Here is a 72089-nt window from a genome sequence, read left to right as displayed (position 1 = left end):
CGCAATGTTAGAGGGGCGCTGCAGCCCCTGGGTGCCATGGTTAGCGGGACGCCAAAAGCTGGCCTCACCCAAAAGTGTGTTGATAATTATCAACTGTTTGGAGGCGTAGGTATTTTTGAATACCAGTAAAGCTTAAACCGTAAAGAATACATTTGCTTATGAAATAAAAGAAGGGTAACCCTACAAAACATGTTGAATAAACATGCTATTATTTGTGTGTGTCCCCCCCCCCCCCCCCCCAACGCACACGCCCGTCGTAGACACACGACAGCACTAAGTGAAATTCCCTATTGTCTGAAATCAAATGTTGTTCGTATTGATTTCTTGATCAATCTTTCCTGGTGTCTAGCCCTAGGTTGCTATGGCAACTTAAAAAAACAACAACATCCTCCTAATGTAATTCCTTTTTTCATTAAAATTAAAATGCAGAACCAACTAAGTTTGTTATTTTTTTTTATTTTGAAATAATAATAGAATCTAAATGTTTGTTGTCTTTACGTCCTGTACTGGGAGTTGTTTCAGCTAGCGACTGGTTTAAACATTGGAGGGCCCATTCATAACATCACACAAATGTAATGTAGCCGGTTTGCACCCCCCCACCCCTTTTCACCATTGTCATGTCTTCAATGCCACCCCCCCCCCTCCACCCATACTTGTACCGAGTTTCTTTCAGGCATAAGTTATATAAACTGGAGATTCTGTTTTGATCAAAGGATTTTCCATTCACTTGATTTCTACTTTTCCGTATAAGCTATAAATCTAGATCTAGATGTAGTATACAGACTAGATAGGCTGCCAACAGATATAAACATTTGCTTTTTAATAAATTTATTTGTCACGGAAGTGTGAATGCCAGCAGAAGACAAATTTCGCCCTGTCACGTAAAAAATCTGGCATTGTATGGGTGTGCATTGTTAATTAATTGTAAGTTTAAAATTTACATATTTACCACATTTTTTTAGTCTTAAGTTGATTTTTATAGCTATATAACATTATAATCTAGACTCAGGTTTGTTTCAATGCCTGATAAAACGAAAGAATAACTTTTTGTAACAAAGTCAAGTAATAAAATCACAAACGTCCCCTTTCTTTGCAGACTAGACGAGGCCAAAAAATGGCGTTCTCAAGACCGCGAAACTATAAACAAGTTAAACCAGCAGGTCTCTGAATTGGAAGGGGAAATTCGCATGCTAAGAAGAACCAACGATTCTTTGGATACCGAAAGACAGAGAGACAAGTCAACTATCGCTAGACTACAAGAGGAGCTAGAAAAACTAAGAATTGTGAGTAGACTAGAATCACAGTTAGAGATCACCTAACAAAACAAGTTCAAACAACAGATGGCCGCTTTTTATATAGCAAATCCTGCTCGCAAACACTGCTGTTTAAAGATAATTTCTTGCCTATATACGATAGTAACTATATTGATATATTTAGCCATTGACTTTAGTTTATTATTCATTTATTTATAACATTTGACACAAATATATCACAATCATACTTCTATAATGGACACGAGCGAGAAAAGTCTCAAAGGTATTTGAGAGGTGTATAAATTCATTTAAAAAAAAAATCTTGCACGGCGTAGTTACAATTAATATGGTTATAAAATCCTGTCTATCTGGTTTTTTTCGGACTTTATTAGAGATTGGATGTATTTGATGTTTATAATATTTTCGGTAACTAAATAAAAATTAAAAAAAAAAGCAAAAACAATTTGGTTTTCACGTGTAATGGCGACATAAACAATGGCATCCTGCTATTGGATAGGCCGTCATTAATTTTATTGTACACATTGTAAGCTAAAAATAGAAAACTAGGTCATGGGGTTTTTAATTTGCATTGTTATTTAAAAACTTGATCTGCAAAGTTTTGTAAACAAATAGTTATCGATCACTAAGTAACTGTACAGCCAATCAATATTTGTCTTACGAAAGTGAAACATCCGGTTATAACTTAGGCTTGATGAAAATAAATAGAAATGTAGCCTTAAACTCAACAAATTATTTTCGAGTTCTCTGGATTTGCAACTGTTATAGCATTTATTCTAAAAATATAAAATTTCTAAATTAATTTTAGGCTTAAGTTTTTATTTTTTATTTTTTTTTACGGTCTAAATCTTAAAAAGCACGTTTTTATTCCATGTCAACAACATTGGGGACGGAATCTCGTCAACTCGCTCGCCTCCATTAAAGCCTTGACAATGAGTTAACTTTTTTGTACATTACTAGCCGCGGGCGATTTTTACGTACCTAAAACGATAGAACATCTAGATTCTAGATCTATATAGCAAATCTTTCTCACAAACACTGCTGTTTAAAGTTAATTTCTTGCCTATATTGATATATTGTTATAATTATTAATTACTATTATTTAGTAATATTTAGCCATTGATTTTGGTTTATTATTCAGTTATCTAGATCTATAATATTTGACACAAATATATCAAATGTGAATATACTTCTATCATGACTATTAAAGCCTTAACAATGATGTAACTTTTTCGCACATTACTAGCCTCGGCTGGTTTTATGTACCTTAAACAATAGATTACCCGGTAATCTATTGTTTGACTAGGTCTAGAGATCTAGATCTAACCTACTTCTAAGATAGACTCTGTTAAACTAGCTAGACTTACTAGAGTGCTTCTCAATCACAATGCAGGAAATATGCAAGGTGCTTAAATTCTAGAAGAATCTTGAATTTAGATAAATCTTCTGTCTTCTTGAATCTAGTATTATCTAGATCCTATTCTAGATTCTACCACCAGATCTACTACTTTTTACTAGAGTTAAATACCTAACCTAAGGCTTAGATATAGATTCTAGATCTAACTTAAATCATGTTAAAAATGATAAATCAATGTTTTGTTATGCTCTGGAATCTATTCTATAAATGTTTGGTTATATAATCTACTCTGTAATAATTATATATTAGGTGTAGGGCCTATTTGGTTACCACTGCCACATTTAACATATAAATAACTAATATGGGGGGGTGGGGGGGGCTGGATGTATGAAGCTTGAAACAAAAAAAAATCTTTAGAACTTACATCTAATTCAAACGGTTATAAAGATAGAAATTTTATCTTTGAAAACTTCCAATGTTAGGTAGGTCAAATATATATATTTTTAAATTACCTTCCTTACAGTTATACATTTTCTTCTTATAATAATAAGATATATAATAATCTTCTCACATACTTGTACATTCCTCTAATTTTATTACCTTTAGTAGCATGTGATGTGAGAGATATTGATTTTAGTCTGTTAGTCTGGTACGTTACTGTTACTGTAGTGTTTAGCATTTAATCATTGTCTCCCCATGGATGTATTACCCTCGGATGAACTCTAACCACTTTCACTTTTCTTCCAGGACTTGAGCAATGAGACAATTGCCAGACTTGATGCAGAGAACAAGTACCAGACACTGTTGGAGGAGATTGAATTCTTAAAGAGTGTTCATGAACAGGTCAGCCAGTGCTAGCTGTCTGTCTTTATTATAAGTATTTGTTTTTTTTAGTGTCTGAACATTTTATTCACAACATTTGAGCAGGGCTCTAACCTAAGCCACTAGCTTATGGAAAAATATAGTTCTTTAAAACAGATTTTTGTAGAATCCACAGTCAACATTATATAATAAACAAAAAAAAAAGAAAATCAAATATTTTTCATTACGGGAATTTTTTTTTCCAGCTGACATTTTTTTTTCCTTAGTATTTTTAGTAACTATAACATAAAAGTATGTCTGTTTTTCTTCCAAAATTATGAATGAGATATATATTAGAATAGGGAAAATAATATTATTATTGGTTGTTCGGAGCATTAGTCAAGTCTTAAAGAGTTTATGTATATGTATTACTTTATTATTAGTTTTTAGATGTAGTTAGTGTACCAAAATCTCAGCCACATGTTGTTTAACATAGATACAAATTGAATGTTTCTCTAGGAGTTGAAGGAACTCTCAGCCCTCGCCTACAGAGACACCACTGCTGAGAACAGAGAGTTCTGGAAGAATGAGCTGTCTCAGGCCATTAGAGACATCCAGCAGGAATATGACCTCAAAGTGGACCAAATCAGGGGAGAGATGGAAACTTTCTACAACCTCAAGGTAACATGTCAAAGCTGGTCAATTATTTAGGTGAACTCACTACTAGAGGAGAGATGGAAACTTTCTACAACCTCAAGGTAACATGTCAAAGCTGGTCAATTATTTAGGTGAACTCACTACTAGAGGAGAGATGGAAACTTTCTACAACCTCAAGGTAACATGTCAAAGCTGGTCAATTATTTAGGTGAACTCACTACTAGAGGAGAGATGGAAACTTTCTACAACCTCAAGGTAACATGTCAAAGCTGGTCAATTATTTAGGTGAACTCACTACTAGAGGAGAGATGGAAACTTTCTACAACCTCAAGGTAACATGTCAAAGCTGGTCAATTATTTAGGTGAACTCACCACTCCAATGTTAATTTCTTAAACACTAATCAGATTTATGTATTAAGTTTTTATTCATAAATTAGTGCACAAAGTAGAGGTTTAGTTATTTATGATTTACGCTGTTCAGTTAAAAGGAAAGTATAGTTACTGGTGTCTATTATATTTATATTTAACAGCATTGGTTATGGTTGTGATATTAATAAATGGTTATGTTCTGAAAATCATTATCAATTTACGGTTATATTATAAGTATCAAATACTACATTTTTTTTTATCAATAAACAATTCTATTCTAAAATCAGATATTAAAATGTTTCATGTATCATAGATGTTTATATTCTAAAAATCATGCGCTACACTGTTTCTAATATGAATCAATTATTGTATTCTTGAATCAGGTACAAGAGTTCCGTACAGGTGCCACCAAGCAAAACATGGAAGCCACGCATGCTCGTGAAGAAACTAAAAAGCTTCACAAACAGCTGAGTGACTCACGTACAAGACTGGCTGACCTTGAGGCCAGGGTAAGTTTATTGTCACAATCTACCTCTGCTTAGTAACAGCGTACAAGTCTTTTACTTCTTGGCCAAAGTCCAGCCTGATTACACTCTATTTCAATGCTTTTACAATTAAACATGTATGTATGTTGTTGTTACTCCAGAATGCCCAGTTGGAGAAGCAGTATCAAGACCTGCTGCGAGAGCTGGAGCAGAAGGAGCATGAGCATGACATCCAGGTGAACTCGTTGAAGGAGGAGATGAACCAGCTCAGAACTGAGATGGAAGGCATGCTTGTTGAGCTCCAGACTCTGATGGATGCCAAGCTGTCCCTGGAGTTGGAGATTGCCGCCTACAGGAAGCTGCTGGAGGGTGAGGAAACCAGGTAAGTCAGTTTTAGCCATTAAAAACATGAACCAAGGCTCATCAAACTTTTCCTAAGTGTAAGGTGCTAGACTAACAGGGAAACTACATAATTTGGGGGAAAATGTACATTAAAAAGCTATTGAAGGTACACTTTCTACGAAAGGAAACATCAGAATACTAAACTCATAAATTACTGAAATTAGTTTTAAAAATCTCCATTTATTAAACTCATCATTCAAATTAAAGATAAATGCATATAAATGTAATTAGTTTTTAAAATCTTAGTAAATTTTCAAGTAAACATAAATGCACATTGATTCATAGCTTTTAATACCTTAATTCTGTTTCTAAACTAAATATTTTATTTGTTACACTCTTGAGTATTTTAATGAACAGCTTCAGGCTTTTAACTGACTATACTTAGTAGAATGGAAATGCTTATCGGCAATACCTGTATGCTTACAATAGGAAGTAGCAATTTTAAACAAAGTTAAACTTCTATTATCTTTTACCAACAAAAATGTTGTCTTAAATTGGAAATTTCAAAGAATAAGTGCTGCAACCTCTAAAATGTTTGGCTGTGAAGACCTAATGAAAACATAAGAAAAACAATTTAAAAAGGCAATAATGTAAACCTTAACCATTCCACTGGGAATTTACCTTTTAATTTTCTTGGTTAGGTAATGGAGCCCTCAGCATAAACATGCTTATAAAGTAGGGTCTACTGCTATTTTTTTTTCTTTGTGTGTTTCATTTGGATAATATTTTTACTGTTCTCTTTCAGTTGTGTGCTATGTGCTAATTAATTTTATTTTTTTATTTTATTTATGATCATTTTTCATTGTCCTCATTCTTTTTTTACTCAATCATTTTTAAGACTTTATTTTTTAATATTTTAAAAAATAATACCTTATACAAATGTCAGGAGTGGTTCTAACACATGACTAATATCATTGTCTTAATTAATCCATTTCCTTTTTCTATGAACAACCACTGAGTCCACCAAAATCACAATTAATATCTTATTCATCACCTAACTCTTCGTTCTATATTGCACCAATTTTTTATAATCTTAAATTACCTCCCACCCTAAAAGCTTTTAACTGTGGTCCCCTTTACCCTAACACAGGATCCCTCTCCGCAACTCTTACCGGCACTCCTATTCTCCTTCCTCCACCAATACTGTCAAATCTGACTCCACTGGCTACAGTGCTCCTTCTAAATACAGCTATGCTAACACCAGATGGAGGGACTCTCCTCGAGATACCACTGACAAAAGTAGTTTAAGTAAAGATTCTGGTACCAAAGTAACACCAAGTAAACCAGCTGAGCCAGATGTGCTGAAATCACCTGGCATCAACCAGGTTCTCACTACCAAGGATAAGGAAACAGTACCAGCAGAAGTGGAGAGTAAGAAGGTTGTGAAAACACAGCAAGAAGAACCTGCGGCAGTTGTTGAGGAGCTGATGGATAAAAAAGTATCAACTTTGAAAGAATCATGTCCAGAAATACATGAGAGTAAAATAGAAATCAAGTTACAAACAGATGTTGAAGATGAAAATGAGGAAATTAAAGATGGGCCAGATGTGGTCACAGAACTAATTGACCAGGCAGATGATGAAACAGATCAAAAAGATCAACCAGATGATGAAATAGATCAGAAAGATCAACCAGATGATCATATTGATCAAAAAGATCAACTAGCTGATGAAATAGATCAAAAAGATCAACTAGATCATGAAATTGATGAAAAAGATAAACCAGATGATGAAGTAGATCAAAAAGATCAACCAGATCATGAAATTGATGAAAAAGATAAACCAGATGATGAAGTAGATAAAAAAGATCAACCAGATCATGAAATTGATGAAAAAGATAAACCAGATGATGAAATAGATCAAAAAGATCAACTAGATCATGAAATTGATGAAAATGATCAACCAGATGATGAAATAGATCAAAAAGATCAACTAGATCATGAAATTGATCAAAAAGATCAAGATGATGGAATAGATCAAAAAGATCAGCTAGATGATGAAGTAGATCAAAAAGATCAACTATATAATGAAATGGATAAAAAAGATCGAGATGAAGAAATAGATCAAAAAGATGATGTAATTGATCAAAAAGATCAAGATGATGGAACAGATCACAAAGATCAACCAGAGGATGAAACGGATCTCAAAGATCAACCTGATGATGGAACGGATGGCAAAGTTCAGCAAGATGATAAAACAGAACAAAAAGATGAAAATGTGGCTGATGAGGAAATTGTTGAAGAAACAATGGATAAAGAAGTTTCTATTTTAAAAGAAACATGCCCAGAAAGCAAACACCAAGAAGAGGTTAATACAAATGAGAGAATAGTTGATGAGGAAACAGTAGAAGAGGATCAACCTCATAAGGAATCTGTTGATCAGGTAGATGAAGAAACAGTGGAAGAGGATCAACTTCATAAGGAATCTTTTGATCAGGTAGATAAAGAAACAGTAGAAGAGGTTCAACTTCATAAGGAATCTGTTGATCAGGTAGATGAAGAAACAGTAGAAGAGGATCAGCCATTAGAGCAAAAGCTGGATCAGTCATTAGAGAAAGAAGTGGATCAGCCGTTAGAGAAAGAGGTGGATCAGCCATTAAAGGAAGGGGTGGATCATCCACTAGAGAAAGAGGTGGATCAGCCATTAAAGGAAGGGGTGGATCAGCCATTAGAGGTGGATCAGCCATTAAAGGAAGAGGTGGATCATCCACTAGAGAAAGAGGTGGATCATCCACTAGAGAAAGATGTGGATCATCCACTAGAGAAAGAGGTGGATCATCCACTAGAGAAAGAGGTGGATCAGCCACTAGAGAAAGAGGTGGATCATCCACTAGAGAAAGAGGTGGATCATCCACTAGAGAAAGAGGTGGATCAGCCACTAGAGAAAGAGGTGAATCAGCCATCAGAGAAAGAGGTGGATCAGCCATTAGAGGTGGATCAGTCATTAGAGAAAGAGGTGGATCTTCCATTAGAGAAAGTGGTGGATCAGCCATTAGAGGTGGATCAGTCATTAGAGAAAGAGGTGGATCTTCCATTAGAGAAAGAGGTGGATCAGCCATTAGAGGTGGATCAGCCATTAGAGAAAGAGGTGGATCATCCACTAGAGAAAGAGGTGGATCATCCAATAGAGAAAGAGGTGGATCATCCAATAGAGAAAGAGGTGGATCATCCACTAGAGAAAGAGGTGGATCATCCATTAGAGAAAGAGGTGGATCAGCCATTAGAGAAAGAGGTGGATCAGCCATTAGAGAAAGAGGTGGATCAGCCATTAGAGGTGGATCAGTCATTAGAGAAAGAGGTGGATCTTCCATTAGAGAAAGAGGTGGATCAGCCATTAGAGAAAGAGGTGGATCAGCCATTAGAGAAAGAGGTGGATCAGCCATTAGAGGTGGATCAGTCATTAGAGAAAGAGGTGGATCAGCCATTAGAGAAAGAGGTGGATCATCCACTAGAGAAAGAGGTGGATCAGCCATTAGAGAAAGAGGTGGATCATCCACTAGAGAAAGAGGTGGATCATCCAATAGAGAAAGAGGTGGATCATCCAATAGAGAAAGAGGTGGATCATCCACTAGAGAAAGAGGTGGATCAGTCATTAGAGAAAGAGGTGGATCAGCCATTAGAGAAAGAGGTGGATCAGCCATTAGAAGTGGATCAGCCATTAGAGAAAGAGGTGGATCAGCCATTAGAGGTGGATCAGTCATTAGAGAAAGAGGTGGATCAGCCATTAGAGAAAGAGGTGGATCATCCATTAGAGTTGGATCAGTCATTAGAGGTGGATCAGTCATTAGAGAAAGAGGTGGATCATCCACTAGAGAAAGAGGTGGATCAGTCATTAGAGAAAGAGGTGGATCAGCCACTAGAAGTGGATCAGCCCACTGAGAGTGTTGTGTCAAGCTCTTATTTAAAACAAGATGATAGTTTTATTTCAGACACAATACAAGCTTTACCTAAGTCTGATCATACAGATGATACAGGTTTTCAAAAAAATACAGAAGTTGATGTGAAAGATCAAGTAGACATTCCAAACCAAACACATTTAGATTTGGAGGCAGGTACTAAAATTGAGATAGAAAAAGAAAGATATGCAAAAGAAGATGTGGGCATTCAGGAGGATGAAGGAATAAAGAAAGAATATTTTGAAGATCAGAAAGGTGCAGAAACAAACTTAGCTGAAATAGTACGACAAGAGGAAATGTCTTCAGACACTGAAGAGAAAAACCTAGATGGAGATGTGAGTGAGCAGAGTAAAGAACAAAGCGAAGTAGACAAGAGAGAAGATACAACAGACAGTAAGCTTGCTCAAGATGTAGGTGTTAGTGAAGATCAGAGCAATATTTATTTGAATTCAGAGGTTGGTGCTCAGAAAACATTTGAACAAGAAGTAACTGTTGATAGTAGTGGTACTAACATAGAGGAAGCCGCAGTTATTCAGGAAGATGATACCATCTTTCCTGGCAATACGAGTACCTCGGTTTCAAGTTCTGATAAAAAAGTCCAAATGGCTGGAGAAGCATTGGAAGTTTCTGATGAAGTGCAGCCTTCTGTTGATGCTGATCAACTGCAGAGTCCTCTTGGTGGAGCAAAAACTGGAGTAGTTCATCTTGTTGGTTCCAGTTCTTTGTCGCCAGATTCTGAGGCTGTGGTTGAGGACATTGTCATTGAGGAAAAAGTTGAAAGACATGCGGTTGTTGCCAGCTTTGCTTTACGTAGTAATGATGAAGATAAACATAGTGAACCAGAAATAAATAATGGGCATTCTGCTAGTCAAGAAATTAAAGAGGAATGTATCTCTACAACACCTGGAGGTGGAGAAGACAGTAAAGAAATTGTGGAAGAGGTTGCCACTCAAGATATTGTGAAAGGTAAAGCTGGTACAGAGGCCATTGCTAAAGAAGTGCTGGAAGATGTTGAGTCTTCTCACAAGAAAGATAGTGAGGTAGAAGATGAGGTCTTTGTAGAGACAGGAAAAAACAAAGAGAAAGAAGAATCACAACATGATGATCAGGTAGAAACTGGGGCTAGTGTAACACAGTCAGAAGTAGATAGTGATACTGTAGTGACTGGTGAGCTTGGACAAGGTAAAACAGAGATTGAAGACAAAAGTGAGACTGGTCATTTAGTTGAGAAGGAGGCATTGTTGAGTTTTGATGCTGTTGACACACAGGATGAAGTATCTGAAATAAGAGCTGAAAAAGTAGCTTCAAAACAGGATGAAAAGTCTGAAGGAGTAGTTTCTACAGAAACTAATTTAGTACTTGTCATGAGTGAAACTAACACAGACAAGGCTAACAAGGATCAGATATATGAACCTGTAGTAGATAATGATGATAAAGAAACTAAGATGGAGGGAGATTCAACTTTTCATGAGAATACAGACTATGGTGAAGATAAAATAACCAGTACAAAACAGGAACCTTCATCTAGTCCAGCAGGTCATGCTGAGGATAAAACCAGTACAAAAGAGGATGTTTCATCTCTTCCAGCAGATCATGCTGAAGATACACCAACCAGTGCTAAAGAGGAAGTTTCATCCAGCCCAGCAGATCATGCTGAAGATAAAATCAGTACAAAAGAGGAAGTTTCATCCAGCCCAGCAGATCATGCTGAAGATAAAACAACCACTGCCAAAGAGGAAGCTTCATCTAGTCCTGGAGATCGTGCTGAAGATAAAACAATCACTGCCAAAGAGGAAGCCTCCTCTAGCCCAGAGGTAAGTGTTGCTGAGCAGACCCAAATAGACTTTTCAGTGGCCATACCTGTGCCAGATCAGGAAAAGACTGCAGGAGGTGAAGACACAGATGAGGATGTTCTCAATGATGAAGAAATGGGAGCAGTCACTGAGGAAGAGAAGCTGGATATCTTAGATACAGAGATCCAGTTTTCTCAGGTTGTTAGCTTAAACTCTAAAATTAATGTTTCTGATAATCAGTTTGAGGACCATGGTTTAGAAAAACCCCTTACACAAGATGCTATAAGCTTAGACTTAAAGACTGACAAAACACTTGAGAATAAAGATAAAGAACCAGAATGTTCCCCATCCAGTGGTCATGTGGCAGGGGATAACTTTAATCAACCAGTAGATTCAGCTGACTCCAGCCATGAGAATGGAAAAAAAAGCGAAAATGTTCAACATTCTAGTTTTAATAGCTCTTTTACTATAGAGCGAAGCCAAGTAGAAGTAAGTACAACATCCTTGAGTGCAGAGGCTGTGGTACATTCAGTGTCCTCAGGCCTGATTCAGACCAGCAGTTCCTCACCCAGCCCAACAGCACAGCCTGCACAACCAGATGACATGGCTGCTGAAGTAGCCAAGGAAACGGTGCAAGAAGTTTTGGAGGCGGCCCAGAAGAAACTACCTCATGGTCAACTTGTTGTCAATGGTAACTTGGGACTAAAAGAAGAATCTCAGCTTCAAGTTACCAAAGAGGAAACAACATATTCGTACAGTGTGGCCACATACAGTGAAGAGAGTTCTGTGAAGACAAGTGGAAGTACAGTTGGAGAGTCCTCTAAAGCCCAGGTACTCAGTAGTCCTGGCATGTCTGGTCAGTCAAGCAATGAAGAAATAAATCCCGTCAAAACTGATCAAAGTAGAGTGTAGAACTTAACACACATCGATTTCTTCAGATTCTAACCAGGCGTTTCATACCAGAATTTTTGTATCAACTTTTACTTAAAATATTTCTTTCACTTGCAACAAAAATTTCGCTGAAAATTTATGAAGTAAAAAAAAAATGTGTGTGTATCAAGATTTTTAATTAATATAACTAACCAATGTTATTTTGTGAACATACAAAATTGTATCACTTTATGAAGATACTTGTCATTGATTAAGCATCACTTAAATTATTAAATTATCAGTTAGATTTTTGACACTGTTATTCCCTTATGAGAGCTAACTGCTAACTTCTCTTCATTTTTAAATGTTTATGTTATATGTGAGTTGTTAATCTACCACATCTTTCATACAAGTTATAACCCTTTCAATTTGTAAGTTCAAAAACAAACTTTGTAGAATCTTTTCATTCATTCAAAACTGTACGGAAGTCATCTTTTACTGCTTTAATCAACTTTTCTCATACTTTATGTAACACATAATATTTATTGTAGAAGAAATCACACTTGTCTGAAAATGTTTTTCAACTATTTTGGATTTTTCACTCAACATTGAAAGTGGTTTGAACTTCTAAAAAAAAAACTGCTACACAATGTTATTTATAAACGGGTCATTTTTCTGCAGTATTCCTTCAGTAATAAACTATAGGATCAGTATTGCACTTTTTCTATATTTCTTTGGCACATTTTCTAAAGCTTTTTGCATGGTCAGAATTCTGAACTTGTTTTTGTATTTAAATTTATTTTATTAATAAACTTTTAAAAATTGTACTTAAATGGCACAAAAATCTTAACAATTTAACCAAACCCTTTAGGTCAAGAACTGCATCCAGGTGTAGTTCTTATTCTTCTATCCGTGATGTATTTGGCAGTGAGGACAACCTTTCTAATAAAGTTACTGACGGACGTATGTTATCGCAATGAACTTCAAAGCTTCGTTTTTTCATTTTCTCTCGGAAAAACCTTTTATTTGGGACCAGAAAAGAATAGACAATCCTTTTGATTTAAAAACTCCCGTATAAAACAAATCTGCTTGCCCTAGCAACTGTTTTTATTGCTTTTTTTTTTACCCTTAACTTTTTTATTTTTACCTTTTTTTTTTATATTCGGCCTAAAACTTATTTTACTTTCAGTGTTTTTGTTTACAATTTAAATGTTTATTACTGTATTTGCCTTTCTTCAACCCTTTTTTTTCTTAAAACTCCCCTCCCTTCCTTCAGCTTAATCAGCTGCCTTGCTGTTGTTTCTTATGTGTCCTTTGTTTATTGTTTATTCTGTTTCCTTAAGCTTTTGTTTGCCTTCTTATTTGCATTTATTTGTAAATGTAACACTCTTGTCAACTGTAAAGCTCATGATATCCAGCATTTTTTTTTTTTTTTTTTTGCTTTTTTTTGTCTTTAGTTTGCACTTTAACCTTTCACCCCTACAGGGTTGGTCTGAGGCAAGTTGTGGAGCAAACTCTAGGGGTCAGACAGAGCGGGAGTGCTCGACTGGCAGACATTATAAACGTCACTGAAGGACAGTCTTATGAATCTGGTGGTGCGTATATAGCAAGTAGTGCCTCTGATAAAAAGTAATTCCTTCGCACTTTGTCTTGTCCAAGAAAACTCTCATATAGCTCATAAATATACAGTTCTGCTTCAGATATACATTTTTTAAACTGACATGTTGTCAGCTTTGCTTTGAGCTTAAAAGTTCTGCACCTAAGCTGTCCGCTCTTCTATACACTGGTCTGTTTCTCACTGGATTCAAAATGGTAGTTAGCTCTGGGTTGCTTTGGTTAAAATTAGATGGAAATCTTGCAAATTTTTAAAAAAATGTTGTTCTAAAGTAGCAAAGTAGATAATTAAGTAACCCATTATTATGTGTAATTAGTATATAAATCTATTGTTTTTAAAAGCGCAACATTTAAGTAAAGCATCACATATTTAAATATTTGCTAAGTATTTTAAAATGTAATATTCATTAAATAAGTTTTATATAATTTATCATTCATATTGTCAGCTGATACAATAAAAAAAATGTCATGGATGTTTCAAAAGCAGATATTTTGTTTTTAAATTCAATGTGATACTATAAGTCTCATGAAGCAATTATAAATCATTTATTTAAATACTAAATTGTTTTCTTGAGTGCTTTATTCACATGTATGAACATCCTCATTATTCAACACTTTGTTGCATCTTTTATATTTTACTTATAACCTTTTTAGCGATCTTTTATAATTTTGCCTTTTCAATTATTATTTTTGTTTGTTGGATTTTATTTGAAAAACTTTTTAAAATCATAAATTCAGCATGTTTAACATCTGTGGTGTTGGCAAGTAATTTTTAACTCATATTGGGATAATGCAAACAATTTCAAACAATTTTGGTGTAGAACCTAGTACTGTCACTACTAACACTCATTATCTTGATTACAAAATGATTGGCAAATGGCAGTATGTTTTTTTTTTATCAAATCTGCCTCTTTCCACGTAGGCCAACTATGTTACGTAACAAAACTTGTGTTATCTAAATGGAGTTAAACCAGTAGACAATCCTCGAAATATTTTAGTTCCTTAACAATTCAGTCATCAAAAACTAAGTTGTGTTACATGCTTGTCCTATAAATGTGGTATTAGCTTTAACTAATTGTAAAAAGATGAGTGATCATTAATATGTTTTTAGAATCTTCATTTTTAAGTTTTCTGTTTCAAACAAATTTAGTTTTGTTTCTTGTATCAACTATTTTGTGAATCTCAAGAGAAATGTTATTGTTTATTAATGGTTTTAGTAGTGTCATATTTGTAATCATCTTTTATTAAATCTATATAAATTGCTTAATCCTTAACACTGGCATACCCCATAGTTTAATGTCAATATGCTTTCAAATGTTCAAAATATTTTTGACCAGTATATTAGTTAAACATGGCTTTTATTTCTTGTTAGAAATGTAGTAGATCTAGACCTATTTCATAATGATTGGATGGTGTTTCATCATTTGATCCATTGTTTATTGTGTGAAGTGTGTCAAGCAGAATTTTGTTATTATTGCATTTAAGTTAGCTGATCTATCTACACATTTCCCAACCAAGTCAAAAGTATCTTTACATCATGGTTGTGATACATGTTCATTCTTTCAACATTGAAATAAATTTTGCTGTTGGAAACATTATGGTAACTTTGACCTATTGTAAATTTTTTGAGCTGGAAAGTGTCACAGGGAAGCCTCCCATTGATTTTTTCATATATAGGCCAGTCAACAGATCTATAAAAGTTTGTCTTTGAGATAAATTTCTTTTTTTTTCTCATTTAATCTTAATAATCAGAAAGTTCTAGCAGATGATGTATGTTATAGTAAGCATTGAGTCCAGTTTCCTCATGTATTAAACAGATTTTGTCATTCAAACATTGTCCACTCAATGTTGTACCCAATTAGTGTTGGGCAGTTTTATATTACAATCAAATCATTTTTTTAGCCAATACTAGTCAGTTCAATGTTGTTCTTTAAAATAAGTTCAAGTGACACAAACTTGTTGACCATTGATTATTGTAGCTTTACATTCTAGATGAAAACTTGCATCACTTGTATTCCTTTCTTCTGGCACAGGTTTATCTAAGCAGAATTTTTTAATTAATTTTTTTATTTTGCTTTTAGTTTAAAACCTAACCAATACAGCACTTTTTAAGAATCAATCATTTATTTATTCAATATCTGGAAAATTCATTGACTACAGTTTCTTGACTGAACTTGGTAGCTTACACGTGTAAAATGTTAACAGCTGTTCTAAAGGAACAAACATTTGTTCCTACATATTGAATGGGGGAAAAGCAAGCTAGTGCCATATTTGCTTGATCAGAATGGACTGTGGTCACTGAATTTACCTTGAGCTACTTCATTGCCATAGACTTGTAATAGATGATCTTGATGCTTTGTGTCATCAGTACACTGATGTACATGAGGAAGTATTTGTAACATAGCTGTAGATTAGAAGACCTTCCATCACTGCTGTCTAAATGGTTTTTATCATCACATCCAGATGATATTGTGTCTTGTCTTTAGAAACCTTTAGTCATTTTTAAAAATTGTTTCCTACTGGACCTAAAAGGGAAATGAAAACCATTTCCCAAAATATTTTTCTTTTATTATTAGATTAAAACTTACTTTCATCTGTTTTCTAAGGGCATATAATTGTAAGCAAACACAATGGGAAGTCTATTTTCTACAGTCAGTGATGGCTGGTCTCTTGATTTCATTTTTAGATTATTATTTCTAAAATTTACATTTGTTTTTCTTGAGGTACAATTCCATGAACAATTTTTTTAAAGATTTTTAACTATCTAGTGAGTTAACTAAAATAAAACTCAATGTGTGTTTGGCTAACATTGGTATAGCTTCAGTGTTGAAGTTATATTGTTATTTTCTACGCCGTTTTAAAAAGAAAAGTGCTTATTACATTATGTACCAAAAATAACAGAGGCTGCTGTCCTCCTACATAGAGGAGGAGGTTAAGATGAATGATGTTTTGTATTTCATTTAGACAATCCTCACAGGTCTTATTATAGTAGTAATATAAAGATATATTGTTAACAATGGCTGTTAACAACTTAGTGTCCCACCGTGGCGTAGACACAGATCTTGTAACTAGCTAGTGAAGATTGTTCATGGAATTGATATCTTGTTTGCCGGGGTGTAAGGAACATGCTTTTACCCAGCCTGAGATCAATTTGTGACGCCAACTGCTTTCAGTACGCAACACTGTGAATGTATGCAAATTAAAGTCTTTCTGTCCAAAATTCAATTGGTGTGGCCGTCCATTTATTTGTTTTTATTTATACTCCAGCTTCATTGAGAATTTATCTCCAACTGAAGGTTTATTTCAAATTGTTTTCCTATTTAAAATATTGAGTGTATAAAAATGTTTTGTGCTTCTCAGTTTTGTTTTATCCTCCCCTATTCAGCAATTCTTAAACATCTATTTAGCTGTGTAATGGTCACCTTTTATCCACTGGCTTGTACAATTTCAAATGGTGAAGATCAGTCATTTCAAATGGAACCACTGGTTTGTAAATGTATATTTTGGTCAATCTAAGTTCTATCAAGTTTTCTTGCTTGTTGTGGTGCTGGAAACAACAGGACTCCAGCACATGAGCAGGTTGTAGCTAACACTAGGGACCTGGCAACGTTAAGGTCTGCTTGTGAACAGGCTGTAGCTAAGTCAAGAAAAATCTGTTTAGTATTAAACGCTTGCACTAGGCAGGAAATTCACTAAATTGAACAGTGTGGAATGCTGTGGTTACTACCATCAAGTGCAGTCATTGCAGTGAATGTCAACAGGGATTTCAGTAAGGATAACTATCCCTATTCAACAGTAAGGTGGCATGGCTGTTTTGTTGTTTTGTTTTATTATTAAGAGAAATTTCTTCAGATCACCATTGAAAATGTTATTGTTGCAACACTGTTTAAATGTCTCGGCTGTAGCTATAGCTATAACTGTGCTTTAAATATTTTATGAAAATGTTATTTTTCTTTTTGTTAAGGAAAATGTGTAACTTTAAAATAAAAATATTTGCAAATCTAACAAAACAAAGATATGAACCATATTAAATGAAAGATAAATTTAATACATTTACTGGCATGAAAAAAATAGTCTCCATTTTGTTGGTGTAGAATATTATTTTTTATTTGCACATTATGATTCCTTGTACTGTCATTGTTTTATCATCAGTAGCAAAACACTGCTGCATTTTCAATTATTCTTTCTGATGTTAAAAATAAGCATATATGTCCACTTAAACATTTTTCACATATTGTGTATTCCTTGCTTTACATTAGTTAGTTAAATAGTGATGCATGTTGTGGTATCTTTTGTAACTGTTATGTTGTTTAGCAACTCTGAGGCTTCAATGGAAACCTGATGTGTTGCAGCAATAATCAGAATAGATAAACTATACCTGGTGCATGTATTTTTCTTGATGTGTCATTTAAATTAGCACTTACATGTCTAAATGATTTGGTCTACTGATAAAAATATTTTAAAACATTTTTTCAATCTTTATAGCCTAGAGTTAAAGTAATTTTAAGCTTCATTCCAGAATTTTATTAAGTTTTTTGACATATTAAATGCAAATGTTCTTTATTCAAAATTTAATTGAGGGCTAGATAGTATATTTTAGATAAATGTTAGTTGGAGCTAAACATAAATTGTTTGATCTTAAAGATGTTTAATTAATCTGTTTAATTAGCTTATTTAATGCTTCTCCATTGTTTCTCATTTATGTATATATTTTCTTGTTCAGAATTGATTTTTCTTTAAAATTCCTTAGGATTAAAGAAATTTTCTTCCCAATTTTTACTAGATCTACTAATTTTCTAACATGTGCCTAGAAATAAAATATATTACATGTTGTTAAGTGCAAGTTATAACATTAAAGAAATAGCTGTTTAGTAGATAAATAAGAAAAGCTAAATAATTTTAGCTCAGTAATTTATAGAAAATAAACTTTAAAAAATTCAGAGCTAATGTAAATTATCTTTCATTTTCTACCACTGCATGTTGTACCCAATCCCTGCATGCATTGACTTTGCTCTGTCTTTTCTGACCTTTGTACAAACAAGCTAATATTTGTTGGGGTAGATTTCTTGCCTTGATCTGCAGAGCTGCTTGTTGAATACATTTTCTTATTTAGTTCTAATTATCTTTAGTAACTTAAAAGTGTTACATTATACAAATGTGTAAGAAAATTCCACTAGAACTAATACAGTAAGCTATGAAGTTGTAAACCAGTGAATGCAATGTTTCAGGTGACTCCCAGCTGAGCATGAAGATGATGAGAGGAGAGGTGTCTGCCAAGACAACCTACCAGAGGACAGCCAATGGTCCAGTCAGCATTGCTGAGGCCAACCCAGAGGGCAAGTTTATTCTTCTGGAGAATAATCCATCTGGTGGTGTTCGTAAGGTCAGTACATCTTTGTTTGTCATTGTACACAATTTTATTCTTATATAATAGTTTATACTCATTATTTTTTTAGCTCTGAAATTTTCAATATTTAAGAAATTCAGGCTTGCCAATCACTATTTTCTTAAACCATGCTTCAGATATCTCAGGACATATCTTAGCTGGGTGCTTTGTCATAGTTGTCATTTTATTTATAGACTATATTCATCTTTCATCCCTAAAATAAAAAGTATTGCGATAAAAAAAAATTTAATACCTTATAAACTATAAAACCCACTTTTTATAGTCAATGGATACTTATATTTCACTATTACCTCAATGTTACCAGTGATAATTTTTTTTTAATTGGTTATGTTTTCATTTAGTCTTTGTGGTTTTAATCTAATGACTTGATGAATTTTGTTGTATAGGAAGTCAATCTTGATGGATGGAAGCTGCGCCGTATTGTGGACAAAAACCTGAGCAAACCTTATGAGTACACTTTTAGGAACTTTGTCTTGAAGCCAGCTAAAAATGTTAAGGTAAGATTGAGTTAAAACAATCTGATTGTTTTTGTATGACTAAAAATGTTAAGGTAAGATTGAGTTTAAAACAATCTGATTGTTTTTGTATGACAACGACGATAAAGTGAATTTAAGTTTAAAAGAATTTATATCTTGCAATAGTTAAAGTCTTAAAGGTTTTAAAGAATTAAATATTGCTATTGTGGTAGTCATTATTACCTCCAGTGAAGAAACTATTTAGCTCAACCCAAACCTCCACCCTTCCCAACAGAATTGTGATAAGCAAACATAAAAATTATTCCACAATTTTAAATAAGTTCCTTAGTGTTAATGGTAAGTTGTGATGGTGATCAAATATTTGTATCTGTTCTTAATCTTTCCCCTGCTACAACTAGATGTGTCAATAATATTTACAGTGTTAGCTGAAATCTCACATCTGTATGTACCTATATCTGAATATGAATCTTATGTCATCTTTGAAATATTCTCTCAACAGATCTTTGCCAGATCTTTGGCCACTCAAGCGGGACCTAATGACCTAGTTTTCCGGGATGCTGATACATGGGGTGCTGGAGCAGAAGTTGTTACAACATTAATTAATGAGAAAGGGGAGGTAAGTGACATTACACCATTGATTAATGAGAGAAGGGGGTAAGTGGTATTACACCATTGAGTAATGAGAAGGGTGGGGGTAAGTGGCATTACACAATTGATTAATGAGAAAGGGGAGGTAAGTGGCATTACACCATTGATTAATGAGAGAAGGGGGTAAGTGGTATTACACCATTGAGTAATGAGAAGGGTGGGGGTAAGTGGCATTACACAATTGATTAATGAGAAAGGGGAGGTATGTGGCATTACACCATTGAGTAATGAGAAGGGTGGGGGTAAGTGGCATTACACCATTGATTAATGAGAAAGGGGAGGTAAGTGGCATTACACCATTGATTAATGAGAAGGATGAAGGTTGCAATAATGACAAACTAGCTTCACTTTAAGGAATAACAATCCCGTTAGACTTTTTTATTCAACGAGGGGACAAGGAAGAAAATTTAATTTGTCTAAAGTCAGTGGAATAGATTGTATTTTTGTGCATGCTTTAAATAAAGCATATCTAATCTTACTGTGATAGCCTTGTAATCATAGAGTTGTTTGTTTAAATTATTGCATTAGTTTATTGTAGTTTTTGTTTTTTTTTATATTATCATTTTTCAAGTAGCTTTCATCCTACAACTGTGCCATATTTTCTTCCAGGAGAAAGCAAGCCACATTCAGAAGACCAACTACACCCAGTAAATACACAGGCAGCCACTCAAGGATCCTGCTACTTCTGGTTCATGACAAGGGCAGCCACTCCAATATTTGTTGCTTTCACATTTTGTTTATCCTAGATCTGATAACTTTTCTTGGTTGCTGTTATTTTTTTTTTTTGGTTTCAAGTGGGAAGAAACTATTTTCAAAAGTAAAATAATTGTCTCAAAACTTTTTAGTACTGTATGGTATCCTGATCAAATAAGATGCTGACCATCTATTATTTGGCTGTGATGATGATTAGGCTCACAAATAATATCTATGTGAGAATTTTTTTTAAATGAAGTTTATTTATAATCACCTCTAAAAAATTTCATTCTTTGTACATACTTAATCACCAGTATAATATGCTGTGAATGGTTGATCAAATTATGGCTGATTTCACTCTCTCCTGAATCTTTCTATATTTTTTTTTATGATTGATACACACTTTGCTTGTATCAGAGATAGATTTTTTCTAGAAGAAATGTTTATTTCCATTAGCTGTTTTTTACACAACTTTTTACTGTAAAAGCTCATGTTTAATTTATGACATGAACAAACATGTGAACAACAAAATATTTTTCTCACATTCCAAAATGTGTTGTTTTTAAAGCATACTTATATATACTGGGCTAGTTTGTTTTTTTTTTAGAAACTCAACTGCGTTAATCTTTTTATACCATTTATTTACATATATATGCACTGCTGTGAACTGCGCCTTTATTTATTTGTTTTATTTCAAACAATCAGTTTAATTCCTTTGAGAAATGTTTGGTTCAGTCCTAGTATCATCTTTAAATCTACACTCCAAAAAGTTTTTAAACCAAATTCTCGTTTGTTTTGTCTTTTAAGTTGACATGTAATCCAGCACACTATATATACACAAACGCTTGCTGTTGTATACTACTTGCTTCTCAGGGTTTGGATTCTGATTCTTTTCTGACAACACTTCTTTCGCTTCACCTTTCGTCAAGGAAGAGAAACCACAGGGTTAGTCCTAGAACCTATGAGAATGCCCTGAAGCCCAGCCAGGCATTAGTTTGCTGAGACAACTTTTCCAAGGACATGTACATGAACTTTCCATGCATATCTTAGCCAACATTATAGCTACTGTATTTTATTTACTGTAGAGTTTTCAAACACACCACCATCCAAAGTTTACAAATATGTTGAAAAGAACTCTGAATTTGGCTTGTATTCATTTTTTATCTGATTTTAAAAAATTTAAATGATTTTGCTGTTTATAAAAAACATTGTGAAACGAAGTCAAGCTGAAATAGGAAAACCATAGTTACAAGTCCATGCCCATTTGAAAATAACTTGACCATGATTCAGGGTCTTGTAATAATTTTTTTTTTATCTAGACTGGTTGTTTGATTACTCTCTGAAACTGACTGAGTATGGTGCTAATGTCATTTAGTGATAGAACCTTTTCTTGTAACCAATATATGTTTCAGACTTCATTGAATAATAAATGAGATTATCTACAATCAAAGCCGTTTTTTCTTACAAAATATTTTATATTTTTGGTGCTTTTCGTGCTGAAAGATTAACATTGTTAAACAAACTAGCACATAAGTATTAATAAAATCTAGTGTGTGCACTGATCAAAAGCTTTACCGATCAAATGATGTAGCCAACAGTTCACTCACTGGATGAGCCAACAATTCACTCACCAGAAGATGTAGCCAACAGTTCACTCACCAAAAGATGTAGCCAAGTTACTCACTGGATGAGCCAACAATTCACTCACCAGAAGATGTAGCCAACAATTCACTCACCAAAAGATGTAGCCAACAATTCACTCACCAAAAGATGTAGCCAACAATTCACTCACCAAAAGATGTAGCCAACAATTCATTCACCAGATGTAGCCAACAGTTCACTCACCAAAAGATGTAGCCAACAATTCACTCACCACATGAAAAAAGTCTGGAAGAAACACTGGTTCGGATCCCAGGGGCATAATGCAGACCACAATTTCCTCTTGTACGGCGAGGTTATTAAACAGATGAACTCTACTTCATCTGATTCGAGTGTTTAGTGTTCGAAAGAAAAAGACAATGATGAAATTTAATAATAAAAGGATCAGGACTAAGAAGTTGACACAGTAGGGTTAGGGCCAGAGTTTCTTCCAGGCATCAAGGAAGTCTACCACCCACCCACCCACCACCCCCGTCCCGAACGAGATGGATTTTATATAGTAAACATAAACTTTTACTAGTGTCCGCCCACCCCTTCCCCCCCCCCCCCCCTCCCCCGAAAATATCAAGTGCCCCCTCGGAAAAAAGGCTGGAAGAAACACTGGTTAGGGCTACTATGGATGATGTAGTGTGGGCAAGGCAGTTTGGTTTCTTGCAATAGAACGGGCAGATAGTTGTCATTTAGATCAAATTACAATAAAATAGAAAATAAAACCAATGTAATTTTTTAATAAAATTCTGACCCTCGCTTCTCTTTTTAGTTAATTAAGTAGTGGTGTATTATTAAATATTCAAAGTAAATAATTTATTTAATTTTTTTTTTAATAAGGCATTCCTTGTTTTGAAAGTTGAGTTGTTCATATCGATGTTACTCATCATTTTAGCCAGCTTTAAAAAAGTGCTTCATTTGCAATTACCCGATGCGCTTATTCGGTGCGCGCCAGTGCAGCTTGTAGTTAGGCGTGTCGACGTCATCGCTCCCTGCATAACTACGGAGATGCCACACAGTTTTTTTTAAACTCAAATTTTAGGTTTTGAACCTCAGTGTTTTTCCAAAGGGTAATTCTATCTTTGGAATCGAAACGGTGAGATGAGTCCGATGTTGTGGTGTTGTTGTCTGGCGGCTCTGATGGTTGCCGTTGTGGCCCAGGAGGAGCCACCGTCAAACAGTTCTTCAGGGGAGGCACCAGCCGAAGGCGGTGGCGGTGGCGGTGGCGGTGGCGGTAATCCAGACAACCCACCGCCTGCTGCTGGTGGTGATGGAGCTGGAGCAGGTGGTGCTCCTGGAGGGGGCGGGCATGACCCAACGCCGGATCCACCCCCCGTTGAAGGTAAGTCCAATTAAAATTGAATCATTAATTAAACTGTGTATTTTTAGATGTAGATCTAGATCTAGATCCGAAACACCTTATAAAGTTACCCTATCCAACCTATTGGGAAGGTCAAGTAGTTCACCTGTTTAAGTGACATCGGGTGAATAGCACCATACCCAGCCGCCTTTACTTTCCCTGAGTCAGGTACCCATCAGGGCTGAGTGGACTCAGTGGCGTCCTACAATAGAACACGGGATCTGAACTTGAGACTTTCAGACTAGAAGTCGTACCCTCTATCTTCCGACCACGTCTTCCCATTAAACATGTATCCACCAGTTACACACTTCAAAAATATGTTTATTTTTTTAAAATTAATTATGGTCCTATCCTAGCGCTGACTCTAGCTCTGCTCCTTATACTAGCTCTAGTCTAACAATCTAGTGCTAGACTTTTTAATAACTTGTTATGGCTACTAGTGCTGATGTAGTACGGTTATGGCTACTAGCGCTGATGTAGTAATGGCTACTAGCGCTGATGTAGCACGGTTATGGCTACTAGCGCTGATGTAATACAGTTATGGCTACTAGCGCTGATGTAGTAATGGCTACTAGCGCTGATGTAGTACGGTTATGGCTACTAGCGCTGATGTAGTACGGTTATGGCTACTAGCGCTGATGTAGTACGGTTATGGCTACTAGTGCTGACGTAGTACGGTTATGGCTACTAGTGCTGATGTAGTACGGTTATGGCTACTAGCGCTGATGTAGTAATGGCTACTAGCGCTGATGTAGTACGGTTATGGCTACTAGCGCTGATGTAGTAATGGCTACTAGCGCTGATGTAGTAATGGCTACTAGCGCTGATGTAATACGGTTATGGCTACTAGCGCTGATGTAGTACGGTTATGGCTACTAGCGCTGATGTAATACGGTTATGGCTACTAGCGCTGATGTAGTACGGTTATGGCTACTAGCGCTGATGTAGCACGGTTATGGCTACTAGCGCTGATGTAGCACGGTTATGGCTACTAGCGCTGATGTAGCACGGTTATGGCTACTGGCGCTGATGTAGCACGGTTATGGCTACTAGCGCTGATGTAGCACGGTTATGGCTACTAGCGCTGATGTAGCACGGTTATGGCTACTAGCGCTGATGTAGTACGGTTATGGCTACTAGCGCTGATGTAGTAATGGCTACTAGCGCTGATGTAGTAATGGCTACTAGCGCTGATGTAGCACGGTTATGGCTACTAGCGCTGATGTAGCACGGTTATGGCTACTAGCGCTGATGTAGTAATGGCTACTAGCGCTGATGTAGCACGGTTATGGCTACTAGCGCTGATGTAGTACGGTTATGGCTACTAGCGCTGATGTAGCACGGTTATGGCTACTAGCGCTGATGTAGCACGGTTATGGCTACTAGCGCTGATGTAGTAATGGCTACTAGCGCTGATGTAGCACGGTTATGGCTACTAGCGCTGATGTAGCACGGTTATGGCTACTAGCGCTAATGTAGTACGGTTATGGCTACTAGTGCTGATGTAGTAATGGCTACTAGCGCTGATTTAGTAATGGCTACTAGCGCTGATGTAGAAATGGCTACTAGCGCTGATGTAATACGGTTATGGCTACTAGCGCTGATGTAGTACGGTTATGGCTACTAGCGCTGATGTAGTACGGTTATGGCTACTAGCGCTGATGTAGTAATGGCTACTAGCGCTGATGTAATACGGTTATGGCTACTAGCGCTGATGTAGTACGGTTATGGCTACTAGCGCTGATGTAATACGGTTATGGCTACTAGCGCTGATGTAGTAATGGCTACTAGCGCTGATGTAGTACGGTTATGGCTACTAGCGCTGATGTAGTACGGTTATGGCTACTAGCGCTGATGTAGCACGGTTATGGCTACTAGCGCTGATGTAGTAATGGCTACTAGCGCTGATGTAATACGGTTATGGCTACCTTCGCTGATGTAGTACGGTTATGGCTACTAGCGCTGATGCAATACGGTTATGGCTACTAGCGCTGATGTAGTACGGTTATGGCTACTAGCGCTGATGTAGCACGGTTATGGCTACTAGCGCTGATGTAGCACGGATGTGGCTACTGGCGCTGATGTAGCACGGTTATGGCTACTAGCGCTGATGTATTACGGTTATGGCTACTAGCGCTGATGTAGTAATGGCTACTAGCGCTGATGTAGAAAGGTTATGGCTACTAGCGCCGATGTAGTAATGGCTACTAGCGCTGATGTAATACGGTTATGGCTACTAGCGCTGATGTAGTACGGTTATGGCTACTAGCGCTGATGTAATACGGTTATGGCTACTAGCGCTGATGTAGTAATGGCTACTAGCGCTGATGTAGTACGGTTATGGCTACTAGCGCTGATGTAGTACGGCTATGGCTACTAGCGCTGATGTAGCACGGTTATGGCTACTAGCGCTGATGTAGTAATGGCTACTAGCGCTGATGTAATACGGTTATGGCTACCTTCGCTGATGTAGTACGGTTATGGCTACTAGCGCTGATGCAATACGGTTATGGCTACTAGCGCTGATGTAGTACGGTTATGGCTACTAGCGCTGATGTAGCACGGTTATGGCTACTAGCGCTGATGTAGCACGGATGTGGCTACTGGCGCTGATGTAGCACGGTTATGGCTACTAGCGCTGATGTATTACGGTTATGGCTACTAGCGCTGATGTAGTAATGGCTACTAGCGCTGATGTAGAAAGGTTATGGCTACTAGCGCTGATGTAGTACGGTTATGGCTACTAGCGCTGATGTAGTACGGTTATGGCTACTAGCGCTGATGTAGTACGGTTATGGCTACTAGCGCTGATGTAGTACGGTTATGGCTACTAGCGCTGATGTAGTAATGGCTACTAGTGCTGATGTAGTGCGGTTATGGCTAGATCTACTAGAGCTGATGTAGTACGGTTATGGCTACTAGCGCTGATGTAGTACGGTTATGGCTACTAGCGCTGGTGTAGTACGGTTATGGCTACTAGCGCTGATGTAGCACGTTTATGGCTACTAGCGCTGATGTAGTACGGTTATGGCTACTAGTGCTGATGTAGTGCGGTTATGGCTAGATCTACTAGCGCTGATGTAGTACGGTTATGGCTACTAGCGCTGATGTAGTAAGGTTATGGCTACTAGCGCTGATGTAGTACGGTTATGGCTACTAGTGCTGATGTAGCACGGTTATGGCTACTAGCGCTGATGTAGTACGGTTATGGCTACTAGCGCTAATGTAGCACGGTTATGGCTACTAGCGCTGATGTACTAATGGCTACTAGCGCTGATGTACTAATGGCTACTAGCGCTGATGTAGTATTGGCTACTAGCGCTGATGTAGTAATGGCTACTAGCGCTGATGTAGTTATGGCTATTAGCGCTGATGTAGTAATGGCTACTAGCGCTGATGTAGTAATGGCTACTAGCGCTGATGTAGTAATGGCTACTAGCGCTGATGTAGCACGGTTATGGCTACTAGCGCTGATGTAATACGGTTATGGCTACTAGCGCTGATGTAATACGGTTATGGCTACTAGCGCTGATGTAGTACGGTTATGGCTACTAGCGCTGATGTAGTACGGTTATGGCTACTAGCGCTGACGTAGTACGGTTATGGCTACTAGTGCTGACGTAGTAATGGCTACTAGCGCTGATGTAGTACGGTTATGGCTACTAGTGCTGACGTAGTAATGGCTACTAGTGCTGATGTAGTACGGTTATGGCTACTAGCGCTGATGTAGTATTGGCTACTAGCGCTGATGTAGTAATGGCTACTAGCGCTGATGTAGAAATGGCTACTAGCGCTGATGTAATACGGTTATGGCTACTAGCGCTGATGTAGTAATGGCTACTAGCGCTGATGTAGCACGGTTATGGCTACTAGCGCTGATGTAATACGGTTATGGCTACTAGCGCTGATGTAGTAATGGCTACTAGCGCTGATGTAGTACGGTTATGGCTACTAGCGCTGATGTAGTACGGTTATGGCTACTAGCGCTGATGTAGTACGGTTATGGCTACTAGTGCTGACGTAGTACGGTTATGGCTACTAGTGCTGATGTAGTACGGTTATGGCTACTAGCGCTGATGTAGTAATGGCTACTAGCGCTGATGTAGTACGGTTATGGCTACTAGCGCTGATGTAGTAATGGCTACTAGCGCTGATGTAGTAATGGCTACTAGCGCTGATGTAATACGGTTATGGCTACTAGCGCTGATGTAGTACGGTTATGGCTACTAGCGCTGATGTAATACGGTTATGGCTACTAGCGCTGATGTAGTACGGTTATGGCTACTAGCGCTGATGTAGCACGGTTATGGCTACTAGCGCTGATGTAGCACGGTTATGGCTACTAGCGCTGATGTAGCACGGTTATGGCTACTGGCGCTGATGTAGCACGGTTATGGCTACTAGCGCTGATGTAGCACGGTTATGGCTACTAGCGCTGATGTAGCACGGTTATGGCTACTAGCGCTGATGTAGTACGGTTATGGCTACTAGCGCTGATGTAGTAATGGCTACTAGCGCTGATGTAGTAATGGCTACTAGCGCTGATGTAGCACGGTTATGGCTACTAGCGCTGATGTAGCACGGTTATGGCTACTAGCGCTGATGTAGTAATGGCTACTAGCGCTGATGTAGCACGGTTATGGCTACTAGCGCTGATGTAGTACGGTTATGGCTATTAGCGCTGATGTAGCACGGTTATGGCTACTAGCGCTGATGTAGCACGGTTATGGCTACTAGCGCTGATGTAGTAATGGCTACTAGCGCTGATGTAGCACGGTTATGGCTACTAGCGCTGATGTAGCACGGTTATGGCTACTAGCGCTGATGTAGTACGGTTATGGCTACTAGTGCTGATGTAGTAATGGCTACTAGCGCTGATTTAGTAATGGCTACTAGCGCTGATGTAGAAATGGCTACTAGCGCTGATGTAATACGGTTATGGCTACTAGCGCTGATGTAGTACGGTTATGGCTACTAGCGCTGATGTAGTACGGTTATGGCTACTAGCGCTGATGTAGTAATGGCTACTAGCGCTGATGTAATACGGTTATGGCTACTAGCGCTGATGTAGTACGGTTATGGCTACTAGCGCTGATGTAATACGGTTATGGCTACTAGCGCTGATGTAGTAATGGCTACTAGCGCTGATGTAGTACGGTTATGGCTACTAGCGCTGATGTAGTACGGTTATGGCTACTAGCGCTGATGTAGCACGGTTATGGCTACTAGCGCTGATGTAGTAATGGCTACTAGCGCTGATGTAATACGGTTATGGCTACCTTCGCTGATGTAGTACGGTTATGGCTACTAGCGCTGATGCAATACGGTTATGGCTACTAGCGCTGATGTAGTACGGTTATGGCTACTAGCGCTGATGTAGCACGGTTATGGCTACTAGCGCTGATGTAGCACGGATGTGGCTACTGGCGCTGATGTAGCACGGTTATGGCTACTAGCGCTGATGTATTACGGTTATGGCTACTAGCGCTGATGTAGTAATGGCTACTAGCGCTGATGTAGAAAGGTTATGGCTACTAGCGCTGATGTAGTAATGGCTACTAGCGCTGATGTAATACGGTTATGGCTACTAGCGCTGATGTAGTACGGTTATGGCTACTAGCGCTGATGTAATACGGTTATGGCTACTAGCGCTGATGTAGTAATGGCTACTAGCGCTGATGTAGTACGGTTATGGCTACTAGCGCTGATGTAGTACGGTTATGGCTACTAGCGCTGATGTAGCACGGTTATGGCTACTAGCGCTGATGTAGTAATGGCTACTAGCGCTGATGTAATACGGTTATGGCTACCTTCGCTGATGTAGTACGGTTATGGCTACTAGCGCTGATGCAATACGGTTATGGCTACTAGCGCTGATGTAGTACGGTTATGGCTACTAGCGCTGATGTAGCACGGTTATGGCTACTAGCGCTGATGTAGCACGGATGTGGCTACTGGCGCTGATGTAGCACGGTTATGGCTACTAGCGCTGATGTATTACGGTTATGGCTACTAGCGCTGATGTAGTAATGGCTACTAGCGCTGATGTAGAAAGGTTATGGCTACTAGCGCTGATGTAGTACGGTTATGGCTACTAGCGCTGATGTAGTACGGTTATGGCTACTAGCGCTGATGTAGTACGGTTATGGCTACTAGCGCTGATGTAGTACGGTTATGGCTACTAGCGCTGATGTAGTAATGGCTACTAGTGCTGATGTAGTGTGGTTATGGCTAGATCTACTAGAGCTGATGTAGTACGGTTATGGCTACTAGCGCTGATGTAGTACGGTTATGGCTACTAGCGCTGGTGTAGTACGGTTATGGCTACTAGCGCTGATGTAGCACGTTTATGGCTACTAGCGCTGATGTAGTACGGTTATGGCTACTAGTGCTGATGTAGTGCGGTTATGGCTAGATCTACTAGCGCTGATGTAGTACGGTTATGGCTACTAGCGCTGATGTAGTAAGGTTATGGCTACTAGCGCTGATGTAGTACGGTTATGGCTACTAGTGCTGATGTAGCACGGTTATGGCTACTAGCGCTGATGTAGTACGGTTATGGCTACTAGCGCTGATGTAGCACGGTTATGGCTACTAGCGCTGATGTACTAATGGCTACTAGCGCTGATGTACTAATGGCTACTAGCGCTGATGTAGTATTGGCTACTAGCGCTGATGTAGTAATGGCTACTAGCGCTGATGTAGTTATGGCTACTAGCGCTGATGTAGTAATGGCTACTAGCGCTGATGTAGTAATGGCTACTAGCGCTGATGTAGTAATGGCTACTAGCGCTGATGTAGCACGGTTATGGCTACTAGCGCTGATGTAATACGGTTATGGCTACTAGCGCTGATGTAATACGGTTATGGCTACTAGCGCTGATGTAGTACGGTTATGGCTACTAGCGCTGATGTAGTACGGTTATGGCTACTAGCGCTGACGTAGTACGGTTATGGCTACTAGTGCTGACGTAGTAATGGCTACTAGCGCTGATGTAGTACGGTTATGGCTACTAGTGCTGACGTAGTAATGGCTACTAGTGCTGATGTAGTACGGTTATGGCTACTAGCGCTGATGTAGTATTGGCTACTAGCGCTGATGTAGTAATGGCTACTAGCGCTGATGTAGTACGGTTATGGCTACTAGTGCTGATGTAGTACGGTTAAGGCTACTAGCGCTGATGTAGCACGGTTATGGCTACTAGCGCTGATGTAGCACGGTTATGGCTACTAGCGCTGATGTAGCACGGTTATGGCTACTAGCGCTGATGTAGTAATGGCTACTAGCGCTGACGTAGTACGGTTATGGCTACTAGGTTTATGGCTACAAGGGTCACTATAGTACGTTTAGGGCTACGAAGGTCACTATAGTAGGGTTAGGGTTACTAGGGTCACTATATTAGAGTTAGCGCTACTAAGGTCACTATATTAGGGTTAGGTTACTGGGGTTGAAGTAATAGGGATAGGGCTGCAAGGGTAGTTTTGGTGTGGTTTGGGTTATTATGGTTTATGTAGCAGGGTTAGGGCTACATATGGTTAGTTTGTATCACTATTGCTACTAGGGTGTTAGAGCTACATATGGTTAGTTTGTATCGCTATTGCTACTAGGGTGTTAGGGCTACATATGGTTAGTTTGTATCGCTATTGCTACTAGGGTTAATGCTACAATTAATTGTTGGTTTGGGGCTTTTATAATAAAAAATATAAACTCGTTATTTGTTACCAGCCTGATAACTGACTTGTGTTGATGTCATTTCAGGCGTAATAACTGTCACAACTTAATAACTGTCACAACTAAATAACTGGCACAACTTAATAATTGTCACAACTTAATAACTGTCACAACTTAATAACTGTCACAACTAAATAACTATCACAACTAAATAACTGTCACAACGTAATAACTGTCACAACTTAATAACTGTCACATCTTAATAACTGTCAAAACTTAATAACTGTCACAACTTAAATAAGGTCACAACTAAATAACTGTCACAACTTAATAACTGTCACAACTTAATAACTGTCACAACTTAATAACTGTCACATCTTAATAACTGTCATAACTAAATAACTGTCACAATTAAATAACTGTCACAACTTAATAGCTGTCACAACTTAATAACTGTCACAACTTAATAACTGTCACAACTTAATAACTGTCACAACTGTCACAACTTAATAATTGTCACAACTAAATAACTGTCACAACTAAATAACTGTCACAACTAAATAAATGTCACAACTTAATAACTGTCACAACTCTATAACTGTCACAACTAAATCAATAAATCAATCGTCCCATTACCTTTTTTTTGGGGGGGGAGTCTTTAAGGCACCACAGTCTATCCCTCCATCTAGTTACGTGTTTGTCTCCCTCGCCTTGTTATAATGTTATAGTAAGCTAATAACTGACTTGTTATAATGTTATAGTAAGCTAATAACTGACTTGTTATAATGTTATAGTACGCTAATAACTGACTTGTTATAATGTTATAGTACGCTAATAACTGACTTGTTATAATGTTATAGTACGCTAATAACTGACTTGTTATAATGTTATAGTACGCTAATAACTGACTTGTTATAATGTTTTAGTACGCTAATAACTGACTTATTATAATGTTTTAGTACGCTAATAACTGACTTGTTATAATGTTTTAGTACGCTAATAACTGACTTGTTATAATGTTTTAGTACGCTAATAACTGACTTGTTATAATGTTTTAGTACGCTAATAACTGACTTGTTATAATGTTATAGTACGCTAATAACTGACTTGTTATAATGTTTTAGTACGCTAATAACTGACTTGTTATAATGTTTTAGTACGCTAATAACTGACTTGTTATAATGTTATAGTACGCTAATAATTTACTTGTTAAAATGTTATAGTACGCTAATAACTGACTTGTTATAATGTTATAGTACGCTAATAATTTACTTGTTAAAATGTTATAGTACGCTAATAACTGACTTGTTATAATGTTATAGTACGCTAATAACTGACTTGTTATAATGTTATAGTTAGCCTAATTAAGAACAAGTTTTATAACAGGCTAATAACAGACATGTTTTAATGTTATATGTATTATAATTAACATGTTATACTGTCCTAGTCGGTCAAATTACCAACATGTTTAATGTTATAGTAGGCTGACATATTATAATGTTATATTTCTTAAAGCTGCACCAACAAAAGGTAAGATAACTTTATAATACCAGTCAAATTTGGGTTGTTATTTATTTATTTATTTTATTTTATTTTATTTTATTTTATTTTATTTTATTTTATTTTATTTTATTTTATTTTATTTTATTTTATTTTATTTTATTTTATTTTATTTTATTTTATTTTATTTTATTTTATTTTATTTTATTTTATTTTATTTTATTTTATTTTATTTTATTTTATTTTATTTTATTTTATTTATTTATTTATTTATTGTGTTTTGTTTTTTAAATTTTTTTTTATCTTGTTTTCGATATGTATTTTTAGTTCGGTAAGCTGCTAATTTAAACAAATGACTTTCACATATTTATTTTTTAGATTTTCAATACAAGACTAGACTGTCAATGTGTCCTTAATGAAAATATCACATGAAATTAAATGGGGTAGGGTATGTCGGATATGTCCCACTTTGATAAAAATCCGCCCTGAAAAATCAAATCAAGGGCGTTCACTCTAACCTAGACAGACGACATGGGTACAGTTTTAACCTACATAATTCAATTGCAATAGAGTCAGCTGACGTTTATGTTCGTTTAAATATTGACATTACACAAATTGATTTGTTTTCCCTTTCAGTTTTTAGTTACTTCTAATGATTCATTTGTTATTAACATATTTGTGGTCTGGTAAAACTAACATCTATTTGTTTTCAAAATTTTCCAAACAAATCTCAAATTTTAACAATTTGATTTTTCCCTCCAAAGTGTCTTATCTAAAATAAGTAACTGGACTCTATTTTAGTCTAATCAAATAACTCAAAATTATTTGTATGCTAATTAAATAACTCTATATGACGGTATACTAATTAAACAATTCTAAATTACTTTAGGCAAATTATGTAGCTCTAAATTATTTCATGCAAACAAAAAAAAAACGTAAAATGATTTTAGGCTATTTAATTTAATGTAAAATTTAGACTAACTTACTATTAATGATTAAATGCCTAAATGATTCTAGGCTGGCCTCCATAAAGTAGACTACCTTATAAAGTTAATGATTTGTTCCAACCCACCTTTTTTTTTCCTTTCAGCCCCGCTGGCAGGTATGATTTGTTCAAAGTTTGAGTTGAGTTGTAAACATTGGGTTTAAAAATAGCACTGGCCATGAATGACGCCTGTGGCATACTGTTTTGTTTTGAGTTGTAAACATTGGGTTTAAAAATAGCACTGGCCATGAATGACGCCTGTGGCATACTGTTTAGTTTTGAGTTGTAAACATTGGGTTTAAAAATAGCACTGGCCATGAATGACGCCTGTGGCATACTGTTTAGTTTTGAGTTGTAAACATTGGGTTTAAAAATAGCACTGGCCACGCATGACTCCTGTGGCATACTGTTTAGTTTTGAGTTGTAAACATTGGGTTTAAAAATAGCACTGGCCACGCATGACTCCTGTGGCATACTGTTTAGTTTTGAGTTGTAAACATTGGGTTTAAAAATAGCACTGGCCATGAATGACGCCTGTGGCATACTGTTTAGTTTTGAGTTGTAAACATTGGGCTTAAAAATAGCACTGGCCACGAATGACGCCTGTGGCATACTGTTTAGTTTTGAGTTGTAAACATTGGGTTTAAAAATAGCACTGGCCATGAATGACGCCTGTGGCATACTGTTTAGTTTTGAGTTGTAAACATTGGGTTTAAAAATAGCACTGGCCATGAATGACGCCTGTGGCATACTGTTTAGTTTTGAGTTGTAAACCTTGGGTTTAAAAATAGCATTGGACGCAGCTTAAATCGGTACCCAAACTTAGTTTCTGCATCAAATTATGGTTCTTACACTTCCTCTATGGTTCTTACACTTCCTCTATGGTTCTTACACTTCCTCTATGGTTCTTACACTTCCTCTATGGTTCTTACACTTCCTCTATGGTTCTTACACTTCCTCTATGGTTCGATCTAAAGCAGTTGGAACTCAGAAAGTTACTACTGCAGTATTTTATTAGATTTTATTCAATGACGAAGTGTATACCTAATATTTTAATTAAATGGTAAAATGGGTACCTAATATTTTAATTACATGGTAAAGTGGGTACCTAACATTTTAATTACATGGTAAAGTGGGTACCTAATATTTTAATTAAATGGTAAAATGGGTACCTAATATTTTAATTACATGGTAACGTGGGTACCTAACATTTTAATTACATGGTAAAGTGGGTACCTAACATTTTAATTACATGGTAAAGTGGGTACCTAACATTTTAATTACATGGTAAAGTGGGTACTTAACATTTTAACTACATGGTTGTACCTAACATTTTAATTAAATGGTAAAGTGGGTACCTAACATTTTAATTACATGGTAAAATGGGAACCTAACATTTTAATTGCATGGTGAACTTAATATATCTACTATAATGGCGACCAAAAGAATTGTTGTTGACTTGTTAGAATGCCGGCAGTGTGAATCAAGCTGGACCAATATTCTATGTTTGTACTGTCATGCCCCGGTCCTTACAGAAGTTCTTCATGTACTGTCATGCCCCGGTCCTTACAGAAGTTCTTCATGTACTGTCATGCCCCGGTCCTTACAGAAGTTCTTCATGTACTGTCATGCCCCGGTCCTTACAGAAGTTCTTCATGTACTGTCATGCCCCGGTCCTTACAGAAGTTCTTCATGTACTGTCATGCCCCGGTCCTTACAGAAGTTCTAACCTTCATGTACTGTCATGCCCCGGTCCTTACAGAAGTTCTAACCTTCATGTACTGTCATGCCCCGGTCCTTACAGAAGTTCTTCATGTACTGTCATGCCCCGGTCCTTACAGAAGTTCTTTATGTACTGTCATGCCCCGGTCCTTACAGAAGTTCTAACGTTCATGTACTGTCATGCCCCGGTCCTTACAGAAGTTCTTCATGTACTGTCATGCCCCGCTCCTTATAGAAGTTCTAACGTTCATGTACGGTCATGCCCCGGTCCTTACAGAAGTTCTTCATGTACTGTCATGCCCCTGTCCTTACAGAAGTTCTAGCCTTCATGTACTGTCATGCCCCGGTCCTTACAGAAGTTCTTCATGTACTGTCATGCCCCGGTCCTTACAGAAGTTCTTCATGTACTGTCATGCCCCGGTCCTTACAGAAGTTCTTCATGTACTGTCATGCCCCGGTCCTTACAGAAGTTCTTCATGTACTGTCATGCCCCGGTCCTTACAGAAGTTCTTCATGTACTGTCATGCCCCGGTCCTTACAGAAGTTCTTTATGTACTGTCATGCCCCGGTCCTTACAGAAGTTCTAACGTTCATGTACTGTCATGCCCCGGTCCTTACAGAAGTTCTTCATGTACTGTCATGCCCCGCTCCTTATAGAAGTTCTAACGTTCATGTACGGTCATGCCCCGGTCCTTACAGAAGTTCTTCATGTACTGTCATGCCCCTGTCCTTACAGAAGTTCTAGCCTTCATGTACTGTCATGCCCCGGTCCTTACAGAAGTTCTTCATGTACTGTCATGCCCCGGTCCTTACAGAAGTTCTTCATGTACTGTCATGCCCCGGTCCTTACAGAAGTTCTTCATGTACTGTCATGCCCCGCTCCTTACAGAAGTTCTTCATGTACTGTCATGCCCCGGTCCTTACAGAAGTTCTTCATGTACTGTCATGCCCCGCTCCTTACAGAAGTTCTTCATGTACTGTCATGCCCCGGTCCTTACAGAAGTTCTAACCTTCATGTACTGTCATGCCCCGGTCCTTACAGAAGTTCTAACCTTCATGTACTGTCATGCCCCGGTCCTTACAGAAGTTCTTCATGTACTGTCATGCCCCGGTCCTTACAGAAGTTCTTCATGTACTGTCATGCCCAGGTCCTTACAGAAGTTCTTCATGTACTGTCATGCCCCGGTCCTTACAGAAGTTCTTCATGTACTGTCATGCCCCGGTCCTTACAGAAGTTCTTCATGTACTGTCATGCCCCGGTCCTTACAGAAGTTCTTTATGTACTGTCATGCCCCGGTCCTTACAGAAGTTCTTCATGTACTGTCATGCCCCGGTCCTTACAGAAGTTCTAACCTTCATGTACTGTCATGCCCCGGTCCTTACAGAAGTTCTTCATGTACTGTCATGCCCCGATCCTTACAGAAGTTCTTCATGTACTGTCATGCCCCGGTCCTTACAGAAGTTCTTCATGTACTGTCATGCCCCGGTCCTTACAGAAGTTCTTCATGTACTGTCATGCCCCGGTCCTTACAGAAGTTCTTCATGTACTGTCATGCCCCGGTCCTTACAGAAGTTCTTCATGTACTGTCATGCCCCGGTCCTTACAGAAGTTCTAACCTTCATGTACTGTCATGCCCCGGTCCTTACAGAAGTTCTTCGTGTACTGTCATGCCCCGCTCCTTACAGAAGTTCTTCATGTACTGTCATGCCCCGGTCCTTACAGAAGTTCTAACCTTCATGTACTGTCATGCCCCGGTCCTTACAGAAGTTCTTCATGTACTGTCATGCCCCGGTCCTTACAGAAGTTCTAACCTTCATGTACTGTCATGCCCCGGTCCTTACAGAAGTTCTAACCTTCATGTACTGTCATGCCCCGGTCCTTACGGAAGTTCTTCATGTACTGTCATGCCCCGGTCCTTACAGAAGTTCTAACCTTCATGTACTGTCATGCCCCGGTCCTTACAGAAGTTCTAACCTTCATGTACTGTCATGCCCCGGTCCTTACAGAAGTTCTAACCTTCATGTACTGTCATGCCCCGGTCCTTACAGAAGTTCTTCATGTACTGTCATGCCCCGCTCCTTATAGAAGTTCTAACGTTCATGTACTGTCATGCCCCGGTCCTTACAGAAGTTCTTCATGTACTGTCATGCCCCGGTCCTTACAGAAGTTCTTCATGTACTGTCATGCCCCGCTCCTTATAGAAGTTCTAACGTTCATGTACTGTCATGCCCCGGTCCTTACAGAAGTTCTAACCTTCATGTACTGTCATGCCCCAGTCCTTACAGAAGTTCTAACCTTCATGTACTGTCATGCCCCGGTCCTTACAGAAGTTCTAACCTTCATGTACTGTCATGCCCCGGTCCTTACAGAAGTTCTTCATGTACTGTCATGCCCCGGTCCTTACAGAAGTTCTTCATGTACTGTCATGCCCCGCTCCTTACAGAAGTTCTTCATGTACTGTCATGCCCCGGTCCTTACAGAAGTTCTAACCTTCATGTACTGTCATGCCCCGGTCCTTACAGAAGTTCTAACCTTCATGTACTGTCATGCCCCGGTCCTTACAGAAGTTCTTCATGTACTGTCATGCCCCGGTCCTTACAGAAGTTCTTCATGTACTGTCATGCCCCGCTCCTTACAGAAGTTCTTCATGTACTGTCATGCCCCGATCTTTACAGAAGTTCTAACCTTCATGTACTGTCATGCCCCGGTCCTTACAGAAGTTCTTCATGTACTGTCATGCCCCGCTCCTTACAGAAGTTCTTCATGTACTGTCATGCCCCGATCTTTACAGAAGTTCTAACCTTCATGTACTGTCATGCCCCGGTCCTTACAGAAGTTCTTCATGTACTGTCATGCCCCGGTCCTTACAGAAGTTCTAACCTTCATGTACTGTCATGCTCCGGTCCTTACAGAAGTTCTAACCTTCATGTACTGTCATGCCCCGGTCCTTACAGAAGTTCTTCATGTACTCTCATGCCCCGGTCCTTACAGAAGTTCTTCATGTACTGTCATGCCCCGGTCCTTACAGAAGTTCTTCATGTACTGTCATGCCCCGGTCCTTACAGAAGTTCTTCGTGTACTGTCATGCCCCGGTCCTTACAGAAGTTCTTCATGTACTGTCATGCCCCGGTCCTTACAGAAGTTCTAACCTTCATGTACTGTCATGCCCCGGTCCTTACAGAAGTTCTTCATGTACTGTCATGCCCCGGTCCTTACAGAAGTTCTTCATGTACTGTCATGCCCCGGTCCTTACAGAAGTTCTAACCTTCATGTACTGTCATGCCCCGGTCCTTACAGAAGTTCTTCATGTACTGTCATGCCCCGGTCCTTACAGAAGTTCTTCATGTACTGTCATGCCCCGGTCCTTACAGAAGTTCTTCATGTACTGTCATGCCCCGATCTTTACAGAAGTTCTAACCTTCATGTACTGTCATGCCCCGGTCCTTACAGAAGTTCTTCATGTACTGTCATGCCCCGGTCCTTACAGAAGTTCTAACCTTCATGTACTGTCATGCCCCGGTCCTTACAGAAGTTCTTCATGTACTGTCATGCCCCGGTCCTTACAGAAGTTCTAACCTTCATGTACTGTCATGCCCCGGTCCTTACAGAAGTTCTAACCTTCATGTACTGTCATGCCCCGGTCCTTACAGAAGTTCTTCATGTACTGTCATGCCCCGATCTTTACAGAAGTTCTAACCTTCATGTACTGTCATGCCCCGGTCCTTACAGAAGTTCTTCATGTACTGTCATGCCCCGGTCCTTACAGAAGTTCTTCATGTACTGTCATGCCCCGGTCCTTACAGAAGTTCTTCATGTACTGTCATGCCCCGCTCCTTACAGAAGTTCTTCATGTACTGTCATGCCCCGGTCCTTACAGAAGTTCTTCATGTACTGTCATGCCCCGCTCCTTACAGAAGTTCTTCATGTACTGTCATGCCCCGGTCCTTACAGAAGTTCTTCATGTACTGTCATGCCCCGGTCCTTACAGAAGTTCTTCATGTACTGTCATGCCCCGGTCCTTACAGAAGTTCTTCATGTACTGTCATGCCCCGGTCCTTACAGAAGTTCTTCATGTACTGTCATGCCCCGGTCCTTACAGAAGTTCTTCATGTACTGTCATGCCCCGGTCCTTACAGAAGTTCTAACCTTCATGTACTGTCATGCCCCGGTCCTTACAGGAGTTCTAAACTTCATGTACTGTCATGCCCCGGTCCTTACAGAAGTTCTTCATGTACTGTCATGCCCCGGTCCTTACAGAAGTTCTAACCTTCATGTACTGTCATGCCCCGGTCCTTACAGAAGTTCTAACCTTCATGTACTGTCATGCCCCGGTCCTTACAGAAGTTCTAACCTTCATGTACTGTCATGCCCCGGTCCTTACAGAAGTTCTTCATGTACTGTCATGCCCCGGTCCTTACAGAAGTTCTTCATGTACTGTCATGCCCCGGTCCTTACAGAAGTTCTTCATGTACTGTCATGTCCCGGTCCTTACAGAAGTTCTTCATGTACTGTCATGCCCCGGTCCTTACAGAAGTTCTTCATGTACTGTCATGCCCGGGTCCTTACATAAGTTCTTCATGTACTGTCATGTCCCGGTCCTTACAGAAGTTCTTCATGTACTGTCATGCCCCGGTCCTTACAGAAGTTCTAACCCTCATCCTAATAATACAGTGCGATAAAATACTTGTAAGATGCTGGATTCATTAACTTGCCGGCATTCTTAGAGGCAACTATTGTTTGTTTTTAATTTACTTGTTTATGTTAATGTGTCCGTGATTTATCTAAATCAACCTACACGCTACAACTACACGCACTCTCTACAACAACCCACAACCACAGGCAACCTGGACCTTTGACATTATGACCTTTCAACAGTATGACCTTTCACATTCGATCTTTTATAGTATGACCTATACTTAGTGACTCTTCACACCATGACCTTTCATGATGTGGTCTCTTACGGAAAGACCTTTCACTGTGTGACCTTTCACCTGTCGTAATCTATTGCCTTGCCCATAAGTTGTTTTTTTTTTCTAATTGCTAAAAACAAATTTGGTTTACAATTTAACAAAGTAACATGGCTTTACGATTTAACAAAGTAACATGGCTTTATAATTTAACAAAGTAACATGGCTTTACGATTTAACAAAGTAACATGGCTTCACAATTTAACAAAGTAACATGGCTTTTATACTTTAACAAAATAAACCAGTTTTTACATTTCTGACAAAGATAAAAATGGCTTTACACTTTAACAAAGCATGCTTTTTTTTCAAATGTATTTTCAGCTGCAACAACTGGTAAGTGACCTTCAATTATTTTTTTCACTTCAGTTGATTCGTATAGTACAAGCATTGATAACTATCATTATACATAGTAACATAATGGGTATCACGTGTAACATAACGGGTACCATATTGTACATAACGGGTACCATTTTGTACATAACGGGTACCATATTGTACATAACGGGTACCATATTGTACAAAACGGGTACCATATTGTATATAACGGGTACATTATTGTACATTAACGGGTACATTATTGTTACATAACGGGTACCATATTGTACATAACGGGTACCATATTGTACATAACGGGTACCATATTGTACATAACGGGTACCATATTGTACATAACGGGTACCATTTTGTACATAACGGGTACCATATTGTTACATAACGGGTACCATTTTGTACATAACGGGTACCATATTGTTACATAACGGGTACCATATTGTACATAACGGGTACCATATTGTACATAACGGGTACCATATTGTCACATAACGGGTACCATATCGTACATAACGGGTACCATATTGTACATAACGGGTACCATATTGTACATAACGGGTACCATATTGTACATAACGGGTACATTATTGTACATTAACGGGTACATTATTGTTACATAACGGGTACCATATTGTACATAACGGGTACCATATTGTACATTAATGGGTACCATATCGTACATAACGGGTACCATATTGTACATAACGGGTACCATATTGTACATTAATGGGTACCATATCGTACATAACGGGTACCATATCGTACATAACGGGTACCATATTGTACATAACGGGTACCATATTGTATAGAACGGGTACCATATTGTACATAAACGGGTACCATATTGTACTAAACGGGTACCATATTGTACACAATGGGTACCAAGTGTAACAGTAACTGTTTATGTTATGTTTGAATTTTTCCTTATGTTGAAGTATGTTCGATGTATGTGATGCTTTATTTTGGTTGGTCCAAATACATGAGTATACCTTTGTGCATGAGAATGTCAAAATGGTGGGGCGGGGTGGTTTCATCTGAATGTAAGAAAGAAAAAAAAACCTTAGGCTTATACAAATTAATTAAACGTCACTTGGTGGCGGCCATTATTCTTTTTTTAATCAGCTTTAAGAAACAACGCGGGTTGGGGGGGGGGGGGGGGGTTGATCTATCCAGGCATTTGTTAGGGATCAGTTCTACTAGTCATGGCGTTGGTCATCTCAAGAAGCGCGAGTGTGTGTGGGGGGGGGGGGGGGGGGTGTCTTTTAAATATAGCGTCTGATGTGCACTCAAATTAGTTTAAAATTGGATTCGAATTATCTTTCTTAGCGTACCACTAATTTTTTAATTTGTAATTTGATTTTTTTTTCTTTGACAGCCAAGAGCGGTAAGAACGTAGCTTGTTGTTTTACCGAATTATCTCATTAATTTACTAATTAATTTAATGAAAAACTTTTAAATTAAAATTCTAGTTGTTTTTACCATATTGTCTTATTACCTCCACTAATTAATCACATGACCAATTATTTATATTGGATGCTTGTTGTATTTATCTAAATGTAACAAACCACGCTAATTAATGAAATGACAACTGTTGATTGAAGTTGCTAGTTTTTACTACAAAATATCTTAATTACCACCATTAATTAAATAAAGTGGATTAATTAAAATAAGTTGCTAGTTGTTTTTACCTAATTAATTCATTACTGTAGCTAGACTAATGGACACCAACAAGATGGGAATCTTCCCACCATTAATATTGACATGGATCAAAATCTTTTTTTTAATTAAAAACTTAAGCTTGAAATATTAAAATTCTAATATTTTAAGAATCAATTATATAAAAGTTGCAGATTTAAAGAACTTGAAAAAAGGCTACATTTGTATTTTTTTTCTCCATGCCTTAACTAGAAACTGAAGTTTCTCTTGCGTTAGACAAGCAGTGATTGGCAGTACAGAAATTCTGTAAACCCAACTTTCTTTGAACTCTTACTAAAACTTTTCCGATGAAATATTTTAATCAATTTATAATTTTTTTTAAACCACATGGCCTAGTTACGCCATGTTTATGTACAGTTTCATTGACAAAATAAAACCAACCGAATTGGGGTTTTTTTTAGGGGGGGGGGGGGGGGTCGGACATTTAAAAAATTGTGTTCAATTACTGAAATAAACACCATCCGATCTTTAGTTAAGTCCGTGAAAAACCTAACAATCAAGTTTTTATAACCATACGTAATTTTTAAGAACATGAAATTTTAAAAGATTGAACGGGCCTATTCAACTAATTTCGAGACTATTCTAGTTGGTGTCCATTAGTTGTCTAACTTAAACTTTTTATAAAATTTGTTAGCTGTGTCTTTTACCATAGTATCTTGTTACCTTCACTAATTAATTAAATGACAAAAGTTATACTTAATTAGCAAAGTAATAAAAATATCGCTTTACGGTTAAACGCTGTTCCGTTTTAAAGTTCCATTCGATGAATTCATTACCACGTTTGTCGTTTTGTATTCAAAAGACAAAGAACTGGTTGAAATGTACAGGTGTGTGTGGCTAATGTGTGTCAATATCTCGCCACAGGTGTGTCGGCTGTGAAGGCCAGCCATCTTGTTGTGGGGAGTGTGGCCGTCCTTCTGCTCGGAGCCCTGGCTCAGCTGGTCTCGTAGTTTCCCGCGAGACACGTCACTTCTCGGTCACGTGGGTGAGCTCAGTGTTGGTAGCCAGCTATCAAGGATGATCGGATGTGTGAAACTTGTTTCATGACATCGGTGTATCAAATGAATTAAACATATAGCGCTATAACCCAAGTCCGTTTTGATTGATTGATTGCTTAAATCGTTTACACGTTTAAATCTTAAAACTCTGTAGTCGTGTTTTATCAATACTGGGGTTTACGTTTGAGATATGCGACAGGCATAATTCAATTCTGATCAATATTTTAATCTAGTGAAATCAGTTGACAGAAGACTAATTAGTCTGTTCGGTGACGAATCATTGTTGGTAGTGGCACAGTCACTGTTGGTAGTGGTACAATCACTGTGGTAGTGGTACAGTCACTGTTTAGTACAGTCACTGTTGGTAGTGGTACAGTCACTGTTGGTAGTGGTACAGTCACTGTTTAGTACAGTCACTGTTGGTAGTGGTACATTCACTGTTGGTAGTGGTACAGTCACTGTTGGTAGTGGTACAGTAATGTTGGTAGTGGTACAGTCACTGTTGGTAGTGGTACAGTAATGTTGGTAGTGGTACAATCACTGTGGTAGTGGTACAGTCACTGTTTAGTACAGTCACTGTTGGTAGTGGTACAGTCACTGTTGGTAGTGGTACAGTCACTGTTGGTAGTGGTACAGTCACTGTTTAGTACAGTCACTGTTGGTAGTGGTACATTCACTGTTGGTAGTGGTACAGTCACTGTTAATAGTGGTACAGTAATGTTGGTAGTGGTACAGTCACTGTTGGTAGTGGTACAGTAATGTTGGTAGTGGTACAGTCACTGTTGGTAGTGGTACAGTCACTACTGGTAGTGGTACAGTCACTGTTGGTAGTGGTACAGTCACTGTTGGTAGTGGTACAGTCACTACTGGTAGTGGTACAGTCACTACTGGTAGTGGTACAGTCACTACTGGTAGTGGTACAGTCACTGTTGGTAGTGGTACAGTAATGTTGGTAGTGGTACAGTAGTGTTGGTAGTGGTACAGTCACTGTTGGTAGTGGTACAGTCACTGTTGGTAGTGGTACAGTCACTGTTGGTAGTGGTACAGTCACTGTTGGTAGTGGTACAGTCACTACTGGTAGTGGTACAGTCACTGTTGGTAGTGGTACAGCCACTGTTGGTAGTGGTAGTCACTGTTGGTAGTGGTACAGTCACTGTTGGTAGTGGTACAGTCACTGTTGGTAGTGGTACAGTCACTGTTGGTAGTGGTACAGTCACTGTTGGTAGTGGTACAGTCACTGTTGCTAGTGGTACAGTCAGTCATGTTGGTAGTGGTACAATCACTGTTGGTAGTGGTACAGTAGTGTTGGTAGTGGTACAGTCACTACTGGTAGTGGTACAGTCACTACTGGTAGTGGTACAGTCACTGTTGGTAGTGGTACAATAATGTTGATAGTGGTACAGTAGTGTTGGTAGTGGTAGTCACTGTTGGTAGTGGTACAGTCACTGTTGGTAGTGGTACAGTAATGTTGATAGTGGTACAGTAGTGTTGGTAGTGGTACAGTCACTGTTGGTAGTGGTACAGTCACTGTGGTAGTGGTACAGTCACTGTTGGTAGTGGCACAGTCACTGTTGGTAGTGGTACAGTCATGTTGGTAGTGGTACAGTCACTGTTGGTAGTGGTACAGTCACTGTTGGTAGTGGTACAGTAATGTTGGTAGTGGTACAGTCACTGTTGGTAGTGGTACAGTCACTGTTGGTAGTGGTACAGTCACTGTTGGTAGTGGTACAGTCACTGTTGGTAGAGGTACAGTCACTGTTGGTAGTGGTACAGTCACTGTTGGTAGTGGTACAGTCACTGTTGGTAGTGGTACTGATGACAAACATGATGAATGGTCGTAATTTTATTCCAATTCGAAATGCGCATGATTTTTTAAAAATGTTATGGTACTGTATGGTAGAGGTGAAATAAATATTCAAAAAGATTATTAAACAGCCAAAACTTTAATGACAATTAACAAGTTGATCGACGTAAATAAAAACGAATCAAATTGACATACTCCTCTATAGAACAAAATCACATTAAATTCATCGATTTTTATAAATCACACCTCTCGTATTGATGCAAATCACATGGGTAAAATGAGACTTGAATTGAGCTATTGCATGTACAGTTTAAACAGTATAAAAATTACGCTGGTCTCTTGTAGAATTCAAATCTTGGTTTCACCGGGGTGAAATAAAATATGAACGACGCCTGATACCAAGATATGAAATGGGAGTAGCTGATACAGCTAAATTAGACATCAAATGGTATTCATGTGCTTCAAAACATCCAATACTGCGGGGTCAAATGAGTACTCTGAATAAAAATAAATAGGAACACAGTTGTGTTAAATTTGGCGGGGAAATGTTCAATGTGGCAAGTCAGGATTTCTTCAAGCGCCGCAACTGTACGTATGTCAAGAGATGAAGGAGTAGCCCATAGACGAACAGGGCCGCATAGTTGGACCACATGTCACCCGGCTGCTCGTATGCTATGTTCTGTTCTTGTAGATATTCATTGCCAGATTTACTGAAAAAGTTCAGGTTAAAAATAGTTTTTATCAGGATAGGTGTAAATGATTTGGTTTGACTATATCGGATAGAAATTATCACTTTAGGTTTTGACAGCACCATTCAAACAAAAAATATCACCACCACCAACATCAACTCATTACCACGACAACAACCTTCATCAGAATCGCCGACACAAACTTCACGTAATGGTAGCCATCAAAGCCATCTCATACCCAACAATAACGTAACTCTAACCAATACCATCACCACATCATGACTAAAACTAGCAACAACAACATACCATACACCAGCAAATCAGCACTATATCGCCTTACAACATTTACTATTTAAAAATCACCACTACAACATCCTCAATACAACCTTCCTACTAGAACAATACCACCGCAACATCACCATTACAACATCACGACTACAACATCACCATTACATCGTCACCCTTACAACATCACCACTATAACATCGACACTATAACATCAACACTACATCATCACACTACCACGTCACCACAACAACATCACACTACCACATCACCACAACAACATCACACTACCACATCACCACAACAACATCACACTACCACATCACCACAACAACAACCTACCAGAGAGTCAAATTAGTACAGAACATCCTGTCCTGGAACTCGTTGATGTACAAAGCCTGGAGACGGGCACAAGACGAAGATGTTAGATGGTGTTATGGTGGTGTTATAGGTGGTGTTATGTGTGGGTTGTGGTGGTTTTGTGGGTGATGTTAGGGTGGTTTTATGGGTGGTGTTATGGTTGCTGTTATTGGTGGTGTTATGGTTACTGTTATGGGTAGTGTTATGAATGGTGTTGTGGTGGTTTTATGGGTGGTGTTAAGGGTGGTGTTATGAATGGTGTTATGGGTGGTGTCATTTTGGCGTTATGGGTGGAGGCCAAAACTTAACCACATTTCAAACCGTTATACATTTGAACCCTTTCAGTCACATCCAACCATAGCTTCTATGGTCAAGAATTGTTACACGGTACACGAGTGGTACAATACCTGCAGCAGCCTTATATCAAGTAACAAACTATATATATATATAACAGCTGCTGCACTCGTTCTAACGAATATATTCATAAATCACAAGAGAACACTCACGTTTTGAGCATACTTGAAGAGGCTGAAATACTGTACCCAGCTGAGCCAGGGGTCAATTGAGTCGGGGTTAATTAGAAACCCACCCAGTAGCTGAAATATTGAAAGAAGGGAATGATACAATATCTGCAGCATCAGGCTCGACGGCTTAGTGATCCAATCGTCCCCCAGACTATGGCACCATTTATGTATGTGGTAGCAAATAGTGCTAACATGCAGTTACTAGATCTACAAGCTTACATTAACAGAACCAAACCTAGAGTGAGTACTTACTATCATGAAAACAGCCTTACGTTAACAGAACCAAACCTAGAGTGAGTACTTACTATCATGAAAACAGCCTTACGTTAACAGAACCAAACCTAGAGTGAGTACAAGCTTACATTAACAGAACCAAACTTAGAGTGAGTACTTACTATCATGAGTACAAGCTTACATTAACAGAACCAAACCTAGAGTGAGTACTTACTATCATGAGTACAAGCTTACATTAACAGAACCAAACCTAGAGTGAGTACTTACTATCATGAATACAAGCTTATATCAACATAACCAAACCTAGAGTGAGTACTTACTATCATGAATACAACCTTACATTAAAAAAAACCAGACCTAGAGTGAGTACTTAATATCATGAATACAACCTTACATTAACAGAATCAAACCTAGAGTAAGTACTTACTATCATGAGTACAACCTTACATTAAAAAAAACCAGACCTAGAGTGAGTACTTAATATCATGAATACAACCTTACATTAAAAAAAAACAGACCTAGAGTGAGTACTTACTATCATGAATACAACCTTACATTAAAAAAAACCAAACCTAGAGTCAGTACTTACTATCATGAGTACAAGCTTACATTAACAGAACCAAACCTACAGTGAGTACAACCTTACATTTAAAAAAAACCAAACCTAGAGTGAGTACTTACTATCATGAGGACGTAGCAGAAGGCCAGCGTGAGTTGAGCCACGGCAAACACGCGCACCGTGGCGCTGATGAGGAAACACAGACCCGCCGCAGCCAGGAGCGTCTCCAGCAGACACAGGAAGAACTTGAGGAAATGCTCGGGGCCCGGGTTCAAACCTCAGGTGGAAGAGTCCAAAGTTGGAGGTGGTGATGCAGTGGTACAGGGTAAGTTGGAGGTGGTGGTACAGGGTAAGGCGAGTGGGACTTAACATGGAACAACATAACGCTAACGCCCACCAACACCCCACATACACGCCTCCACAAGATATCGACATTAAAGGTCGTGGTCACATGGTAGAGCTAACCCGGAAGTCTAAATACCTGACTCGGTCTAGTTAAAGAAAAGGTGAATGTGCACAGTGCTATCTATTCCGGGGTCACAAAAACAGGTGAACCCTACTTTATCTGCTCCATGGACCGTTGGGTTCGACACTGTGACTTTACTTTCTTCTTCTCAGCAATCAACACTATCTCCTCAGTGTTAACTATTAACCAACACCATCCCAATAGCTACCAAACCACCACCGCCAAACAACATAGTCATTTACCGAAACTTATAATACCTACTAATTCCCTCCATCATATACCACTACCCCAATACCAACCAACTATCAGAACCCAAAACACACCACCTCTATCATCCACCCTTCACCATCAAATACCCTTCGACTCCCACTACTACCATCTCGCATCATACACCACTACCATCAGCCCCTCTCTAACACAACCACCCCACCCCACCCACCCCCAGCACCTACCTACACTGAAGTACACGATACAACAGACGAGTATCTCTGGGACCAGCCTCCCCCACCCCACCCTCCCCCACCCCCTGCACCTACCTACACTGAAGTACACGATACAACAGACGAGTATCTCTGGGACCAGCCTCAGTGGCAGGATGTCGAAGAAGATTTTGACCAGGAAGTATACAGACACCCTGTAGTAGCCGCTGACCGTCTCCTGCCTGGGCAAACACGCAGAAATAAAATGTTTTCTTCATTTCGGTTAGCCGTACCCTTGGCATCCAATCACCAATTGCGCTGGCAACTTACATAGCTATCTATAAAAGTCTAGGCGGAAATAGCTTATTTTCTATAAATAGCAACACTTACAGAAATAACTTCCTCTCGTTGATGAAGAGTTCCACCGACGACATATTAAAAAACAGATGGTTCATTATGAGGAAGAAAATGACGCCCGACCTATGACAGAAGAAGAAAAATCACGTAACTATAAACATCACAAAGACAAACTGTTATATATAAAATCAAATTATTGTTTCATAATATAGATCATGTACATGCTGGTTCTCAAAGTAAGAGAAAATATAAACGATTGCGCACGCAGGAAAATAGCGCACACAGAAAATGCACACAGAAAATGCGCAAATAGTAACCTTTTCATATTCAGCCTAATCAAGGCACCGTACAGCTGATGAAGCTAAAAGATACACATCCAATACTTAAAAGCGTACAGGAAAATGTGTATAGTGTTATACCTGGGTACTCAAATATCTAAACAATATCTGCAGCATGATATTCCCCTTTATACAAGGTCTGCATACTTTGAACAAAAAAAAACAAGGTATTAATTGTGTTTCTTCCTATATATGAAGTAAGAATTATTTTCTTCTTTTAAATTGTAATGTTGGACGGAATATCAATCATCCAACACAATTAAGTATCGCATGTCAACCTTTTATGAGCAATATAGGTTGACTCAGATTTCAGCCGGCTTTTCACTTTGGATTTACTTCCATAGCCTTTGTCCATCCAAGAACAAACTACAAGGTAGCAGTTTTTTAATTTTGGAGTTGTCTCTCCTAGAAGAGTTACCCAGCTATCGAGCCACGTGTGCCCGAGGGCTTGACCTCAGCCCCGTGACCACGCCGACCCCTATTAAGAATCGGAGATTTGCGCTATGTGAACAACGAAGGTGGTCAGCAAACAAGGACTTACCTGTCTTTAAATGCCGCCAGTCCTGTTGTCTGGGGTAGATTCTTGTACAAGACGGCCAGCATTGCAGCAAAAAGTATCGATAAAGTTACCTGGAGATGTAATCGAAAAAAGAAGTCATTATGAGGCACAAGCGTAAATAACAAATCAGCATTACTGTGAAGTCTGTACATTTAGCTGACACTAACTAACCTATGGCTTACCGTAGAGTCTGTACATATAGCTGACACGAACTAAAGGCTGGCTTACCGTAATGAGGGTCGTCTGTGGATTCCTCCAGAGATTTTTCAAAGATCGTCTCGCCACCACGCTGACCTAAAGGGTAGAAACACGTGTCACGCTCATTTAGGGCTGACCTTGACATTCAGGGACATGGTGGGTCCGTGACTAGATAACGGTTCCCATGGGTCCCTGAATGGGGTCGTGGGGGTGTTTTACAGCTCTGGTTAAGCTAAATGGTGATCAGATTATAGCTTTAATCAGAGCAACAGTTAAACTCTACTTTATCTGGTTAAACAACACATCTGACCTGATGTGTGAAAGATGTTGGATAGTTCACGTCACAGTGGCGAATCCCGTTCTGTGATTGGTACTCAGATAGAATATCTTTAACGTCCCTCTGTAGCCTGAAAGTGACATTGTCATATCATTTTATTGTGTCTCTTTATGTCACATATTTATACTGTGTATTGTGTCTTTTAATGTCACATTGTGTACTGTCTCTTTATGTCTATGTTAAAATTGTGTCATTATGTTACCTGTTGCTGCCAGGTACCCAGTTTAGCTGAGTTAATTACTCTCCATACAACCGTGCAGCTTACACCATCATAAAAGTACACGCCAGGTACTGATTAAAACTGAACAGAAACTGAGACTCTCGTCAGAGACTGACTAGCTAATCTATCCATGAACACAATTTACATGTCATGATACATGCCCTATCGCTTGACCACACCGCTCCTTTGTGCTGCACTTTTACAACAAAATCAGGTCCACTCTGCTACACCTAGGCGTGATGAGATTCTACCCAGCTGACTTTAGCGTGGTACAGTAATACGTGGGACCAGCAGTGCTAAGGTTCAAACGTGACTTACGTTGTGTAGCGATGTGATCCCATGTAGGCGTCTACCAGCTCACGATGTCGCCTGTGTCGTTGGTCTGTTGGAAATAAGGGGTGGAATACGGGGGTGTTGTTGGAATACTGGGGTGTTGTTGGAATACTGGGGTGTTGTTGGAATACGGGGGTGTTGTTGGAATACTGGGGTGTTGTTGGAATACTGGGGTACTGGGGTGTTGTTGGAATACTGAGCTACTGGGGTGTTGTTGGAATACTGGGGTGTTGTTGGAATACTGAGGTACTGGGGTGTTGTTGGAATACTGAGGTACTGGGGTGTTGTTGGAATACTGGGGTGTTGTTGGAATACTGGGATGTTGTTGGAATACCGGGGTGTTGTTGGAATACTGGGGTGTTGTTGGAATACTGGGGTACTGGGGTGTTGTTGGAATACTGGGGTCTTGGGGTGTTGTTGAAATACTGGGGTGTTGTTGGAATACTGGGGTACTGGGGTGTTGTTGGAATACTGGGGTGTTGTTGGAATACTGGGGTACTGGGGTGTTGTTGGAATACTGGGGTCTTGGGGTGTTGTTGAAATACTGGGGTGTTGTTGGAATACTGGGGTACTGGGGTGTTGTTGGAATACTGAGCTACTGGGGTGTTGTTGAAATACTGGGGTGTTGTTGGAATACTGGGGTGTTGTTGGAATACTGGGGTGTTGTTGGAATACGTGGGTGTTGTTGGAATACTGGGGTGTTGTTGGAATAATGGGGTGTTGTTTGAATACTGGGGTGTTGTTGGAATACTGGGGTCTTGGGGTGTTGTTGAAATACTGGGGTGTTGTTGGAATACTGGGGTACTGGGGTGTTGTTGGGTGAAGGGGTATAATACTGGGGTACTGGGGTGTGTATCAGGTTACTAAGCTACTGGTGTACTGTGATACTGAGGTAGTGTGGAAATGAGGTACTAACTTATGCACTATAAAATAACGTTTATGAAAAACATTTATAAAATAGCCACTTATTAAAATATCATCCACAAATAACGGTGTACTCCTTGTTCAGGGGATCACAATTGTGTGATATTGTATCACAATCTTTGGCTGGTCAAAAAGTGATACAAACATTTGTACACTAAAAAGTCACTGACTACAAGAGGAAGAAAACCACAAATTTCTACAAATTGGTGCGTGTGTTAGGGGGGGGGGGGGAAGAGAGAGAGAGCTGAAGTTACATCACATCAAATGTCAAAAACTGCGTGAGGTCATTTATAGACAACCCCAAAAGCAGGTCACTGACCTTTTTTTTTAGTTAAACGAATTACCTTCCTGGTCCTCTATATACACCAGTGGCATAGCATCTCCAGTCTGATCCATGTTTGTATTGTTGTGGTTTGTACTTGGATCACTTGACGCTCCCAGTAGAAAACTCTGGCTGAATGTGTGGTTTTGAGACTCGTGGTTTGGGGAATCCCCGTTTGATACGTGGGGCGGGCTGGTTTTGATCGTGTTGACGTCACAGTTGATGACGTCAAGGAAGTAGTCAGCTGGGTTTTGGTGCTCGGGACAAACGTAGCCTGAAGTCAGAAATATGACTTTAAGACAGCGGGTAGCTTGAAGTCAGAAATATGACTTTAAGACAAACGTAGCCTGAAGTCAGAAATATGACTTTAAGACAAACGTAGCCTGAAGTCAGAAATATGACTTTAAGACAAACGTAGCCTGAAGTCAGAAATATGACTTTAAGTCAGCGGGTAGCCTAAAGTCAGACATGACTTTTCAGTGGCTCGGAGAAGGGTTGGCTTATTTCTATTAAACACAAAATATGTTGCTCCTTTTTTTATTAACATTCTCTCTTTCTTTTTTTTTTTTTTTATCAAATCGCTAATGACGTTGAAAATGTTAAGGAAATTAGAATAAAGATTGATTAAGTTTATGACTAAAAGGCGTTTTTAAAAACTTACTAGCGTTTTCTGTAATTTTGTTTGAGATACTACAGTGTTTTTTTTTTAAATTCTGAATAAACTGAGGCTTGTTTCTAAATTCTGTTTCTTTAAAAAAAATTTTTTGTGAAAGAACTTGTTGTTTCGGTTTTTGATCGTCCTTGTGTAATTTAGCAGTTTTATTTTTTAAACAGCGTTTCTTGAAAAGTTTCTTCCAGGTATATTCGCCCCATCCCCCCTCCACACCACCCCCACCACCTCCAGGTATATTCGCCCCATCCCCCCTCCACACCACCCCCACCACCTCCAGGTATATTCGCCCCCCCCCCCCTCCACACCACCCCCACCACCTATGAATCGTGACAAGCCGATCCCTGCCCTGAGACGGAATAGAAAATTATACACTACATAATTTATACTTTAACAGGCAGAGCCGGCGTTAGGGGGTGGCGAACGGGGCGGTCGCCATAGGCCCCGCGCTTGAAGGGGCCCCGCGCTTCAGCACTGTCATTGTTATCTGAATTAGTTCGTAAACTTAAAAAAATCGTTGCTGAATTCACTTGGGAAAAACTAAATGGTCGAATGCCGACGTTGTTGATTGTTATAACTGAGGCCACGGTTGATGTTGGTGAGTCCCACCTGAACTGGGACAGGCCGTAATTCGATACAAAAATAGTGTCACACCTACCCTTTGTGTAGGGTACGGTCGCCTGGCATTTGACCTGAGCTGACTGGAGATGGCGGTCGAGAATTAGCCCACGACGTAAAGAGATACCCTATTGTATGAGAACAATGTCGGGATGTCTGTAGTAGACAGTTAGTGACCTGATTAACTCTAGTCCTGATTTTCTTGTTGTAGTTGTCGTATATGTACAGTGTTTCTTCCAGACTTTTTTCTCCGGGGGGGGGGGGGGGGGCACTTGAAATTTTCGGGGGGGGGGGGGGGCGGTAGATTTTCTTAGGGGAAGGGGAGGGCGGACAGTGTTAAAAGTATATATTTTCTATATAAATTTCGTTTTCGGGAGGGGGGGGGGGGGGCTTCCCCCCCCCCCCCCCCCCCCCCCGAAAAGATGCCTGGAAGAAACTCTATATGTAGGCCTACTTGTCTTGGTATAACAAAATTAACCTTCAGTTGCGTGCAGAGGGGTGGGAGGAGGGCAACGAGGGGGGGGGGGGGGAAGGGCCCCTAGGATCTATATCAGGCGGCATTTAACAGAGTGATTTATTATTATTTTTTGGAAGAAAGTTAAAACTGTTGTTATGTTGTGTCACCTAAAGGATTCACCCGTTCAATAATTAAGACAATAATGTTTTTGGTTTTAAAATATTGTATGAATTCTAAACACATTTTGAAGTCTATACTGTTTTGATACATCAGGCCGAGTTCGCTGTATTGTAAACTTTATTTTCCTAATTATTCGGCACGTGATTAAATTTTCTTAAGTGATTTGGTATGAATTACATAACTGTCAAAAGTGATTTAATATCTTAGCAAAGGAAAAAAAAAACTACGAACATTGGGTTAATACATAGATAAAAATCTGTTATTATAGTGGAAAGTTTGACATTAGCTTATAAACTCCAAAACATTTGTGTTATTATGTGTACATCACCTGATATAAGCCTTTATATATATATATATATATATATATATATATATATATATATATATATATATATATATATATATATATATATATATATATATATATATATATATAATATATATATATATATATATATATATATATATATATATATATATATTTATATAATGGAAAGGCCCCGCGCGGATGGTTGGCCCTAGGCCCCGCGTATTCCTAACGCCGGCTCTGTTAACAAGGTTTTTCCAGGAAGATTCTAGCGCCGCTCTTTCCCCGAAAACTTTAAAGCATTGTTGAACGAGTTTGATAAACTCTAATAGATTCAAAATGTTGTCCTTTAAATGGATATAATGAGAATATTTCCGATACAGTTAATTTGACTATAGTAGTTACAACCAGTTTCATATTGGTCGCACTGATCCCCCTCACCCCCCCCCCCCCCCATAAAGTAGAAATAGTGTATAAATTATCACGTAAAATATATAGAGCCTACTTTAACGAGTATCGGTCTCCCCCCCCCCCCCCCCCAACGTAGTTTCAAGTCCCCCAACCTTCCCACCCCACTAGGAGAAAAATGTCTGAAAGAACCACTGGGTACGTCTCACCAAATAGTCACCGAGATAAAAGTGTTCACCTAGAGAGGAGAAGTAGTCCAGCGTGTCGCCGGTTGGTCCGTCGTAGACCACGTGACCGTGGGACAAGAGCAGCAGGTGGTCAAACAGGCCGTACGCCGTGTAGCGGGGCTGGTGGATGGACAAGATGATGGTCCGGCCTTTGCTCGCGAGCCTGTCAATCACAATAGTAGGACTGGTAGTGGGCGTGGCTAGCACAAACTGTTATAGTTTTGTAAATGGTGTTGAGCTATTGCGGGTGTTGTGACAAAAATCCCTCAACAAAAAGATAAAAATAGACCAAAAAGATGAAAATAGACCAAAAAGATAAAAATAGACCAAAAAGATAAAAAAATAGACCAAAAAGATAAAAATAGACCAAAAATAAAAATAGACCAAAAAGATAAAATAGACCCGAAAATAAGACCAAAAAGATAAAATAGACCAAAAAGATAAAAATAGACCAAAAAGATAAATAAAATAGACCAAAAAGATAAAAAAATAGACCAAAAAGATAAAAATAGACCAAAAATAAAAATAGACCAAAAAGATAAAATAGACCCGAAAATAAGACCAAAAAGATAAAATAGAACAAAAAGACAAAAATAGACTAAAAAGATAAAAATAGACCAAAAAGATAAAAATAGACCAAAAAGATAAAAATAGACCAAAAATAAAAATAGACCAAAAAGATAAAATAGACCCGAAAATAAGACCAAAAAGATAAAATAGACCAAAAAGATAAAAATAGACCAAAAAGATAAATAAAATAGACCAAAAAGATAAAAAAATAGACCAAAAAGATAAAAATAGACCAAAAATAAAAATAGACCAAAAAGATAAAATAGACCCGAAAATAAGACCAAAAAGATAAAATAGAACAAAAAGACAAAAATAGACTAAAAAGATAAAAATAGACCAAAAAGATAAAAATAGACCAAAAAGATAAAAAATAGACCAAAAAGATAAATAGACCAACCTCTTGAGTAAAATGAGGACATTGCTAGCCGTGTTTGAGTCCAGACCGGATGTGGGCTCGTCTAAAAATAGCACAGGAGGGGAGATGATGAGCTCCATACCAATGTTGCATCGTTTCTTCTCTCCCCCTGACACGCCCCTTATCAGCTCGTTGCCTATCTGCAATGCCCAGAAGAAAAATTTGGATAAAGTGAAGAATTCTAACCCAAACCCTAGCAATCTAATCAGTATCACGTTTGTGTATATTTAAAAAGAAATGCCTTAAACGAGCTTAATTGTAATTTGTATAGTTTAACACCCCCCCCCCCCTCATTCCTCAGCGCTAGCCTGTGGGATACTAGTTCCGCCATGTTTAAAGACGTTTATGAAGTCAAGTTGGCACGGTATGGCGGCAGGTTCAAATACATCTTCTACACTCACCAAGATAGGGGGGGGGGGGAATCGTTATAAAAAGTGTGACATCGTTTATTGACGACCCTGACCCCCACTAGTTTTTTTTAAATGGAGGTCACTTCACTGTCCTACAAACTATCATTTAGGCTTGCGACATCTGGATGCCGTGCTTAGTTTAATTACGTAACATCCAATTAAACTTAATTAATGATGAGGTCCATGGACCAGCAGAGCGACCCTCCCCAACTGACCTTGTGGTCAGCGCACTTCTCCAGGTGAAGTTCCCGGATGACTGACGTCACCTTGTCCGCCCTGGCCTGGGCGCTGAGGGAGGGGGGCAGCCGCAGGGAGGCGGAGAAGTTGAGGTTCTCTCGGACAGTCAGGGTGTCCATGATGACGTCATCCTGTGGGTAAACGGGGGGGGGAGGGGGAGACAGACAAGGTCGATGTGGATGGTCAGTTTGTCTATATAATGACGTCTTCTTGATGGAAAAAATTTGACCAACGAAAGATGGTCAGTTTTTCTAGGTTTTGGTAAAAAAAAAATGTGATACAGCGAATTGTACGTAGATTATGGATTACAAAGAGTGCACAAAGATTATGGTCTATACTCCCGTGCAAGACTTTCACAAGGTGATAATATCAGCACGGGTTAGAGTAGGTTTCAAACCAACATACCCAACTTGCATCTATTTCAAATGTTATAAAGTAGCTGTGGAAATTCTCAACATCAGGAGTGAAAAAATTACAACATTATAAACAGCTAAACAGTTTTTAAGCTTGCCAACAAAACGTAGCTAGCCTATCTTCAAACTGTATTAACAAAATATAAAAAAAAATGTTATTACCTGGACAACATAACCAACAAGAAACCGGAAGTTACTGGGCACATCATGACCGTCCAGCAGAAGTGTCGCCCCACGGTCAGGGGTTGTCCGGCCAGCCAGGATGTCCAGCAACCTGGGTTGAGAGACAGTGGAACAAATACCAGTGATGCTAGGCTTCTAGCAATAGGTCTATACCACGCTACTGTTTTTATATACAGGGTTTCTTTCTGATATTTTTTTGCTGGCACTTAAAAATTGGGGAGGGGGCCGCTGGTTGAATAAAATATTTTGTATATAAATTACATTGTATTTTTAAAAATTCGCCAGGAGACAATCGGGAGCAGAATTTTTAATCAAGGTGTTTCAGGCTTCTCCTCGTCAGAACAGTTACCGCCCCCGAACAAAACTTCAGTGTCCGCCCCCCCCCCCCCCCGAAAATTTCAAGTGCCCCCCCCCCCCCCCGGAGAAAAAAAGTCTGGAAGAAACACTGCCCCCCCCCCCCCAAAAAAAAATCCTGAAAGAAACACTGATCAGTAGAAGTGCGGGGGAGGGAGACATAATACTTTACGGTAGATATTTATCAATAAGAAGAAGAGAAGAGGGTCAGAACAGACTAGGTAGAAGATAATAAGTGGAATAAAAAATTCCACGGCAATTAGGGTGATTACAGGTAACTTACGTGGTCTTCCCTGAGCCTGTAGGTCCCATGATGGCACTGACGCCGGGCCTGAAGATACTACTGTAGACACACACAGAACAATTCTTAGGGGCTTACAATAGAAGCTTATAATAGGGGCTTACGATATGTGCTTAGGGTTTACAATATGGGCTTACAATATGGGCTTATAATAGGGGCTTACGATATGGGTTAATAATAGGGTTTACAATATGGGCTTACAATATGGGCTTATAAGGGGCTTACAACATGAGCTTACAATATGAGCCTACAATATGGGCTTATAATAGGGCTTACAACATGAGCTTACAATATGAGCCTACAATATGGGCTTATAATAGGGTTTACAATATGGGCTTATAATAAGGTTTACAATATGGGCTTACAATAGGGTTTACAATATGGGCTTACAATATGGCTTACAATTTAGGCTTATAATAGGGTTTACAATATGGGCTTATAATAGGGTTTACAATATGGGCTTCCAATATGGCTTACAATATGGGCTTATAATAGGGGTTACAATATGGGCTTACAATATGGAATTATAACATGGGCTTACAACATGAGCTTACAATATGAGCTTACAATATGAGCTTACAACATGAGCTTACAATATGAGCTTACAATATGGGCTTACAATATGGGCTGACACAAAAACTACAACACTTCTCTTATGGAAGGTTAACTAGCCTAATGAGAATAGATTCATTAATAAACATTGTCAGAGGTAAACCTAACTTTTCCTGTCACAGGTAAACCTAACATTACCTGTCACAGGTAAACCTAACATTACCTGTCACAGGTAAACCTAACATTACCTGTCACAGGTAAACCTAACAATCCCTGTCTACACACCTGACGTCAAAGAGTATTTGCTTCTGTGTTTTTAGCAGCGGACAAAGCTTGTCCTTCACCTTGAGCGTGTGGTTGATGTGGTGAGCAGACAGGACCCGCTGGCGCTGATCGATGTCCGATTGACCATTGCTGATCGATGAGCTGACCTTGATCAGCTGCGCGGCCTCCTGTGACGTGACGTCAAGGACGTCTGTCACAGCGGACATGTCCGTCATGTCCAACACGTCTGTCATCTGTCAGCTGGACTGGCTTCAGAGTTTGATGGGGCCATCCGTCACAGACACTGAGAAAATAAAACGAGAAATTGTATGTCACACAATACGTCACAGCATATTGATGTACGATAGAAATTATATGTCACATATGACGTCACAGCATATTGATGTACGATAGAAATTGTATGTCACACAATACGTCACAGCATATTGATGTACGATAGAAATTGTATGTCACATATGCGTCACAGCATATTGATGGACAATAGAAATTGTATGTCACACAATAAGTCACAGCATATTGATGGACAATAGAAATTGTATGTCACACAATACGTCACAGCATATTGATGTACGATAGAAATTGTATGTCACACAATACGTCACAGCATATTGATGGACAATAGAAATTGCATGTCACACAATACGTCACAGCATATTGATGTACGATAGAAATTGTATGTCACACAATACGTCACAGCATATTGATGTACGATAGAAATTGTATGGTGGTATGCTATACGTCACATCACAACAAATCAATGAAATGACACATTACTTCGCAACATAACACACTGATGTGTTGTGAGAAATCGTAATAAATGACACATTACTTTACGTACAACATAACACACGTATGTTATGTTAGAAATCGTATGACACATTACGTCACAACACATGACAGATGAACCATTTAGGCGACTGACCTATGAGATAATCTAATCTGTCATTTGTGTGAAAGCAGGAAAATAAAATGTCTGTTTTCGGAGAGGTAATATCATCGAGATGTTATAGTAATATCTATGAAATCACTATTATATAACTGTAATAATATTTCTATGATATCACTATTATCACTGTAATATATCATTATTATATCACGGTAGTAATAGCATTATAATATCACGGTAATAGCATTTTTATATCACACTAATATCATTATTATATCTCTGTAATTATTAAATCACTGTAGTATCGCTATCGTCTTACTGGAAACTGTGGCTTACATTCATCACATTCATATGGTATCATAGAGCACCGTTTATCTCTCTCAATAAACGTTACATCAGCAGGTTAATTGGTACATTTTATATATTGTTAGAACCTGTTTTAATGTGTACAACTAACAAGCCATTGATGAGTCAATATATGACTTCCGATTTACTGCATGAATTCAAATCTTTGTTTGGCTTAAACTCGGTGTTTGACTTACGAGTCAACTTGTGACTTTAAAATCAGCATTTAACACACACAAAAAACAGAGTTTATCTTGCAAATAAACGAGAAAAACTGCTTGACAAATTTCATAAGCCCACTTGGGCACCACTGGCTAGTATAAAAAAGCACAAGCAGTCTTTCTTTCAGACTTTTTACTCTCGGGGGGGGGGGGGGCGCACTTGACATTTTCGGGGGGGGGGGGAGGCGGACTAAATTTTCGGGGGGACACTGGTAAAAGTATATATTTTCTATACACATTCAATTTTGTTTTGGGGGGTGGGGGTGGACTATTTTAGGGGGGATGGGGGAGGGGCTCGCCGAAGAGATGCTTGGAAGAAACTTTGAGCACAAGTGCTAGTCTAACCCAGCATTTGTTTCATGTCTAGAAAATTGTTTGAATCGGACGTATGTATGATTTATATCTGGATGTTTGTTAGACAGACACCGGCAATCAAACATCTGAATGTACTGGACCATGATATAGTGGTAGTGTTGGTGCCGACAGAACCCACTGGACAATGATCTAGTGGTAGTGTTGGTGCTAACAGACCCACTGGACAATGATCTAGTGGTAGTGTTGGTGCTAACAGACCCACTGGACCATGATCTAGTGGTAGTGTTGGTGCTAACAGAAGCCCTGAATGTACTGGACCATGATCTAGTGGTAGTGTTGGTGCTAACAGAATCCACTGGACCATGATCTAGTGGTAGTGTTGGTGCCGACAGAAGCCCTGAATGTACTGGACCATGATCTAGTGGTAGTGTTGGTGCTAACAGAATCCACTGGACCATGATCTAGTGGTAGTGTTGGTGCCGACAGAAGCCCTGAATGTACTGGACCATGATCTAGTGGTAGTGTTGGTGCTGATGGTAGTGTTGGTGCCGACAGAAGCCCTGAATGTACTGGACCATGATCTAGTGGTAGTGTTGGTGCTAACAGAATCCACTGGACCATGATCTAGTGGTAGTGTTGGTGCTAACAGAAGCCCTGAATGTACTGGACCATGGTCTAGTGGTAGCGTTGGTGCTGACAAAAGCCCTGAATGTACTGGACCATGGTCTAGTGGTAGCGTTGGTGCTGACAGAAGCCCTGAATGTACTGAACCATGATCTAATGATAGTGTTGGTGCTAACAGAAGCCCTGAATGTACTGGACCATGGTCTAGTGGTAGCGTTGGTGCTGACAAAAGCCCTGAATGTACTGGACCATGGTCTAGTGGTAGCGTTGGTGCTAACAGAAGCCCTGAATGTACTGAACCATGATGGTGCAGACTGAACCCGAAGAACTGGTTTATTTTAGAATCTCTGCGGCACCGTCACGCTCCGGTGATCGTACGGTGAAGCCGGAGACTCGTCGTTGTGTTCTGTGAAAGCACAGTGACACAGTTCTGTCATGGCTGTCATCTGTTGCTGTCAGGGTGTGTTCCTACGAAGACCACACGTCGAAACATTCTTTGAGCTGTCGTAGATATACGGTTTAAAGAAGAATTTCCGACGGAGATTTAGGTCGAAATGTTTTGATACCGCACTGAATCCACGATGTAGGTCATATGACGTATTACATGGAACAATACCTATCAATGTTATCTAATTAGTCAATGTTATCTAATTAGTCAATGTTATCTAACTAGGTAATTGTGTTGGTCCAGAGGCGTCGCGATGCGGAGGCGGGCGTTGCGGATCGCACCGGGTGACACCATTTAGGGGGAGACACCGAGAAAAAAAAATCGTAATTTTGTGTGAAAAACGGATTGGGTATAGATCTAGAAATAATTTCCACTAATGTCGTAGCATCATTTCGTTGTAGGCCATACAATCTAGCAATTTTGTTGTACAATTTGGCAATGTAATAGTTTTGTTGTGGCAATGTGGCAACTGTGTTGTACAATGTGGCAACTGTGTTGTGGCAACGTTGTCTCTCAACCACGTGGACAAGCATAAGATGCAGGCCTGACGCCTGTCATGTTTATTACATACAGATAACCGTGTACACGTCATCAAGAGCACCGCGTACACAAAATTTGCACACACGGCATAAAGGGAAGGTTGCGTGTAGGTCTGTTTCCTACCGCTGCATCTGACTAGGCAACATGATACCGAGAAACACGTTCAGCATAACGACTCATTATATCAAAGGCGTAGCGACGGTGGCGGGGGGTACATATGTCCCCGGGCGCCGACCCTAGAAGCGCCAAAATAAGCTAATTTTAGCTACTATTTTGAATTATAAATATGAAAAATAAATGGGGGTGTGCGCCAAATGGAAAGTTTGTCCCCGGGCGCCGGGAGGGGTCGCTACGCCTCTGAATTATATACTTTATTTTTAAATAGGTTTTTTTTTTAATGGGTGATATGTGATAGCGAAACTCTCTGACACACCCCAGTTTGGGCGTGAGTCAACTTCCTATTGATGCAGAGTTTGGCTGGTATCAAAGGTTCTCAAAGTAATCGACACCAATGCCAGAGTTCTCGTACATCTTTACTGTTGGCTTGTATAGATAGGTACTCACTTAACATGCAGTCAAACAGGAACCTTGGAGGTACACATAGTGTCAACCCATTCAAGAAAATAGGCTGAGAACCCCTGGCCCATGTCTAACTCTAAAACATGTATCCTAATAATCCTACATGTCGCTAGTTTGTTTAATGACACACGCCTCCAGCATAATAAAATGTATTCATACACTGGTATTGATTTTTGTATTTTACAATTGATCAAAACTCCAGTAATTTTTGTTTATTATTCAAAGTGTATTCATATTTATGTGCTTTGACTAACCTGTTAATGCGATTTATTTAATTATAGCCTAGACGCTGGGTAATTGGGTGATTATAAATTTTAATTTAGTTCCTTGTAAAGTTGTTTTTTTTATTTCACACTATGTAAAACTGGAAATTGTATTTTGTTTTTGCTAGTAGTGTTAAAGGTGGTAGTGTACTGTGTTAGGGGTGGTAGTGTTAAAGAGGGGTGGTAGTGTTAGGAGTGGTAGTGTTAGGGGTGGTAGTGTTAAAGAGGGGTGGTAGTGTTAGCGGTGGTAGTGTTAGGGGTGGTAGTCTTAGGGGTGGCAGTGTTAGGGGTGGTAGTGTTAGGGGTGGTAGTGTTAAAGAGGGTCGGTAATGTTAGAGGTGGTAGAGTTAGGGGTGGTAGTGTTAAAGAGGAGTGGTAGTGTTAAAGAGGGGTGGTAATGTTAGAGGTGGTAGAGTTAGGGGTGGTAGTGTTAGGTGTGGTAGTGTTATGGGTGGTAGTGTTAGGGGCGGTAGTGTTAGGGGTGGTAGTGTTAAAGAGGGGTGGTAGTGTTAAAGAGGGGTGGTAATGTTAGAGGTGGTAGAGTTAGGGGTGGTAGTGTTAAAGAGGAGTGGTAGTGTTAAAGAGGGGTGGTAATGTTAGAGGTGGTAGAGTTAGGGGTGGTAGTGTTAGGTGTGGTAGTGTTAGGGGTGGTAGTGTTAGGGGTGGCAGTGTTAGGGATGGTAGTGTTAGGGGTGGTAGTGTTAGGGGTGGTAGTGTTAGGGGTAATAGTGTTAGGTGTGGTAGTGTTAGGGGTGGTAGTGTTAGGGGTGGTAGTGTTAAAGAGGGGAAATAGTGTTAAAGAGGGGTGGTAGTGTTAAAGAGGGGTGGTAGTGTTAAACTGGGGTGGTAGTGTTAAAGAGGGGTGGTAGTGTTAAACTGGGGTGGTAGTGTTAAAGAGGGGTGGTAGTGTTATGTGTGGTAAAAAATTCATAAAATATAAGCCTATCTAGATTCTATATTTTGTTTATTGTCATGTGTTTTAGTATTTATTCTCTAGGCCCGATGTGTTAAAGTATTATTTATCGCGATTAAACAACCTAAAATACAAAACGAGGAGAGAAATCTTTTTCAACTTTTCTTCACTTAAATATTTCCAAAAGTGGGTCAGCATTGAGGAAAATGTTGATGTCAGTAGTTTTACGTCGCCTAGGGGAGGGGGGATTATCATAACATTTGAATATATTTATTATTGTATTACATCGCTGTAATTAAACTGCCCAACACGTTAAAATTAGATTAGTTAGGCCTAACCATTTTAACATAGATCTATATAATAATGTAGTTATGTAGCTAATGTAATGTAGATTCTCTACACACAAAAAAAAAAGAAATATTATTATTTAGAAAGGTTTTAAAACAACATAGCAACATATCAAGGAAGTGGGACATACTTTGTCTTTAAAAGGAAAAAAAATTAAAAAGGAGATAATTACGTGACGAGATTAGCACTCGATTAGCACGACAATTTATCAACGTGTGTAGTGAGTAGAGAGTAGGTCAATATTCTACAGAACAATAACCAATGCCGATAACTCTGCTTGGTGCAGACGGTAACACACGCAAGCCTCTGTCTGGTGACCTACTTTCTCTCGGCTGTAAAGAACAGGCTATGTTTGCCTTGATTTGAGTTTTATGTTAAAATTGTATCAAAGCATACCTTTACATCCAGGTTTGAAATATAACAAACAAAATCCCAGAATAATATCAGACAGGTTTCTGTAGATCTAGTAAAATATCCCGGATAATATCTGCACGTACGCCGGCTCGTGGTGATAATTTTGACTGGGTAGAAATAATTCTATGCTTAGATCTATTTATAACCTTGGACATTCCCGTTTCATAAAAAAGAAGAAAAACGGGGGGGGGGGGGGGAGGGCAAGATGACCCTTTTTCAAGAAATTTTCGTTGTTTTTCTCTATATCTAGGTATTAAGTATGCCAATGAGAAGTAAATGGGAATTATTTTTTTTAAACTGAGTTCTACGCTTTTATTGTTGACGGCAGGCATTAATCCAGGGTGAATCACGATGATGTATTGATTGATTTAATTTTAGTTGTAACGCTCGATACGTCTAAATTACTGTGTTTGCCACTGCTGCGGCGTGTAGCTAGCACGACCACTGCCATTGTGTTTGCATGCAAGCGATCAAAGTGCTGTGTTAGAGAGTTTCTGTGGATCTGGCGGGCGGGTTTCCACGGGTCTAATGTTGTTGTTTTTTTTTAAATAATTGATTATAAGCAGTGACGTAGGCAGGTTTTTGTTGTTCCGTTTTTGTTTTAATTTTGGGAGGGGGGGTGGGGGTGGCAGAGGCGTAGCTAATGGAAGTGGGGTGAACAGTAGTGTGAAAGATAGTCAAAAAGGCAAACGTTCAAGACAGTGGCGTCGCTAGGTCAAGTGTCACCTGGTGCGGCAACTAATTACATAATTAGCGGGGATTGATTAAGTGCAATGTCGTTGGTATTTTTAATACTGCCTTATTTATTCTATGCACTGAACATACTGTTACCTAATTATTTTTTTTAAATCACTAACATTTAAGCCAGGTCCTACAAATCCTATATGTTTATTTCTTTCCATTTACGGATAAGCTTGGAGTATTATAATTTTTTTCTCTAAATTGAAACAGGCGCGTCCGCCGGCGCCCCTGCACGGTTCGATTTGGCGCCCTGGGCTATCATGTGAGCACTATGCTGCATAATTTTGTTTTAAACAGTGCGATAGACTATAGATAAGAAAGGTTACTATAGTCTTTAAGTGAATCAAATCCGGGCGTCCTCCGGCACCCCGACAGGGTGCTATTTGGCGCCCCGGGCCTTCCCATGTACACTATGGTACCTACGTTCGCGTAAGTGAGTTCAAAAAGACTATGAATAAGTTGGGTACTATAGTCGTTTACTAAGTTGAATCAGGCGGTTACGCCGCACGTCGTCATGGTGCGATTTGGCGCCCCGGGCTAGACTGTGGACACTTTGAGTTTATCTTTGCGTTTGTGTTTTCTTTGTGTTTGAGTTTGGGTTTGCGTTTGTGGTTGTGTTTGCGTTTGGGTTTGGGTTTGTTTTCGTTTGCTTTTTTTTCTTTGCGTTTGTGTTTTCTTTGTGTTTGTGATTGTGTTTGTGTTTGCGTTTGTTTTTGTGTTTTCGTTTGTGTTTGTATTTGCGTTTGTGTTATGTTTGCGTTTTTTTTTGTGTTTTGGTTTTGTTTGGTTGTGGTTGGGTTTGTGTTTGCGTTTGGATTTGTATTCGTTGCTTTTTTGTTTGCGTTAGTTTTTGTGTTTTCTTTGTGTTTGTGGTTGGGTTTGTCTTTGCTTTTGTTTTTGTGTTTTCGTTTGTGTTTGTTTTGTGTTAGTGTTATTTTTGCGGTTTTTTTTGTGTGTTTTGGTTGGTTGTGGTTAGGGTGGACAATGCCTGATAAATGCTGATTACTAAACACACAAGTTATGGTCCTTTACAGATACGTTTTTCAGAGATGCCAGTGCAGGGCCTGGCCGGGACGGTTAGTATATATATATATATATATATATATATATATATATATATATATATATATATATATATATATATATATATATATATATATATATATATATATATATATATATATATATATATATATATATATATATATATACACAACTTTTTGTACATCATTTATATGGCACCAAAATTAAAACTTTTACCGGATAGTGAATAGTACAAAGCGCCACCAACCTTTCCAACTAAGAGGGTGGGGGAGGGTGTTTATTTTCACAAAAATTGAATAACTATATATAAATGGGCGTGAGGTAGGGGGGGTGCTAAATGGATAGTTTACCCCTGGAGCTGTGGTGCTGTAATGGTTCGCTACGCCTCTGATAGTCGTATACATGTGTAGACACCATGAACAATTTGCTACGTATCAAAGTCCTGTATCTCAGTATCCTAACTTAGAACCAACTAGCATGCACAAGACATTCTATTCTAGCAATAAAACATGACGCAGGTTTTTTACACAACATTAATCAGCTTTTATCTCGTTAGTCTACCATTCGATACAGTTACCCAGAAAAACAATTTAGGTTGCTACAAAAGGTTTTCCATTTAAAAGGAAAAGATATTCGTTCATAATATACTACATCTTTTAATGATCTTGCTTAGCGTGGCTTTAATTTGTTTAACTAAAATTGTTTAATATTCAGTTTTTTCCCCGACATACTCGTGCTGAGGAGGAGAAAAATGACTAAAAGAAATCCATCCAGTCTCGCGTTGGTCTACCGATTAAATTCACTTTCAAAATTGTGAAGGTTTTAAAACCACCTTTTCGCATACTTAACCACAAAACCCTGCCTCCGCCACTGCGCAAGTCCTTCGGTGATTCCAAAGTCAAGAATGTCTTCTGGCGTTCACGCTCCGACGAGTGTCGTATGCTGCGTGGCTAATTTGTCACACGGGTTACTTCCCTTGAAGTGGATTTCGATAAGTGAAGGACATGTCAAAGTCGCGCGCTGCATGCCGAGATTCTTAGGGGTCGTGCATAGATGACGTCAAACTGTCAGACAATTTAAAAGGTTTCCTTTAGCGTCACATGTTGTAAAAAATTGTCGCTTCTCTTCCGCCCCCCCCCCCCCCCCCCATACACACTAAGGGAACCCCGTGTTTTTTGGTGGTTGTGTTTTTCCGATGAAGTGTGTAGATTGTAGATTATATGCTTTTATTTCAAATATATTGTTCCTGCGGTTGGGAACATATGTGACTCTACTGGTTGGGTCACCACACCCACATATATGTGACTCAGAGCCGGCGTTAGGGGGTCGCCATAGGCCCCGCGCTTGAAGGGGCCCCGCGCTTCAGCAATGTCATTGTTATCTGAATTAGTTCGTAAACTTAAAAAAATGGTTGCTGAATTCAATTGGGAAAAACTAAATGGTCGAATGCCGACGTTGTTGATTGTTATAACTGAGGCCACGGTTGATGTTGGTGAGTCCCACCTGAACTGGGACAGGCCGTAATTCGATACAAAAATAGTGTCACACCTTCCCTTTGTGTAGGGTACGGTCGCCTGGCATTTGACCTGAGCTGACTGGAGATGGCGGTCGAGAATTAGCCCACGACGTAAAGAGATACCCTATTGTATGCGAACCCATGAATTTCTATATAAATTATATAAATTTCATTTCGTTTTCGGGGGGGGGGGGGGGCTTGCCCCCGAAGAGATGCCTGGAAGAAACTCTATATGTAGGCCTACTTGTCTTGGTATAACAAAATTAACATTCAGTTGCGTGCAGAGGGGTGGGAGGAGGGCGACGATGGGGGGGGGGGTGCCCTTAGGATCTATATCAGGGGGCATTAAACAGAGTGATTTATTATTATTTTTTGGAAGAAAGTTAAAACTGTTGTTATGTTGTGTCACCTTAAGGATTCACCCGTTCAATAATTAAGACAAGGTAATTAAAAAGTCTAGTGACAATTTTAGCGCAATTTCCTTATGTTATCTAAAAATAGCTCTGTCGTAGCGTAAATCAAGAGCAGGGTTAGTAAAACCATTGGTTAGTTATTAAAACGTTTTTTATTAATTTTTTTTCAGTATTTTACATGTTTTATTTACAATACAGTTACATGACTAAAAACCATTGCGCGCCTAGCTACCGAACGTGATGGCGCAGCTATTGAACGTGATGACGCGTGTGGTGTGGTTGGATAAACATGCCTACTAATTCGGTCCAAATTTTAATTAATTCAAAAAAAATTTTGTGACCGAACGAAAGGATATTTTTTTCTTCGGCAATATTGTTCTAAATTATGGCAGGAATCGATTGGTAAATGTTTCAAGTCGCTAAGTGGTCTGGTTGCCGAGATATGGGCCAAAAACTGCATTTTTTCGAGGTTTTTTGGCTTTTCCGCGAAATCCATGAAAGAAACCCGGAATTTTTATGGCCTATGTTCATCCTCGTAACTTGCTTAACATAATTGCTTTTGGAACTAGTCCTCGATATTGCTTCGTTGAGGAGGAGATACGACTTAAAGCTGCGGACACACATCCATCCATCCATTCATTCATACATTCATACATCCAGAAATGACGGGTTAATAAACGCAATTCTCCAGAATGGAAATTGCGCTAACAATGTTTTTGGTTTTAAAATATTGTATGAATTCTAAACAAATTTTGAAGTCTATACAGTTTTGATACATCAGGTCGAGTTCGCTGTATTGTAAACTTTATTTTCCTAATTATTCGGCACGTGATTAAATTTTCTTAAGTGATTTGGTATGAATTACATAACTGTCAAAAGTGATTTAATATCTTAGCAAAGGAAAAAAAACTACGAACATTGGGTTAATACATGGGAGAGATAAAAATCTGTTATTATAGTGGAAAGTTTGACATTAGCTTATAAACTCCAAAACATGTGTGTTATTATGTGTACATCACATTATATAGGCCTTTATACATACATTATATATATATATATATATATATATATATATATTTATATATATATATATATAATGGAAAGGCCCCGCTCTGATGGTTGGCCCTAGGCCCCGCGTATTCCTAACGCCGGCTCTAATGTGACTCTACTGGTTGTGTCACCTCACCTACATATATGTGACTATTGGTTGGGTCACCTCACCCACATATATATGTGACTCTACTGGTTGTGTCACCTCACCCACATATATGTGACTCTACTGGTTGTGTCACCTCACCCACATATATGTGACTATTGGTTGGGTCACCTCACCCACATATATATGTGACTCTACTGGTTGTGTCACCTCACCTACATATATGTGACTATACTGGTTGTCACCACACCCACATATGTGTGGCTCTTCTGATTGGGTCACCTCACCCATATATGTGACTATTGGGTCACATCACCCATATATGTGACTATTGGTTGGGTCACCTCACCCACATATATGTGACTCTACTGGTTGTGTCACCTCACCCACATATATGTGACTACTGGTTGGGTCACCACACCCACATATATGCGACTCTACTGGTTGTGTCACTTCACCCACATATATGTGACTACTGGTTGGGTCACCACACCCACATATATGCGACTCTACTGGTTGTGTCACTTCACCCACATATATGTGACTTGGTTGGGTCACCACACCCACATATATATGACTGTACTGGTTGTCACCACACCCACATATATGTGACTTGGTTGGGTCACCACACCCACATATATATGACTGTACTGGTTGTCACCACACCCACATATATATGACTGTACTGGTTGTCACCACACCCACATATATGTGACTTGGTTGGGTCACCACACCCACATATATATGACTGTACTGGTTGTCACTTCACCCACATATATGTGACTTGGTTGGGTCACCACACCCACATATATATGACTGTACTGGTTGTCACCTCACCCACATATATGTGACTTGGTTGGGTCACCACACCCACATATATGTGACTCTACTGGTTGGGTCACATCACCCACATATATGTGAATATTGATTGGGTCACCACCTATATATATGTGACTTGGCAAGAAGAGGATAATGTTGCCTAGATGTGGCTTGTCTGCTGTATCTAAAAAATTAGACATACTCTGCTCCACCTGTATTCATAAACAACCTGTCCTCAAAAACTAAAACTCTGATAACACATAACAAAGATATGTTATACTTTTATTGTAAGATCACTGTCACATTAATTATTCACATTTTAAAATGTCAAGTATTAAAAAAATTATTAACTGAGATATATAAAAATGTATATTCTATGTACATATTCCAAACAAACAAAAATCTTTCTGTTAACAATAAATATTCATACAATTTTGTTTTGCATTATTTACAGTAAAACGTTAATAGCCAAAAACAAAATATATTTACAATGTACTAATTCGGCCTGTATTATACATAAGATTTTTTTTTGTGGTCTCCCCTTAAGTGTGAAAACAATTATTAAATTACCTCCCCTACATTTATGTACATGCCAGAATATTACATACATGAAATATGTTAGGACAACTCAACATTCATACTCGCTAATAATTATCTTCCCTTGTTTTAAAAAATAAAAGTTCACCTACCTATTATCACACAGCCACACAAAATAATGTCAACTTGAATCTTTTGTACAAATTATTTTTACTTTATACACATTGTTTACTGTCATACACATTTTTACTTTTAGTGCTATCTATTGTCAAGGCAGCCTTTTGTTAGTTCAAGGGTAGAGTTTAGATTATGATACAGTTTGGATAAGCATTAAGTTTTGTGTTAGGGCTCATTTTTCTTTTAGGGCTGAGTTAGAAGAAAATGTGACGCTATACAATGATTATAAACCTGAGCATGTACCCAAATTTTCATCATTCATGCTGGAAAGAACTGGCTAATATAGTAATAACAATATGATAACAATTTTGCCATTTATGAGGTCTTCTTCATAAATCTCAGCCGAACATATGTCAGAGAGAAGAGAACACAGGCATACAAGAATAGAGCCACGTAGTTTTGCCAGAAATCCCAGGGTTCCTGGTAGCTCATATCCTGTTGTTCTAGGTACTTGTTACCCGAGATACTATTTTCAGAACAGACAAAAATTAAAATCATATGAAATCATTTTTTAATCATCGTGATTTATTGTACAATTTATTGTATAAGTGATTTAATGTACAATTTTTATTTTTAAAATTAATATTACGTACCATGTTGTTGAATTAGTACAGAATTCTCTGTCTTTGAATTCATTTAT

The 72089-nt window shown here is 38.9% G+C and overlaps 4 protein-coding genes across 9 annotated transcripts in view; 2 read left to right on the top strand and 2 right to left on the bottom strand.

Annotated features, from left to right (window-relative positions):
- Window positions 1-22187, top strand: part of LOC131947855 (70 kDa neurofilament protein) — a 79033-nt gene extending 56846 nt beyond the window's left edge. For all 3 annotated transcript variants that reach the window (XM_059309232.1, XM_059309230.1, XM_059309231.1), the window contains 10 exons: window positions 1097-1283; window positions 3376-3471; window positions 3949-4110; window positions 4839-4964; window positions 5102-5322; window positions 13385-13494; window positions 18742-18896; window positions 19307-19417; window positions 19896-20012; window positions 20654-22187. In XM_059309232.1, the coding sequence (XP_059165215.1) occupies window positions 1097-1283; window positions 3376-3471; window positions 3949-4110; window positions 4839-4964; window positions 5102-5322; window positions 13385-13494; window positions 18742-18896; window positions 19307-19417; window positions 19896-20012; window positions 20654-20695 (1327 nt within the window). In that variant the 3' untranslated portion in view covers window positions 20696-22187. The remainder of the gene's footprint in view (window positions 1-1096; window positions 1284-3375; window positions 3472-3948; window positions 4111-4838; window positions 4965-5101; window positions 5323-13384; window positions 13495-18741; window positions 18897-19306; window positions 19418-19895; window positions 20013-20653) is intronic.
- Window positions 22188-23326: 1139 nt separating this feature from the next.
- Window positions 23327-40932, top strand: LOC131947852 (transcription factor Maf-like). The gene is made up of 4 exons (XM_059309223.1): window positions 23327-23726; window positions 32932-32946; window positions 34007-34018; window positions 40913-40932. Exons 1-4 carry the CDS (start codon window positions 23486-23488, stop codon window positions 40930-40932), a joined length of 288 nt encoding a protein of 95 aa, XP_059165206.1. The 5' UTR covers window positions 23327-23485.
- A 4711-nt stretch (window positions 40933-45643) lies between these two features.
- LOC131947854 (broad substrate specificity ATP-binding cassette transporter ABCG2) lies at window positions 45644-65167 on the bottom strand. 3 transcript variants are annotated; one of them, XM_059309226.1, is made up of 18 exons: window positions 65029-65167; window positions 59151-59433; window positions 58296-58355; window positions 57638-57749; window positions 57041-57193; window positions 56398-56555; window positions 55442-55593; window positions 52586-52837; window positions 51303-51366; window positions 50738-50834; window positions 50458-50523; window positions 50212-50300; window positions 49366-49455; window positions 49093-49217; window positions 48213-48367; window positions 47280-47369; window positions 46756-46811; window positions 45644-46149 (listed from the first exon to the last, which is right to left on the bottom strand). In XM_059309226.1, exons 2-18 carry the CDS (start codon window positions 59381-59383, stop codon window positions 46002-46004), a joined length of 2100 nt encoding a protein of 699 aa, XP_059165209.1. In that variant the 5' UTR covers window positions 59384-59433; window positions 65029-65167; the 3' UTR covers window positions 45644-46001. The 3 variants fall into 3 exon arrangements, with proteins under 3 accessions (XP_059165209.1, XP_059165210.1, XP_059165211.1); XM_059309227.1 differs by lacking the exon at window positions 65029-65167 and adding an exon at window positions 64805-64866; XM_059309228.1 differs by lacking the exon at window positions 65029-65167 and adding an exon at window positions 59925-59941.
- A 5875-nt stretch (window positions 65168-71042) lies between these two features.
- The window catches only part of LOC131947853 (broad substrate specificity ATP-binding cassette transporter ABCG2-like), a 13582-nt gene continuing 12535 nt past the window's right edge, over window positions 71043-72089 (bottom strand). Inside the window, exons 17-18 of one of the 2 annotated variants that reach the window (XM_059309224.1) lie at window positions 72043-72089; window positions 71043-71915 (exon numbers count right to left, since the gene is read on the bottom strand). The exon at window positions 72043-72089 is cut by the window's right edge and continues 9 nt beyond it. In XM_059309224.1, coding sequence (XP_059165207.1) covers window positions 71765-71915; window positions 72043-72089 — 198 coding nt within the window. In that variant the 3' untranslated portion in view covers window positions 71043-71764. The remainder of the gene's footprint in view (window positions 71916-72042) is intronic. The other variant, XM_059309225.1, reaches the window with a different exon arrangement.

Source organism: Physella acuta, unplaced genomic scaffold, assembly GCF_028476545.2.
Source record: "Physella acuta isolate Inbredline_101_S28 unplaced genomic scaffold, ASM2847654v3 ptg000609l, whole genome shotgun sequence".
NCBI classification, from domain to species: domain Eukaryota; kingdom Metazoa; phylum Mollusca; class Gastropoda; family Physidae; genus Physella; species Physella acuta.
The sequence above is the reverse complement of the archived record's forward strand: the minus strand, read 5'-3'. Positions and strand labels throughout refer to the sequence as shown.

Excerpts from the sequence above, each read along its gene's own strand:
- LOC131947852 (XM_059309223.1), top strand. The coding sequence starts at position 23,486 with ATGAGTCCGATGTTGTGGTGTTGTTGTCTGGCGGCTCTGATGGTTGCC.
- LOC131947854 (XM_059309226.1), bottom strand. The coding sequence starts at position 59,383 with ATGACAGACGTGTTGGACATGACGGACATGTCCGCTGTGACAGACGTC. Across the intron at positions 58,356-59,150 it reads CAAATACTCTTTGACGTCAG|TAGTATCTTCAGGCCCGGCG; the intron begins GTGTGTAGACAG and ends GTGTGTCTACAG. Across the intron at positions 56,556-57,040 it reads AGAAGTGCGCTGACCACAAG|ATAGGCAACGAGCTGATAAG; the intron begins GTCAGTTGGGGA and ends TGGGCATTGCAG.